At 42.0% G+C, this 72,089-nt stretch overlaps 2 protein-coding genes across 2 annotated transcripts; one reads left to right on the top strand and one right to left on the bottom strand.

The window, feature by feature from the left end:
* Positions 1 to 50,493: 50,493 nt before the first annotated feature.
* LOC101004233 lies at positions 50,494 to 53,722 on the bottom strand. Its single transcript, XM_009215623.3, has one exon. The coding sequence runs from the start codon at positions 53,383 to 53,385 to the stop codon at positions 52,897 to 52,899; it is 489 nt and encodes a 162-aa protein (XP_009213887.1). The 5' UTR covers positions 53,386 to 53,722; the 3' UTR covers positions 50,494 to 52,896.
* A 230-nt stretch (positions 53,723 to 53,952) lies between these two features.
* Positions 53,953 to 57,487, top strand: FOXI2 (forkhead box I2). Its single transcript, XM_003904410.4, has 2 exons — positions 53,953 to 54,463; positions 55,195 to 57,487. Exons 1-2 carry the CDS (start codon positions 53,953 to 53,955, stop codon positions 55,638 to 55,640), a joined length of 957 nt encoding a protein of 318 aa, XP_003904459.2. The 3' UTR covers positions 55,641 to 57,487.
* Positions 57,488 to 72,089: the final 14,602 nt, after the last annotated feature.

Below are 72,089 nucleotides of genomic sequence, written 5' to 3'. Positions count from 1 at the left end.
CAACCAAGTCTCCTGTCCTACCGATCTGCCTCTGCCCAGGCCCTGCATCTCCTGCCTGGACCACAGGGAAGCCCTCAGGGCTCCCAACCTTCCATCCTGCCCATGCCAATCAGGTGTCCCTTTGCCATCTTCCTGGAACACAAGGTACACCCTTCTCTTTTCTACACCCAAACTACCAGTCTTGTCTTTTCTCCTCTCTAGAGGTCATTTCTATACAAAATATCCAAATTTCTTGATATGGCCCCAAATTGCCTTTCTCAACCACCTATCCTCTTATGCCCCTCCTGTTTTTTTTTTTCCCAAGGCTGCCACAAAAGATGCCTTAAATCATAGTCATTTATTGTCTCACAGTTCTGGATACTAGGAGTGCAAGATCAGAGGGTCCGTAGGGTTGATCCTTCAGAGGGAAGGATCTGTGCCAGGCCTCTCTCCTTGGCTTGTAGGGGGCCAGCTTCATGCTGACATGACGTTCTCCCCGTGTGTGTGTCTGCGTCCAAATATCCCCCATTTCACATGGACTCCAGTCATGTTGGATTAGGGGTCCTCCCTCCTGAAGTATGATATTCTAACTAATTACATCTGTCATGATAAGGTGGCATTCTGAGGTACTGAGGGCTAGGACTTTTAGGGGGAAATGCAATTCAATTTATAGCACCTTGTCAAACAATCTTTATGATAAAACCCAGCGAACTTAGCACCATCCATGAATAGACCATGAACTTTCTTGCCTTGAAACTTGCTCGTCTTGTTCCAGCTGCTAAAATCCCACCGTATGTCAAATATTCCTTCCTGTGTTGACGAACAGCTGGGGTAACACACAGGACCATTTCATGAAGAATGTTACAATTTACCAATCACGCGGCTCAGTCCAGTCCTGCCCAAGGCCAACATGAGATAAGTGTCCACAAAGGTCCCATAAACTAGGATGTTAAAACATTTCCTTCAGCTTCTTCCACATTCAGTGCTCTCCTCTCCTTCACCTTGGCAGTGCCCATGTAACAAGGAGAGAGAAAAAACTTTTCTGACAGATTACCTAGTGGTCTTATCTTGGTCTTTGAGAGTCCAGTGTGTGTAACAGCAGCACTAAATTCTACACAATATTCTGATGATCCCCAACTATCTAAATTGTACACATAATTGGGACTAAGTCCTATTAGAGGAAGTTGGTATGTAAGGTTGTCTTCCAAAAACATTAGTTGGGACAACAGGGATAACAAAAATCTGTCAACAAATGGCTGGCCTTTTGATAGCTTTCTGCCTTAATGCCACATAAGGCAGGCAGACAGATAAGCCAAAAACTTGTCTGCATTCACCTCTAATTATGTTTTGGTGTTATAAATGATTAATAGTAGCCCTCAACAAAATGCATTTCTGTCTTCCTAATCAAATAATTGTCACTTACTGCTCAAGAAATTGTTTCGTTGGTCTTATTGCATTTAGATCATTTCACACCCATTTCCTAGATAGACTCTACGCACCTTCCCAGCAGAGACCTAGCTGCTAATATATTCATGTTACATATGCCCAGCACTGTTCTTGGTGCCAGAGAAGGAATTGTTGATGGACGCAGTGAGTGGGCTTTCAGTATCCATGCCTACCTCCTTCCAGTGTGCCTTTCTTTACTGCAGAGGCTGGACAAGTAAGAACTAACACTTTTAAAAGTCCCCGGCAGCTAGGAATCTTGGTGCAAATTAGGTCCCAAAAGTTAGATGCACGTATGTGAAACTTGGAAAGCAGAAGGTGGGTGGAGGCCATTCTTAGTTCTGCTTTTGGGCCATTCCACTGTTAGGCCAGGCTGTAGGGTCGCAGGTCTTAAGAGGTGGGGTAGCAGTGGCAGCAGCAGCTTTCTAACCCAGCTTCCTGCAGTGTTCTCTTCTTGAAAACAGTAGTTCCTGATAGTCTTCGGATTCCTCTGTCTTTAGCCTTTAGCCTTTATGACACCTTTGTGAGCACCAAATTCCTGTATTAAGCCCCTTTCTGTTTAAAATACCTAGAGTGCTTTTCACTTGCTTTTTAAATTATTATTATTATTTTATTTTTATTTTTTGAAACACAGTCTCACTCTGTCGCCCAGACTGGAGTGTAGTGGTATGCCCTTGGCTCACCGCGACCTTCACCTATCAGGTTCAAGTGATTCTCCTGCCTCAGCCTCCTGAGTAGCTGGGATTACAGGAGCCTGCCACCACACCTGGCTAATTTTTATATTTTTAGTAGAAACGAGGTTTCACCATGTTGACCAGGCTGGTCTCAAACTCCTGACTTCAAGTGATCCACCCACCTCGGCCTCCCAAAGTGCTGAGATTACAGGTGTGAGCCAACGTGCCCAACCTGCTTTTGGTTCGCATTGAAACTTAACAGTTATATATGGTAAGTAAGATGATTTTTCCCTCTTGGCATTTGTAGTCAGGTCCAAGAAGTTAAAATATGGGAAACATCTAAATATCCACTAACAGGAGAGTGTTTTAGGAATTATGGTGTATTAACCCTAAAGAGATAACCTGCGAGAGATACTCTGCTGACATAAAAATTTCTGAAAGAGAAAATAAAGTTTAAAAGGCATTTTGTTGCTAAATATTGATTTAATAAGTTAAAACACAAAATGCTTATCATGATTACATAAGTCATTTTATACATGAATAAATATTTGTAACAGAGACAAATAAAATAATTGCTTGTAAATTGTAGGATATAAGTGCAATTCTTGTCTATTTGAAGTTTCATTTGAAGATGAAGTAAAATTATTTTAGAAAAAAAAATTGGAAAAATATAGATAATTTTTAGCAGGCTCCATAAGAAAGTCATGAAGAAGATATAAAATGGCCTGGAGAATAAATCAGAGGAACTAGGCTGTAATTTAGTTTAAAAGTTATGGTAATAAAATCCTGAATGTAATATTCTACCTTTTCTATATAAATGTGCTTCCAGACGATCTGTTCCATATGCACCTATTGAACTGTTTTTCCAATTTATTCATATAATCAGCAAATACATGTTCCAGACGCTATTCCCGCTGAGGCTGCAGCAGCAAATTCTTTGCCTGCACAGTTATACTCCCCGCCTGCATTCTCATATTAGCTTGCATGGCAGCATATTTCTACTGATCCATTCTACACAGAGAAAACGGATCCCAGAAAGGTTAGGGAATCTCCTCGTCTCACAGTTGGTTGATGACAGCACACGTGGAATTAAAGCCCAGGGCTCTCAACATATTTTCAGTCTCTTTGAAAAAGTAAACAAAGGCTTAACCCATTAAAGCGGGCTCTTGGGTTAGGGATAAGGAAAACGTCCTATTGCAAGGTCCGTTGAACATCAGTTCAAGTTCTGAAGGGTGGAATTGCTAGAATATGAAGTAGCTGAAGAGGGAAAAAAAACACGCAGGGAAAAGAAGAAAACAAGAGAAGAGTCAAGAATGTAAAACATGGAGTTTCATGCATTGATAACAACTGGATGTGACTATTTTAGTATTTATTGTTTTGTTTGTTTCTGTCTGGAGGGTGGAAAAATAATTGTAAATCTGTGTAATGTGTAAACATATTTTGTAATTTAAGAAACCCTATGGCATTTCATTATTTGAGAGTCATTTTTAAAAGGACTAAAATGTTCCTTCTTTCCCTGGAAGCAGGGTAGCATTCTACATGTTTTCTCAACATAACATGAAAACATTTTTAACCAAAAGGATTAGGATCCCAGGGACACAGAAAACATGTAGTCACCTAGCAATAGCTCCTCTTGCACCCCTGCTCTGTGTCCAGGACTGGGGCTCTAATTCTGCCCTGTCCAACAGCACAAATGGATGGAAACCTCCCTGGGCTAAGCCATGACAAGATGATAGGGAGGTTTTCTTAGCGCCTGTGGCATCGCTTGGACAGCCTCGGCTTAAAGAAAGAACAGCAGACCAAGTTTCTTCTCAGTGTCAAGAGGCTATGACTCATCTCTCAAGATGCGACTCATGGTAGCCAGCGGGCTAAGATTAAGATCTCTGTGCCTGAAGAGTTGGTCAGTCCACAGCCTGGCAGGCCTGGAGGAGACAGGGTTTCTGGAATGCAAGTCCAGTTCATTCTCTAAACCAGAGGTCTCCAACTACAGTTCACAAGCTAACTTAGCCTGCAGAGGTGTTTTGTTTGACCCCCACAATGGGGATCACATTTTAAATTCACAACACAATTGATCCTTGAACAACACAGGGATTAGCGACACTGCATCCTATCCCTACTCACACAGTCAAAACTTGGCATATTACTTTTGACTCCCCAAAAGCTTAACTACTAATAGCTTACTGTTGACTGGAAGCCTTATCAATAGCATCGTCAATGAACACATATTTTGTATATTATATGTGTTATATACTGTATTCTTACAATAAAGTAATCTAGAGAAAAGGACTGTTCAGAAAATCATAAGGAAGAGAAAATATATCTGCTATTCATTCAGTGGAAGTGGATCATTATAAAACTCTTCATCCTTGTGGTCTTCACACTGCATAGGCCACAGAGGAGGAGGAAGAGGAGGTTTTGGTCTTGCTGTCTCAGGTGTAGCAAAGGCAGAAGGAAATCCAAGTACAAGTGAACCCACACTGTTTAAGAATCAACTATAGGCTGGGCGCAGTGGCTTACGCCTGTAATTGCAGCACTTTGGGAGGCCAAGGTGGGCGGATCACTTGAGGTCAGAAGTTCAAGACCAGCCTGGCCAACATGGTGAAACTCTATCTCCACTAAAAACACAAAAATTAGCCCTGCATGATGGCATGCACCGGTAATCCCAGCTACTCAGGAGGCTGAGGCAGGAGAATCACTTGAACCTGGGAGGTGGAAGTTGAAGTGAGCCAAGATTGCACCACAGTACTCCAACCTGGGCAACACAGTGAGACTCCATATTAAAAAAAAAAAAAAAAGAGTCAACTATAATTTCACACAAATATGTGACTTCTGTCTTCTTTTGAAAAGTAGAAAGAGCTGCCACCCTGGGCCTGCCCTCCTATAGGGCAAAGATAGCTGGTGCTGGGTGGCAGCTGTCCCCTTTGGACAGGACATGAGTGCTCCAACTTACCAAATCCTCACCACTCCCTATTGCCCACCCCCGACATTGAGATTAAGAGTCACCTTATGCCTGGCTCAATTTACTCCTTAACACACCAGACTTTGTTCGGCAGTTAAGCTTGCAATCGCTGTTGCCATGCCTCCAGATCCCCTTGCCACATCTAGTCTCTAAAACTTGTAGGAGGTTCAAGCCTTTATATTCAGTGTTGAACAAGATTGGTATACAATCAAAAAGAGTGACATGCTATGCCATGATACATAACCATCAAGTTACTTCCCCACAGCAACTGGATTTCCTTGCCCATAAAATGGAACAGAAGCTGTAGATACTCTCTGAAGCCCTTCTAGTTTCAACCTTCTATGGGTTAATCCACCTTACTGCTCCCCTTGTTCCTGTACACCAACCCTGTTAAAATTCATATTCCTGAAAATTGGAATTTTCCCCCCTTCTCCTATGTTTGGCATTTGTTGAAATCTTAATTACTTGAAAGCTAGTCCAAGTTGTCACTGACAGAACACTGCCCATGTAGACAACCAGGATCCCCCTCAAAACCTTATCATGATCCACTAGCCAGGAGGCTTCCATATGCACAAAAAATTCTCCTAACCTGTCAGAAAGCTCTATTGAGGGTTGTTGGGTCTTAAAAAGAGGCCAGAGATTCAGTGGGCCTGAAAACTAAGCTTCCTTCTCTCCCTTGGAATTCACTTGCTGCACTCAGGTCTGAGGCAGCTTAATCCGGGAGAGATGGAACCTGAAAACCCTCTTGTGTGAGGTCCTGTATCCAGTGTTTCAATCCTTTGCTAAAGGAGTCGGCACTGAGAGCTATTAAGCACCACCATGGCCCTGGGGCTCATTCCAGGTGCTGGGGAAGGTAGGAAGAAGGTGGAAAGCACAGTTCCTGCAAAGTGATTTTGGGGGAGAAGCTCTAGTGAGAAAGTTTCCATGGAACAACACAAATAGATTCTGCCTCATGTGAAAACATTTTTCTAGCAAGTAATGTCCTTGACTTTTTTCCCTTCAAAAATGCCCAAGAGTACAATCTGTCTTGTGACTTGTTACTAGTTATGCAACATGTGGGAAAATATGAGTAAAAGGTATAATTCCAAAATGCACAGCAGAATACATCTTCTCTCTTCAAAATGAATTTATTTGGTCATTGCCCAGCTCAAGTCTGTTTTAAACGACTCTGTAATACATAGCTCTGACAAAGAATTGAAAACTAAGGGAAAAAATGCATCATGTGAAATGTGATTCAAATGAGAACATATTTATTTTCCACACTAAAAAATCTAATGAGAAGAGTGGATATCTAGTTTGGAATTTTTATATATTTGGTTTTGGACTCAGAGTACTGATCGTTATAATATACAGTAAAATCAAACAAATAAACAAAACCCAATTAATTTATTTATCTGTACTCAAGAATCACTCTGAGTAACGGTAGGTGAGACCATTGTTTTTAAATAGCGAAAATAGAAAGTTTTAAAAATACTGACTTCTATTTATGTAATATATTAGATCAACCTTTTTTTTCAACTAAAATATATAAACTACTTTGTAGCTTTCTTGCAAATAAAAATGCTCATAGAATACATTTTTATCTACTAAGGTTATCAGTAACATTTGGGCTAAAAATGATTTATTTTTCTTTTGCCTCTTTGGATCTTCTGCCTTCAACTTCTCTGTTAAATATCTGCCTTCAACAAGTTGCTGGATTTTTCAGGATGAGGAGTACATGGTTGCTTCTAGAAAAATGCTTCACAAAGCAGTACAAAAATCTAGCCTGACACTTCAGTTACATTGTAAAAGAACAACTATGCCGCCGGGCTTGTTGGCTCACTCCTGTAATCCCAGCACTTCGGGAGGCCCAGGCAGGCGGATCACAAAGTCAGGAGATGGAGACCACCCTGGCTGACACAGTGAAACCCCGTCCCTACTAAAAACACAAAAATGTTAGCCGGGCGTGGTGGCGGGCGCCTGTAGTCCCAGCTACTCTGGAGACTGAGGAAGGAGAATGGCGTGAACCCAGGAGGTGGAGCTTGCAGTGAGCCGAGATCGTGCCACTGCACTCCAGCCTGGGTGACAGAGCGAGACTCCATCTCAAAAACAAAACAAAACAAACAAACAAACAAACAAACAAAACAGCTATTCCAGGATCCTTCCCCTTTAAGGGAATTGAACACAGGTCATTAGCTAAGTGAAATCGAATCCCAGACAGTCTCTCCAGTTCTGCCATTTTTAACCCATTGTTACTTGATAAACATTAGAATCATCTCTTGGCAGCAGAGCTCTGCGGTAAAGACTGCATAGGTGTGTGTGTGGGAAATGAACACAAGTGCATTGGGCTGGGGTTTCTTTAAGGTCATGTTGAGCCCTGAGATTCCTTACTCTCGCTTTTTTCCTAATATCCTCACAATTTGAAAATAATTAATCTACCTTCCCTGATATTAAAATTAGCTCCTGGAGCATTTCACTAATTGTACCATCATCGATATTCATGCTCCTTTAAATAAATAAATTTTACCTTTTAGGAGAAATTTATAATTACTTGCTTTGCACATTTCCCCCCTTGTAAACAATAACCTATTTTAATTGAGGTTTTCTGGTATCCCATGGGGTAGATCATAAAATCTGAGCTCTAAAAGAAGAATTGTATTTTTAATGTCATATATTTTAACCACTTTTGAGGAATAAAATAGATGAAAATGATTGCTTTGCTTACCGGGCCATGTAAGGGTCTTGTTTGTGGAATCCACCCCATGGGAAAGTGAGGAGGTCTTTGCTACGGGAGATGCAGGTGCGGTCTGGATGCTTCCAACAGCCCCCATTCCCAAATGTGCTTAACAGAGTCATAGCCATGACCTTACTGAGGCTTCCTAATCATGCCTGGATCTTGTTGTAATGGGTTTCCATAGTTTCAGGGAATAGAAAATTATTTCTTAAATTCAACACATAAAATTGTTTTGGGGAGGGGATTCTGGACTATGCTTGCCCTGGCTAGATCTGCCACTTATTTTCTGAGAGTCTTGGAGTAAGTCATCTCACTGCATTCAGCTCGCTTCCTCACCTATAAAATGGCAAGAACAGCATCACGTACCTGCGGTTGGGTTACAACAAAGATTAAATGAAGTATTAATGTGGAAACTGCTTGACCCCTTGATCAGCAGATGATGAACACTCATATAAAATTAGATGACAGAACTTATCACTACTCACCTTGTAGAGGCAAGGTCTTAGTACCTCTAAAGAGCTTACTCCCTCTCCAATCCTCAAAGGCAGTTTGTGGAGAGCTCCAAGCCTTGTCAACCTAATGTCAACAGCACCTTGAGGATCTTTATACACCATGTAAGAGGACTTTTAAGAGGGCTGTTTATTCGTAATATTTTAGGTCTAATAATAACATTAATAATTATTCATGGTGGATAAAGGTAATCAGGAAACAAACTGATTGCTAGCGACATTGGGAAGGACACATCAAGGCCATGGCACGAACCATGACGTCGTCTTGCTCAGGGAAATCAACACCAGAAACCACTGAACTGACGAGAGCCTCGGGAACGGGACTGAGTAGAGTCAATGGGGAGAGCGAGGCCCCGATGCCCACTTCTGTTCACCCTCAGGATAGCCTGTTGTGACACTGAATCTTGGTCAGTTCTTAAAACCTGAAAGTCCTGGGCAGAGGGGCTGTCTGTAGATTATTCTAGGGGGAGCTACATCTGCCTCATGCATACCTTCATTCATTCAGTGATTACCAGACCTCTGAACACACACCAGGGCCCACACTGAGTACTGGGAATACAGTGAAGAACAGAATTTGCCTAGTCCCTGTCCTGGTGGGGTGCTCACAGTCACCTGAAGAAGACAGATATCTTCCACAAATAATAACCACACAAATAAATACACCATTGCAAGTTGCAATACAGGTTATCAAAGGGAAAGACAAGGTGCTAAGGGGGTTACAGAGGGACTGTTTCCAGAAGGTGGGGGTCGTGGATGCCTGCTCTGAGGAGTGACTTTTAAGTTGAGACCTGAAGAATGAGTAAGAGTGGGCGGGTAAATCCTGGGAGCAGAACATTCAAGGCTGATGGGTTTCATGAGTGGAGGACCTGGTGCAGTTTAAGGTGCTGGAAGGCCAGCGGTATGTCTGGGGCTTGGGAAGGGAGCAACAGTGGCTAGCAGGTGACATGGCAGCAGCGGGACCAGGAGCCAACCAGGCAGGGCCTTTTGGATATGGCATAGATCTGTAGTTTTTTCTTAAATGTAAATAGACACAGCCTAAAGCTCTGAAGCAGGAGAACAAAGTGATTAGAATTGCAGTTTGAAAGGATCCAAGGTGGGCCGGGCATGGTGGCTCACGCTTGTAATCCCAGCACTTTGGGAGGCTGAGTCAGGCTGAGTCGCTTGAGCCCAGGAGTTTGAGACCACCCTGGGCAATGTGGTGAAACCCCATCTCACAAAACAAAACAAAACAAAACAAAAATGTAGCCAGGCATGGTGGTGCACACCTGTAGCCCAAGCTCCTTGGGAGGCTGAGGTGGGAGGATCACCTGAACCCGGGAAGTTAAGGGTACAGTGAACCATGATGGCAACACTGCACTCCAGCCTGGGCATGGGAGTGAGAACTTGTCTCAAAAAAATAAATAAAATAAAATAAAATAAAATAAAATAAAAATTCCTCAGTGCTTTATGAAAGCTAATTCAAAGAGGCAGGACAGTAAATGGTGGGGTGGGATGAGGGAGTAACAGAGGAGGCCAGGCAGAATCAGAAATAATTAGTTATTATTTCTCTTTTCTTTTTTTTTTTTTGAGACGGAGTCTCGCTCTGTCGCCCAGGCTGGAGTGCAGTGGCGCGATCTCGGCTCACTGTAAGCTCTGCCTCCTGGGTTCACGCCATTCTCCTGCCTCAGCCTGCTGAATAGCTGGGACTACAGGCGCCCACCACCACGCCTGGCTAATTTTTCTATTTTTAGTAGAGACGGGGTATTATTTTTCTTATTTAGTCCAACCTCAGTCCAGACTGCTGGAACTATTGAAGAGGTAGCATGATAATGCCCTGGTGAGTCTGAGATTTAATTCTAACCAGGTTCAGAATAGCCCCTTAAAACTGCCCTCTGGATTGAGAGAATTCTCATATTTGAAACTCTGGTGAAGACAGAGACAACCATAGAATCCCTCAGGGATGAGTGTTCGATTGCTCACCACCAGCTCCACATTGCTTTACTCCTTTGCCAACTGGAGACTAAACCAAGAGAAGTCAAAAGACACCTTGCTCCTTGGTGCTTATTAAAATGGCAAGTAGACCGAGGGTGGAAATGAAAATCGAAGAATTCGACCTGTGATCCAGATGGCCTAGCAGTCAGGGTCCAGTCAGGAGCTGGACCTGCAAATGGCACTCCAGTTATTTTAACAAGGAAATTTAATATAAATAATTATTAACCAGGTATTATAGAACTGAAAAGACAAAAAGTATACATGAAGGTTTAGAGAGCGGAGAACAAAAGGAAGCAGAATTATCAAAGCTTAGAAGCTTGGAGGAAGGTCTCTGTGGGACTGGTACCCGGATTTTTAAGCAGGAGGGGCTGCTTGGCTGGTGGGGCAGGTAACGTTAGAGGTGACATGGTGAGGCTGATTCTGGGGACGTTGGTGGAAGAACTGAAAACGAATCAGCTGCTTCTTCTGGAACAGACTGATGCTGATAGGAACAGGAAACAGAGTCCATCAACAGTCTCCATCTCTCAGCCTTGCATCCTCCCGCTAGCGCCCTCTATTGGCAGTTCCCACAGGGAGCAGCTGGCAAAACTGACATGCGGTTTGTTGGGTCCCAGCCCCAGCATCACAAAGCAGAGAAAGCAGAGTGCGTATGGTTGGAAGACAAGAATTTAATTGCTGCCAGAGTCCCACACAATCATTTAATCATTTAGAAAAATGTAACCCCAACTTTAAAATGTAAAAAATTTTCTATTCTTTTGTAAAGATGTACATGTGTACAATGCTACATATATTTTCAGATAGATGGAAAATATTTATAAAGTATTACTTTTCCTTATTATCTAGTCAATATGTCTTTCTCTGGGAGGACATTAAGTATGTAAAAATACATAAAGAACTTTGACAGCTCAATAAGAAGGCAAATAAATCAGTTTAAAAATTAAGCTGGATAATTTCCCTTCATTTGTCTTCAAGTTTAGCGATTTTTTTTTTCTTGCTGGTGCCAATCTGCTGTAAAGTCTAACCTGTGAATTATATATTTCAGATATTGTTTTCAGTTCTGGAATTATCAGTTCGTCTGTTTTTAAAGTTTCCACCTCTCTCCCAAGATTCCTATCAATTTATTAATAATGCTACATTTTTCTTTAAGTCTTTAAACATTTTTACATCAACTGCTTTAAATTTTGTATAAAGCTCTCTTGTTCTATTGCCTTTATTTCCTCCTCATTATGGGTCATGTCTGCCTGTTTCTTCCCATGTCTAGCAACTTTTCAATATATGCTGAACAAATAAGTGGATGATAATCATACAGACTCTGGATTCTGTTTTGTTGCTTTGAAGATTTTTGATATTTTTCCTAGCATGCAATAAATGTGGCTGAATTAAACCGTAGACTCTGACTTCCCTGGGGTGGGCTGAAGCTAAAATCTCCACTCATTTTTTTTCCATCTCCCATCTGTTGCTTTCTCTCAGTTCTTCTTATGCATGGGTATTTCAGATGTTCACGAAGAATTTGAATGGAGTTCATATTTGGATTTTGGGTCTCTGCAGCTCCCTCTTTTTCAGAATATCTTCTTCCAGCCCACCCTTACCTTCCAGCCACAGGGGCAAGCCTGAATTCTATCCTTTGAATACTCACACCAATTAAGTCTGTGGATTCCTGCTTCATCTCCAGCTACCCCACAGCACAAAACTTCAAGGAAAAGGCTATATAAAGGCAAATCTCACCAAATGTGTTTCCTTCGTTTAAAGATCAACCCTTTCCACTTTCTGCCTTATTTTGGTAACTTTCTAGTGTATTCAAATAGTTGTTTAAGAAATATTTTGTAACAGTTATGTATGTATACTGTAACCACTATGCTTGTAGCTGTTATTTGACTATATCTAACTGTAACTCTTAAGTCTGAAACAAGGGGCTTTCTCATCGCTGAAAGCAGATCTCTTGGTTTATAATTTTTTATTTTAAAATATTAGAATATAGCTCATAAAAATTGTTGTCCTAAGTTATATTCTGACCAACAGCAGCTGCAGTTTCAAATTTCACATTTAGGCTAGCAGTGGATGCTGTCAAATTCTCAGCCAGTTAGATGAAAATAATGGTATGTCATTATATTTATTTGCATTTCTTTAACTATGCATAAGATTTTCTTAGGTTAATCAGTCAGTAGACTTTCTTTGACATGGAATTCATGTTGAATTACTTTGCTTGATTTCCTAGTGGGCTGTTTGTCTTTTATTTATTTTATGAGCTTTTTGTAGATTAAGAAAATTAGCTCTTTATTCACAATATAGGTCACAAATACTGCTTCTCAGTTTGTCGTTTGTTGTTTGACTTTAGTTAAGATTTTTTTCCCATGCTAAAATGTTAATTTTATAAGTAATAAAATATTTCAATTTTCTTTTATGGCTTTTGAGTTTAGTGTCTTGCTTAAAAGACTTTCCATATTGGAAGATTTTAAATAAATTCATGCATAACATTTTTTAATTTTGGTCTCTTAGGGCTTGATTTCATTTTATTTTTATTTTATTTTGCTTTACTCCTCAACAGGCCTAGAATTGCTTATGATGTAAGAAGTAAACAGGGGGCACACATTCTCAGGACCTCTTGAGGGCTGTGTCACGGGCCATGGTCACTCATATTTGGTTCAGAATAAATCTCTTCAAATATTTTACAGTGTTTGACTCTTTTTGTTGACAATAATCTGGTGCCCAAACACGTGGGGCCACAGAGAAGACTCAGACCCTGAAGGAGTTGCCTGGAACCCAAGCTAAGGTACCATGAGGGGCCCACTGAAGCCTTCCAGCTTCTCCTCTTGTGAAACTGACTTTAGAAAAAGAAAATCCCAATTTGAGAGATAAAAATACCTTCAACTAAGTCTTAGATCCAAAATGGACAAATAGGAACAGCTCCGGTCAGCAGCTCCCAGCAGGATCGACACAGAAGATGGGTGATTTCTGCATTTCCAACTGAGGTACCTGGTTCATCTCACTGGGACTGGTTGGACAGTGGGTGCAGACCACAGAGGGTGAGCCAAAGCAGGGAGGGGCATCACCTCACCTGGGAAGAGCAAGGGATTGGGGGATTTCCCTTTCCTAATCACAAGAAGCAGTGACAGATGGTACCTGGAAAATCGGGACACTGTCACCCTAATACTGCACTTTTCCAATGGTCTTAGCAAACAGCACACCAGGAGATATATCCTGTGCCTGGCTCCACTGGTCCCACGCCCACAGAGCCCTGCTCACTGCTAGTGCAGCAGTCTGAGATCAAACTGCCAGGCTGCAGCCTGGGCTGGGGGAGGGGTGTCTGCCATTGCTGAGGCTTGAGTAGGTAAATAAAGCAGCCAGAAACTCGAACTGGGTGGAGCCCACCGCAGCTCAATGAGGCCTGCCTCTCTCTGTAGATTCCACCTCTGGGCACAGGGCATAGCTGAACAAAAGGCAGCAGAAACTTCTGCAGACTTAAACCTCCCTGTCTGACAGCTCTGAAGAGAGCAGCAGTTCTCCCAACTTGGAGTTTGAGTTCTGAGAACAGACAGACTGCCTCCTCAAGTGGGTCCCTGATCCCCATGTAGCCTAGGCCAAATGACACCTCACACAGCCGGGTACCCCTCTGACATGAAGCTTCCAGAGGAAGGATCAATCAGCAATATTTGCTATTTGGCAGCCTCCGCTGGTGATACCCAGGCAAACAGGGTCTGGAGTGGACCTCCTGCAAACTCCAACAGACCTGCAGCTGAGGGTCCTGACTGAGAAGGAAAACTAAGAAACAGAAAGGAATAACATCAACACCAACAAAAAGGACATTCACACCAAAACCCCATCTGTAGGTCATCATCATCAAAGACCAAAGGTAGATAAAACCACAAAGATGGGGAGAAACCAGAGCAGAAAAGCTGAAAATTCTAAAACCAGAGTGCCTCTTCTACTCCAAAGGATCACAGGTCCTTGCCAGCAACAGAACAAAGCTGGACAGAGAATGACTTTTACAAGTTGACAAAACTAGGCTTCAGAAGGTCAGTAATAACAAACTTCTCTGAGCTAAAGGAAGATGTTCAAACCCATTACAAGGAAGCTAAAAACCTTGAAAAAAGATTAGACGAATGGCTAACTAGAATAAAGAGCATAGAGAAGACCTTAAAAGACTTCACAGAGCTAAAAACCATGGCGTGCGAACTATCTGATGCATGCACAAGCTTCAGTAGCCAATTCGATCAAGTGGAAGAAAGGGTATCAGTGACTGAATTTCAAATGAATGAAATGAAGTGAGAAGAGAAGTTTAGAGAAAAAAGAGTTAAAAAAAAATGAACAAACCCTCCAGGAAATATGGGACTATGTGAAAAGACAAAATCTACGTTTGATTGATGTACCTGAAAGTGACGGGGAGAATGGAACCAAGTTGGGAAACACTCTTAGGATATTATCCAGGAGAACTTCCTCAACCTAGCAAGGGAGGCCAACATTCAAATTCAGGACATACAAAGAACACCACAAAGATACTCCTTGAGAAGACCAAGTCCAAGACACATAATTGTCAGATTCACCAAAGTTGAAATGAAGGAAAAAATCTTAAGGGCAGCCAGACAGAAAGGTTGGGTTACCCACAAAGGGAAGCCCATCAGACAAAGAGAAGATCTCTCGGCAGAAACTCTACAAGCCAGAAGAGAGTGGGGGCCAATATTCAACATTCTTAAAGGAAAGAATTTTCAACCCAGAATTTCATATCCAGCCAAACTAAGCTTCATAGGTGAAGGAGAAATAAAATCTTTTACAGACAAACAAATGCTGAGAGATTTTGTTACCACCAGGCCTGCCTTGCAAGAGCTCCTGAAGGAAGCACTAAACATGGAAAGGAACAACTGGCACCAGCCACTGAAAAAACATGCCAAATTGTAAAGACCATCAATGCTAGGAAGAAACTGCATCAAGTAATGAGCAAAATAACCAGTTAATATCATAATGACAGGATCAAATTCACACATAATGATATTAACCTTATATGTAAATGGGCTAAATGCTCCAATTAAAAGACACAGATTGGAAATTGGATAAAGAGTCAAGACCTACCAGTGTGCTGTATTCAAAAGACCCATCTCATGTGTAGAGACACACATAGGCTCAAAACAAAGGTATGGAGGAAGATCTACCAAGCAAATGGAAAACAAAAAAAAAGCAGGGGTTGCAATCCTAGTCTCTGATAAAACAGACTTTAAACCAACAAAGATCAAAAGAGACAAAGAAGGCCATTACATAATGGTAAAGGGATCAATTCAACAAGAAGAGCTAACTATCGTAAATATATATGTACCCAATACAGGAGCACCCAGATTCATAAGGCAAGTCCTTAGACACCTACAGAGAGACTTAGACTCCTACACAATAATAATGGGAAACTTTAACATCCCACCATCAATGTTAGACAGATCAATGAGACAGAAAGTTAACAAGGATATCCAGGACTTGAAATCAGCTCTGCACCAAGTGGACCTAATAGATATCTACAGAACTCTCCACGCCAAATCAACAGAATATACATTCTTCTCAGCACCACATCACACTTCTTCCAAAATTGACCACATAGTTGGAAGTAAAGCACTCCTCAGCAAACGTAAAAGAACAGAAATTATAACAAACTGTCTCTCAGACCACAGTGCAATCACACTAGAACTCAGAATTAAGAAACTCACTCAAAACCACCAAACTACATGGGAACTGAACAACCTGCTCCTGAATGACGACTGGGTATATAACGAAATGAAGGCAGAAATAAAGATGTGCTTTGAAACCAATGAGGACAAAGACACAACATACCAGAATCTCTGGGACACATTTAAAGCAGTGTGTAGAGGGAAATTTATAGCACTAAATGCCCACAAGAGAAAGCAGGAAAGGTCTAAAATCGACACCCTAACATCACAATTAAAAGAACTAGAGAAGCAAGAGCAAACACATTCAAAAGCTAGCAGAAGGCAAGAAATAACTAAGATCAGAGCAGAACTGAAGGAGATGGAGACACAAAAACTCATCAAAAAATCAATGAATCCAGGAGCTGGTTTTTTGAAAAGATCAACAGAATTGATAGACCACTAGCAAGACTAATAAAGAAGAAAAGAGAGAAGAATCAAATAGACGCAATAAAAAATGATGAAGAGGATATCACCACTGATCCCACAGAAATACCAACTACCATCAGAGAATACTATAAACACCTCTATGCAAATAAACTAGAAAATCTAGAAGAAACAAATAAATTCCTGGACACATATGCCCTCCCAAGACTAAACCAGGAAGAAGTTGAATCCCTGAATAGACCAATAACAGTCTCTGAAATTGAGGCAATAATTAATAGCCTAGCAACCAAAAAAAGTCCAGGACCAGACAGATTCACAGTCGAATTCTACCAGAGGTATAAAGAGGAGTTGGCACCATTCCTTCTGAAACTATTCCAATCAATAGAAAAAAAGGGAATCGTCCCTAACTCATTTTACGAAGCCAGCATCATCCTGATACCAAAGCCTGGCAGAGACACAACAACAACAACAACAACAACAACAACGACAACAACAAAAAAAGGAAATTTCAGACCAATATCCCTGATGAACATTCATGCAAAAATCCTCAATAAAATACTGGCAAGCCGAATCCAGCAGCACATCAAAATGCTTATCCACCACAATCAAGTTGGCTTCATCCTTGGAATGCAAGGCTGATTCAACGTACGCAAATCAGTAAACATAATCCAGCATATAAACAGAACCAAAGACAAAAACCACATGGTTTTATCTCAATAGATGCACAAAAGGCCTTTGACAAAATTCAACAGTGCTTCATGCTAAAAACTCTCAATAAGCTAGATATTGATGGGACGTATCTCAAAATAATAAGAGATATTTATGACAAACCCACAGCCAATATCATACTGAATGGGCAAAAACTGGAAGCATTCCCTTTAAAAACTAGCACAAGACAGGGATGCCCTCTCTCACCATTCCTATTCAACATAATGTTGGAAGTTCTGGCCAGGGCAATCAGACAGGAGAAAGAAATAAAGGGTATTCAGTTAGGAAAAGAGGAAGTCAAATGGTCCCTCTTTGCAGATGACATGATTGTATATTTAGAAAACCCCGTTGTCTCAACCCTAAATCTCCTTAAGCTGATAAGCAACTTCAGCAAAGTCTCAGGATACAAAATCAATGTGCAAAAATCACAAGCATTCCTATACACCAATAACAGACAAACAGAGAGCCAAATCTTGAGTGAACTCCCATTCACAATTGCTTCAAAGAGAATAAAATACCTAGGAATCCAACTTACAAGGGATGTGAAGGACCTCTTCAAGGAGAACTACAAACCACTGCTCAATGAAATAAAAGAGGACACAAACAAATGGAGGAACAATCCATGCCCATGGATAGGAAGAATCAATATCATGCAAATGGCCATACTACCCAAGGTAATTTATAGATTCAGTGCCATCCCCATCAAGCTACCAATGACTTTCTTCACAGCATTGGAAAAAGACTACCTTAAAATTCATATGGAACTAAAAAAGAGCCTGCATTGCCAAGACAATCCTAAGCAAAAGGAACAAAGCTGGAGGCATCATGCTACCTGACTTCAAACTATACTACAAGGCTACTGTAACCAAAACAGCATGGTACTAGTACCAAAACAGATACCTGGACCAATGGAACAGAACAGAGGCCTCACAAATAACACCAGACATCTACAACCATCTGATCTTTGACAAACCTGACAAAAATAAGAAATGGGGAAGAGATTCCCTATTTAATAAATGGTGCTGGGAAAACTGGCTAGCCAGATGTAGAAAGCTGAAACTGGATCCCTTCCTTCCACCTTATACAAAAATTAATTCAAGATGGATTAAGGACTTAAATATTTGACCTAAAACCATAAAAACCCTAGAAGAAAACCTAGGCAATAACATTCAGGACATAGGCATGGGCGAGCACTTCTTGACTAAAACACCAAAAACATGGCAACAAAAGCCAAAATAGACAAATGGGATCTAATTAAACTAAAGAGCTTCTGCACAGCAAAAGAAATTACATCAGAGTGAACAGGCAACCTACAGAATGGGAGAAAATTTTTGCAATTTACCCATCTGACAAAGGGCTAATATGCAGAATCTACAAAGAACTTAAACAAATTTACAAGAAAAAACAAACAACCCCATCAAAAAGTGGGCAAAGGATATGAACAGACACTTCTCAAAAGAAGACATTTATGCAGCCAACAGACACAAGAAAAAATGCTCATCATCACTGGTCATCAGAGAAATGCAAATTAAAACCACAATGAGATACCAGCTCACACCAGTTACAATGGTGATTGTTAAAAAGTCAGGAAACAATAGGTCCTGCAGAAGATGTGGCAAAATGGGAACACTTTTACACTGTTGGTGGGAGTGTAAACTAGTTCAACCATTGTGGAAGACAGTGTGGTGATTCCTCAAGGATGTATAACTACAAATACCTTTTGACCTAGCCATCCCATTACTGGGTAAATTCCCAAAGGATTATAAATCATGCTACTCTAAAGACATATGCACAGGTATGTTTATTGCAGCACTCTTCACAATAGGAAAGACTTGGAACTAACCCAAATGTCCATCAATGATAGACTGGATTAAGAAAATGTGGCACATATGCACCATACAGGCATAAAAAAGGATGAGTTCATGTCCTTTGTAGGGACATGGATGAAGCTAGAAACCATCATTCTGAGCAAACTATCACAAGGACAGAAAACCAAACACTGCATGTTCACACTCATAGGTGGTAATTGAACAATGAGAACACTTGGACACAGGGTGGGGAACATCACACACCCGGGCCTGTGGCGGAGTTGCAGGAGGGGGGAGGGATAGCATTAGGAGATATACCTAATGTAAATGACGTGTTAATGGGTGCAGCACACCAACATGGCACATGTACACATATGTAACAAACCTGCACATTGTGCACATGTACCCTAGAACTTAAAGTATGAAAGAAAAAAAAAAAAAGAAGAAGTAAACAGATTTCTCTTCCCACCCAGACTCATGCTCCCTTACTTAGACTGGCCTTTATAAAGAAAGAAGGGTCAGTCTATAATTTTGTTGTGCATTTTCATAAATTATCCTTCTTTCCCCTATTTATTTGAAGAGTTTATCTGTATTACATTGTAAATTACCTTTTTAGTTGATTCTTTTAGTAACTTGCTGTTCTGTTCCACTGGCTGTTCATTGCTTTTTCAGAACCAAATTATTTTGATTATTATTATTATTTTTTGAGACAGAGTCTCACTCTGTTGCCCTGACTGGAGTGCAGTGGCATAATCTCAGCTCACTGCAACCTCTGCCTCCTTGGTTCAAGTGATTCTCCTGCCTCAGCCTCCTGAGTAGCTGGGATTATAGGTGTGTGTCACCACGCCCAGCTAATTTTTGTATTTTTATTAGGGACGGGGTTTCACCATGTTGGTCAAGCTGGTCTCGAACTCCTGACCTCAGGCGATCTGCCCACCTCAGCCTCCCAAAGTGCTGGGATTACAGGCGTGAGCCACTGCACCTGGCCTATTTTCATTATTGGGGCTTCATCTACACGTTAATATCTATTAGCACTAGCCTCAAGGAGTAATTGCCTTAAATGCATTGCAGTCGACCAGTTCACTTCCATGAGTATTTTTCTCCATTTCTTAATTTTAATCATAGACATGAAAGGTGCTGGGCTGCAGCATGTGCAGCTTGGTGCTGACAATGTGCATCTGTCAGCCCCAGCTGTCCCCATGCTTCTCACTTCACAAGCTAAAGATATTCCTCAGAGCGACCTGGCCAGTAAGAGGTGATGCCATTTTTGGATGGAAGAGCACTGTTGTGGAGTATCCAGGCAATTGCCCTTCCCTGTACACAAGCTCAATGACATTTTCCCAGTCCATATTTTAAGCAAAAATAGCTCTAATAATATAAAATAAAAAGACCTATGGGATATATTTTGGTTATCAGAGTAAGTGATCATGATCAAAGTTCAATTGAAAATAATTTAGCACAATATGAATTTTAAAATATTGTAATCAATACAATATTAATTTAGTTTATAATAATAAGTTTTTTTGCTAAGTAAATAAATATCACAAAGATTCCACAAACCTCTAAATCAAACTAAAATATGCAAGAAATTAGATGCACAGAGTAAAAAACATTTAGAAAGATTACAGACTTAAACACAATACTGAATAGTGTATGCTCTTAGGAGGCTTTATTTCATTTCAACACAAGATGTTTGTTTGCTGACATTTATTCAGAAGCAAAAGCATTCACACTAGAGAGTGTAACTTGGAGGCAGGAAAGACACAGCTCAATTAGCTATAAACATTCACAGAAATTTTATTTTTAGATGAAATCTAATTCTTGGTAGGATGAGTTAAAACGTGTAAGTTAAAGGAATTAGAGATCAAACAAAATAAATAAAAGTACATGTTGAAATCTGCAGAGGATGTGAGTCATTTATCCTATTGCTATTTAACATCTTTAATTTACATTCAAACCCATCCTCAAGAAAAAGTAGTCAGGGTTTCAACACCAGCAAATAAAATAGTAATAACCCCCTAGTGGTAATAACCCCATAGGAACCCACTAAGAAACCAATCCACTCCAGCAAAGTGATAGAGGACTGAGATCCTATGAAACACAAAAATGGAAATGCCAAGCAAAAGACATAACCTTTTTAAAAATTACGTGTACATATACATTTGTGTATGTGCAAATGTATGCCTATATATAGGTATGTGTTTATACATATATTCTTATAAACTGATGTGTATGTATATATTTAAGTTTTACCAAATATGGCATTTTAAATAGTACTTTATGTATTTTTTCAATTTTGATATTAATGTAAACATTAATATCAAATTAATGTTTACATTAATATCAAAAGTTCATTACCTGGCATTTAAAAATACTGTTTACCATAATCTTGTCAATATGCCAATGCCCCTGAGATGCAACTTAAAGGCCTAGAGAACATTTGGTAGTGGTAGATAATGCTTAAATATACATTTCTTTCTTAAAAACTAACAAACAAAAAACCGCTTACCTCAAGAATGGAATTTAAATGATTGGCTCATTAACTTAGAAATATTAATATACAGAGAGATTAAGTCTAGCCATTTTCTATAATAATAGACCACAAGTCTTCCATAAATACTGATTTAGGCATTTCCCCGTAAAAGTGTTTTTGTTCAAGGATACAACATCTCTGAAAGGTATCAGGGAACAATGGCAGTCTTTCGCCCATATCAAATATAATGCCAACGATGCAGGGAGTTACCTGTTGAGGAAGAACTAGATGAAGTCATCGAATTGTGTTTTAAAAAGAACGTGTCACACCAGAGGACCCTGCCACGAGTACACCTGTGTGCGTACAGGAGTCCTCGGGAAGGGGAAAGCAGAAAAGAAAAGAAAAGAGAAAGGAAGTGTTAGATGACAGAGAAAAAAATGGCTTGTCAGCCTCTCGACTGCCAAAATAACTCCATCAAGAACTTATAACTACCACTGGCTCATGTTGGAAAATGGGAGTGGAGACAGCCCATTCGTATCACAGGAGCACACCCATCACAGCTGCGCGTAATGCGCAGAAGGGGCCTGAATGCAGGGCTTAGAAAATATAGCACAGGGGAGATGGGGAGAAATGCTGAAATAGACAGCATTCATCAGGGCCCTGGATATTTTCAGGCTTTGGCCTTTAAAGCGAGACTTTCCTTCTTCCTGAATTCCCTCCTAAGTCAGAGTACTTCGCGGCACACTGTTGTTTTAATTTTCCCCTTATTATAGCATTATTCATAAAACATGAAGAAGAACTGGCACCAAACAAGTGACATGTGTCTTCCTTCTATCGGCCATATAAATAATGACGCATTCCAATTCTCTCCAGGGTTCTTCTATGACTAAGCTGAGCACTAATGAGGCGTCAACTGCCCTGGAACTCTTTCCAGAGTGGGCGGCTGCCATCCCACTCCTAAACTTCTATCTTCAAAGGTTGCAGAGGGAATAATGCCACTACTCTGCCCTGGAATTTGGGGCCAACGCAGAGCACCCTCCATGAGCCACTGTCTCTGAGACATCTAGCATCTGAGACACCTAGCACCTAGCGCTGGCTCTCGAGTAGGTGGCTTAGGTCTCCCTGCCTGGTGAGTTCAAGCACCATTGTCAGAGAATTCCAGCAGAGAGGAATTAGTGCTAATGTGGAGTTTTCACAGGACGAGGGCCAGCTGGGCGGAGTGGGGTGGAAGTGGGGTGGAGGATGTGTCCAGCGAAGCCTGAAGTCATTGCATAAAAGCCGCACGATGAACATGGCCAGGACCATTAGCCACCCAGCTGGACCTGCTTTGCGACAGGTGAGCACCGGCATTTCAACAGTGTCTCTCCCTCCACGACATGCCATTGCTGTATATTTTAATTCTTGCCTTTGATTAAACATTGATCATAATGCATCAGTTCATGATGTTTCATGAAATGAGAATTCTGCAGTTACCGCTGAAAAATTTTATGACCATGCTTTGCAGAGGAATTGGTCATACAGGGTTTGCTAGCCTGGAAGATGGATGACCGGCAGCGGCACGCGATCTGGTATCAGGAGCTCAAAGAGAGGCGTTTCATGAAACACTGGGAGACTGCGCCCAGCCACCCACTGTCCTGCTTCCTCTAGAAGATAAAATATAGGGCTCACCAGGCTAAACGTTCTGTCATTTCTGTGTTAATGTCACATATGACTGTAGAATACTGAGTTTCATTCGGCTTCCAGAAGGTATACATTTTGGACTCTTACATCCCATCCTCCATTTGTGTCATGGTGAAACTATATTATCACTCAACTGGTACACAGTACTTGACTAACTTTGATCTGGGACTGAAGAAATGGTGAAGTTCACATATTGAAAGCTCTTTATGGAGCTTCCAAAAGGCCTATCTCGTCCAACAAGGAATTACGGAGAAAGATGCTAGAAGACTTCATTTACTTACGAGCCTTCACTGTCTCAGTGCTGGAGGGTGGGCGAACACTCCATTCACAGGCAAGTTTAGGAATCTCTGTGTAGGAGACATCTGTGGCTTCTCAGATGGGACATTTACAGAGAAGCACACTATTTATACGGAATGGCACATTCTAGATGGTTTCTGCTTTCCGTTTTTAATAAAACCATAGATTTCTGGAATCAGAACGTAATGAACAAATTACAAATCTATGCACTTCTCGAGCAATTTTAGCACTGATGTGACTTCTAAATTGTGAGTTCTTTACTTCTCATTCCTGTATTTGCATTTCTGTTCAAATCCAAGTGATTAAAAACGAGCTGTCAAGGTTGATAGGCCTAAAATTAGAGCTGACTGTTCATTTTGAATGTACACATTAATATAGATGTGTCTACTTCCTATTTTTCTCTGAATCTTCAGGGAAAGGAGACTGAAACGCATCAACAGATTGGGACATTTTATTTCTTAAAAAATATTTCAAAAGGAGACATTAACAACATGTAAATAAATCCGCAATAAAATGCCACTCCACTTTAGCAAAGTGGATAGGACATTTTTAAAAACACCATTTTAAAGAAGAGCAAATTTCTACCAACTTGATTTAAATTGCCCTCCAATGGCTTCAGTCCAAAAGAAAAAAATCAACAATCTCTTACCCTAAGAAATGTTATGGATGGTTTTTAAAAATCCTTTTATTCAATATGACTAACCTATGAAAAAAATATATTTTAACCTACATCTTTAAACCTATAAAATGCCTTCTGATTACCTCATCCTTCACAGCAATTTCATATACATTTATCCACCAGAAAAATTACTATGAGATATACTTTTTAAAATCTTTTTTCTTCCTGTTTGAAAAAAGGTAATTTGGTGTTTAGAGGGAATTATACAATATTTATGGCTCCTTCCTTGAAATGCAGTGTGTGGAAATCATACTGCTTCAATAAATAAAAAGCTCTTTAAAAATCTCTTTGTTGGCAGGGCGCTGTGGCTCACACCTATAATCCCAGCACTTTGGGAGGCCAAGCCAGGTGGATCACAAGGTCAGGAGTTCAAGACCACCCTGGCTAACACAGTGAAACCCCATCTCTACTAAAAATACAAAAAATTAGCTGGGCGTGGTGGTAGGCACCTGTAGTCCCAGCTACTCGGGAGGCTGAGGCAGGAGAATGGCGTGAACCCAGGAGGTGGACGACAGAGTGGGCGACAGAGTGAGACTCGGTCTCAAAAAAAAAAATCACTTTGTTTTGGGCCAGGTGTGGTGGCTCATGCCTGTAATCCCAGCACTTTGACAGGCCAAGGTGAATGGATCTCTTGATGTCAAGAGTTCAAGACCAGCCTGGTCAACATGGTGAAACCCTGTCTCTACAAAAAATACAAAAATTAGCCAGGCAAGGTGGCACACACCTGTAATCCCAGTTACTTGGGTGGCTGAGGTAGGAGAATCACTTGAATGAAGAAGGCAGGGGCTGCAGTGAGCCAAAATCACCCTACTGCACTCCAGCCTGGGCAACAAAGCGAGACTCCATCTCAAAATAATAATAATAATAAATAAATAAATAAATAAATAAACAAAAATAAATCACTTTGTTTTGGCACACTTCCTACAAGATTGCCAGGGGAGGGCGGAGAATTAGTCCTTTTCCCCGCCCAATCTTGTAGGCTCAGGGCAGTGCCTACAGGAACCTGTCTCAGGCCACCGCCCTGAGCCAGAAGTGTGCTGCCCTGCACACTTCTGCACTGCTACACTAAACCTGGCAGTGTATGTGTTTTTCAATGACGCGTCAGATAACATCAGAGCCAAAAGAATCCGTCTGCGGTTTTTTTGTTTGTTTGTTTTGAGACGGAGTCTCGCTCTGTCTCCCAGGCTGGAGTGCAGTGGTGCGATCTCGGCTCACTGCAAGCTCTGCCTCCTGGGTTCATGCCATTCTCCTGCCTCAGCCTCCTGAGTAGCTGGGACTACAGGCGCATGCCACCTCGTCTGGTTAATTTTTTATTTTTTATTTTTTGGTATTTTTAGTTGAGACGGGGTTTCACCGTGTTAGCCAGGATGGTCTCAATCTCCCGACCTCATGATCTGCCCGCCTCGGCCTCCCAAAGTGCTGGAATTACAGGCGTGAGCCACAGTGCCCGGCCAGATCCGTCTGGTTTTTGACAGCATTTAATCAGTTACCATACAGGAAACATGATATGGCTATTGATGTTTTCCAGAAAGCAGCAGTTTTGTAGAGTAAAACGAGGTACATCCACCTTACTTAAGCAAAGGTTGAGCTCCTGACCTTCTCTTTTAGGAGGAACACTGTTACTGACTCAAGCATCACTGATGTTTATTTCAGAGGCTGGAGGTCCAGCCTGCAGCAGCTACAGGGGTTTGGGGGGTTGAGACTGCTGTAGCCACGGGCTAAAAACCTTGAAAAAAGATTAGATGAATGGCTAACTAGAATAAACAGTGTAGAGAAGACATTAAGTGACCTGATGGAGCTGAAAACCATGGCATGAGAACTTCGTGACGCATGCAAAAGATTCAATAGCCAATTTCATCACGTGGAAGAAAGGATATCGGTGATTGAAGATCAAATTAATGAAATAAAGCGAGAAGACAATGTTAGAGAAAAAAAGAGTAAAAAGAAACGAACAAAACCTCCAAGAAATATGTGACTATGTAAAAAGACCAAATCTACGTTTGATTGGTGTACCTGAAAGTGACGGGGATAATGGAGCCAAGTTGGAAAACATTCTTCAGGATATTATCCAGGAGAACTTCTCCAACCTAGCAAGGCAGGCCAACATTCAAATTCAGGAAATACAGAGAACACCATAAAGATACTCCTCGAGAAGAGCAAGTCCAAGACACTTCATTGTCAGATTCACCAAAGTTGAAATGAAGGAAAAAATGTTAAGGGCAGCCAGAGAGAAAAGTCGGGTTACCCACAAGGGAAGCCCATCAGAGTAACAGCAGATCTCTTGGCAGAAACTCTACAAGCCAGAAGAGAATGGGGGCCAATATTCAACATTCTTAAAGGAAAGAATTTTCAACCTAGAATTTCATATCCAGCCAAACTAAGCTTCATAGGTGAAGGAGAAATAAAATCCTTTACAGACAAACAAATGCTGAGAAATTTTGTTACCACGAGGCCTGCCTTGCAAGAGCTCCTGAAGGAAGCACTAAACATGGAAAGGAACAACTGGCACCAGCCACTGAAAAAACATGCCAAATTGTAAAGCCCATCGATACTAGGAAGAAACTGCATCAACTAATGAGCAAAATAACCAGCTAAAATCATAACGACAGGACCAAATTCACAAATAACAATATTAACCTTAAATGTAAATGGGCTAAATGCTCCAATTAAAAGACACAGATTGGCAAATTGGATAAAGAGTCAAGACCCATCAGTGTGCTGTAATCAGAAGACCCATCTCACATGCAGAGACGCACATAGGCTCAAAATAAAGGGATGGAGGAAGATCTACCAAGCAAATGGAAAACAAAAAAAAGCAGGGGTTGCAATCCTAGTCTCTGATAAAACAGACTTTAAACCAACAAAAATCAAAAGAGACAAAGAAGGCCATTACATAATGGTAAAGGGATCAATTCAACAAGAAGAGCTAACTATCGTAAATATATATGTACCCAATACAGGAGCACCCAGATTCATAAAGCAAGTCCTTAGACACCTACAGAGAGACTTAGACTCCTACACAATAATAATGGAAAACTTTAACATCCCACCATCAATGTTAGACAGATCAACGAGACAGAAAGTTAACAAGGATATCCAGGAATTGAACTCAGCTTTGCACCAAGTGGCCCTAATAGACATTTACAGAACTCTCCACCCCGAATCAACAGAATATACATTCTTCTCAGCACTACATCGCACTTATTCCAAAATTGACCACATAGTTGGAAGTAAAGCACTCCTCAGCAAACGTAAAAGAACAGAAATTATAACAAAGTGTCTCTCAGACCACAGTGCCATCACACTAGAACTCAGGATGAAGAAATTCACTCAAAACCGCCAAACTACATGGGAACTGAACAACCTGCTCCTGAATGACTACTGGGTATATAACGAAATGAAGGCAGAAATAAAGATGTTCTTTGAAACCAATGAGAACAAAGACACAACATACCAGAATCTCTGGGACACATTTAAAGCAGTGTGTAGAGGGAAATTTATAGCACTAAATGCCCACAAGAGAAAGCAGGAAAGGTCTAAAATCGACACCCTAACATCACAATTAAATGAACTAGAGAAGCAAGAGCAAACACAATCAAAAGCTAGCAGAAGGCAAGAAATAACTAAGATCAGAGCAGAACTGAAGGAGATGGAGACACAAAAAACTCATCAAAAAATCAATGAATCCAGGAGCTGGTTTTTTGAAAAGATCAACAGAATTGATAGACCATTAGCAAGACTAATAACGAAGAAAAGAGAGAAGAATCAAATAGACGCAATAAAAAATGATGAAGAGGATATTACCACTGATCCCACAGAAATACCAACTACCATCAGAGAATACTATAAACAACTCTATGCAAATAAACTAGAAAATCTAGAAGAAACAGATAAATTCGTGGACACATACGCCCTCCCAAGACTAAACCAGGAAGAAGTTGAATCCCTGAATAGACCAATAACAGGCTCTGAAATTGAGGCAGTAATTAGTAGCCTACCAACCAAAAAAAGTCCAGGACCAGACAGATTCACAGTCAAATTCTACCAGAGGTACAAAGAGGAGCCAGTACCATTCCTTCTGAAACTATTCCAATCAATAGAAAAAGAGGGAATCATCCCTAACTCATTTTATGAGGCCATCATCATCCTGATACCAAAGCTTGGCAGAGACACAACAACAAAAAAGAGAATTTTAGACCAATATCCCTGATGAATATTGATGCAAAAATCCTCAATAAAATACTGGCAAACAGAATCCAGCAGCACATCAAAAGCTTATCCAGCACGATCAAGTTGGCTTCATCCTGGGATGCAAGGCTGGTTAAACATACACAAATCAATAAAAGTAATCCAGCATATAAACAGAACCAAAGACAAAAACCACATGGTTATCTCAATAGACGCAGAAAAGGCCCTTGACAAAATTCAACAGCCCTTCATGCCAAAAACTCTCAATAAACTAGGTACTGATGGGACGTATCTCAAAATAATAAGAGCTATTTATGACAAACCCACAGCCAATATCATACTGAATGGGCAAAAACTGGGAGCTTTCCCTTTGTAAAGGCTGGCCTCTGTCACCACTCCTATTCAACATAGTGTTGGAAGTTCTGGCCAGGGCAATCAGGCAGCAGAAAGAAATAAAGTGTATTCAGTTAGGAAAAGAGGAAGTCAAATTGTCCCTATTTGCAGATGACATGATTGTATATTTAGAAAACCCCATTGTCTCAGCCCGAAATCTCCTTAAGCTGATAAGCAACTTCAGCAAAGTCTCAGGATACAAATTCAATGTGCAAAAATCACAAGCATTCCTATACACCAATAACAGACAAACAGAGAGTCAAATCATGAGTGAACTCCCATTCACAATTGCTTCAAAGAGAATAAAATACCTAGGAATCCAACTTACAAGGGATGTGAAAGACCTCTTCAAGGAGAACTACAAACCACTGCCCAGTGAAATAAAAGAGGACACAAACAAATGGAAGAACATTCCATGCTCATTGATAGGAAGAATCAATATTGTAAAAATGGCCATACTACCCAAGGTAATTTATAGATTCAATGCCATCCCCATCAAGCTACCAATGACTTTCTTCACAGAATTGGAAAAAACTACTTTAAAGTTCATATGGAACCAAAAAAGAGCCCGCATTGCCAAGACAATCCTAAGCCAAAAGAACAAAGCTGGAGGCGTCATGCTACCTGACTTCAAACTATACTACAAGGATACAGTAACCAAAACAGCATGGTACTAGTACCAAAGCAGAGATATAGACCAATAGAACAGAACAGAGCCCTCAGAAATAATCCCACACATCTACAACCATCTGATCTTTGACAAATCTGACAAAAACAAGAAATGGGGAAAGGATTCCCTATTTAATAAATGGTGCTGGGAAAACTGGCTAGCCAGACATAGAAAGCTGAAACTGGATTCTTTCTTTCCACCTTATACAAAAATTAATTCAAGATGGATTAAAGACTTAAATGTTAGACGTAAAACCATAAAAACCCTAGAAGAAAACCTAGGCAATAACATTCAGGACATAGGCATGGGCAAGGACTTCATGACTAAAACACCAAAAGCAATGGCAACAAAAGCCAAAATAGACAAATAGGATCTAATTAAACTAAAGAGCTTCTGCATGGCAAAAGAAACTACATCAGAGTGAACAGGCAACCTACAGAATGGGAGAAAATTTTTACAATGTACCCATCTGACAAACGGCTAATATCCAGAATCTACCAAGAACTTAAACAAATTTACAAGAAAAAACAAACAACCCCATCAAAAAGTGGGCAAAGGATATGAACAGACACTTCTCCAAAGAAGACATGCAGCCAAGAGACACATGAAAAAATGCTCATCATCACTGGCCATCAGAGAAATGCAAATCAAAACCACAATGAGATACCATCTCACACCAGTTAGAATGGCAATCATTAAAAAGTCAGGAAACAACAGATGCTGGAGAGGATGTGGAGAAATAGGAACACTTTTACACTGTTGGTGGGACTGTAAACTAGTTCAACCATCATGGAAGGCAGTGTGGTGATTCCTCAAGGATCTAAAACTAGAAATACCATTTGACCCAGCCATCCCATTACTGGGTATATACCCAGAGGATTATAAATCATGCTGCTATAAAGACACATGCACACATATGTTTATTACGGCACTATTCACAATATCAAAGACTTGGAACCAACCCAAATGTCCATCAATGATAGACTGTATTAAGAAAATATGGCACATATATACCATAGAGTACTATGCAGTCATAAAAATGATGAATTCATGTCCTTTGTAGGGACATGGATGAAGCTGGAAACCATCATTCTGAGCAAACTATCGCAAGGACAGAAAACCAAACACCTCATGTTCTCTCTCATTGGTGGGAATTGAACAATGAGGACCCAGGGTGGGGAACATCACACTGGGGCCTGTGATGGGGTTGGGGGAGAGGGGAAGGATAGCATTAAGAGATATACCTAATGTAAATGACAAGTTAATGGGTGCAGCACACCAACATGGCACAGGTATCCATATGTAACAAACCTGCACGTTGTGCACATGTACCCTAGAACTTAAAGTATAATAATAATAAAAAAACTATTTTCTTATTAAACTTGTATTGGATGGCATTTAAAAAAAGGTCCTGAAAAAAAAAAAGAAAAGAAAGAAACAAGAGCTCTCCGTGAAGAAAATGTCAATGATTTTAAAATTCAGTGATACGATCCTGCAAAACGAAGCCCACTACCAATCAGACTATTAGGGTTCAAGGCAAGATACAATGTATAGACCTTGACCATTATAAATCCTGAAGATAAAATCCTACATTTTCCACCCACCCAAAGTGTATTGAATCAGTAAGATGAAAAGTTAGACAATATCAAGAATTGGTAAGGATCAGAGCAGCTATTATAATAGAAATGTTACACATGATATGTATGTTAATTAGTGCAACCATTTTGGAAAACTGTCAATGTCTAACAAATCTGAACATAAACTTACCCTACGACTAGGTAATTCAACGCCTTGAAAGCCATACATATATTCCTCAAAAGCACTGTACAAGATGTTCCTGGCAGTGCTATATTTAATAGCCAAAACACTGGACACAATGCAAATATCCACCAATGGGGGAGATGAATGATTAAATTATGGCACAGTGACACAATGGAATATATGACAGCAAACAAACAAACAACAAAAACCTATCAATACTTGCAACAACATGGAAGAATTTAACAGACATTGTTGAATGAAAGATCTAGATACAAAACAGTACATATTACAGATCATCGTCGCTTTACAGTGATATCAGGGATTGCAGAGCTGCCACCTCTCTGCTGGAGCTGGAACTCATCTGATCCTGTGCCCATTGCCATCCTGTGCAGAGCTCCAGGAGCTGTCTTCTGCCGGCTGCCACCTTTGCAGGAAGAACCCCACTCACCTGCCACTACAACAGGTGCTCCTGCCAGACCTGCAGCTTCCCACAGTCCCCCGCTGCTGCCCCTAGCAGGGATCCACAGCCCTGCCTCACCAGAGGTGCCACCAGAAAGAGAATGGCTCCCACCTTCTCCTGCCTAATGCAAAAGTCTCAAATTGGCAGAAGCTAATGGAATCCCAGCTGCTCCTGTAGGTTTGTGTCCCCGCAGAACAAAAGAGCAGATACAAAGACCTGGAAGAGCAGATGGAAAAATGAGTGCTACAGACGATATCTGGCACAGTTTTGAATACTTGTTATTTTAAAATGTATGCAGCCCTGGTCATTGTAACCACACCGGTATCTAAGGAGAAAGTGAGACCGAGTAGGCTGCAGTTCATTTTAAGGGGACTTCAAAAAAAAAAAAAATAAGTGTAAGAAGAGTAAATTTTAAAATTTTTTCAGCTTTTATAAAAGGCTAATTGAACATCATTTCTTTTTAAGAGATGTACATATTCCTTCAGTGTCTCCTGTGGAAGAAAAAGCAAAGCCAATATCCTTGTGTAGCACATCACAAAGTACTTTGACACATCTCTTTTTATTCTTCATAAAGCCTTTCTGAGATACGACACGTTTCACCATTCAGAGAAACAGAGGTTCAAGCAAGTTTAAGGGTTGTGCCTGAGGGCACCTGGATGGTAATTGGTAAAGCAGGAATCTGAAGGCCACCCACTTGCTCCCTGGTCAGAGCTCTTCCTGTTGTTTCTCTAGGGTCTCCAGCATGGTAAAAGTCTCAGGACACAGAAGAAGCTGCACTGTGTGTGGGACTCTGGCCATGACTACTAGACCTGGTCCTCACAGACTAAGAAGGGTGAATGAGATCCACCAGCCCAGTGTGGTGCCTCAGAGTGAACTGGTCAACGTTATACCCAATGCCCTACCCACACCATGTGCTGCAGAGATACACAGATGATTGCCATGTTGTAATTAGATTAGTTTTCTTTTCTTTCTTTCCTTCCTTCCTTCCTTCCTTTCCTTCCTCCTTTCCTTCCTTCCTTCCTTCCTTCCTTCCTTCCTTCCTTCCTTCCTTCCTTCCTTCCTTCCTCTCTCTCTCTTTCTTTCTTTCTTTCTTTCTTTCTTTCTCTTCTTTCTATTGAGAGGGAGTCTTGCTCTATCACCCAGGCTGGAGTGCAGTGGTGCGATCTTGGCTCACTGCAACCTCTGCCTCCTGGGTTCAAGCAATTCTCCCACCTCAGCCTCCCGAGTAGCTAAGATTACAGCCATGCACCACCATGCCTGGCTAATTTTTGTATTTTTAGTAGAGACCGGGGTTTTGCCATGTTGGCCAGGCTGGTCTTGAACACCTGACCTCAGGTGATCCACCCGCCTCAGCCTCCCAAAGTGCTGGGATTACAGGCGTGAGTCACCATGCCCAGCCTAGTTTTATTTTCTTAATGCAATTCTCTACAGATGTATAACAAACCTAGACAGATGTTGGGCATTTGGCTTTATGTCCCCAGAGCTGCCGTTCTGTTAGTAGCTATCTAAAGGTAATTAAAGATGAAAGGGATATATCTAAAACATTACAGAAAACTACTTCTTTTCCACCATCCCTGCAAGAGTCTGATGGAAACACAGAGCAAAAGGCAAGCCATTGGCAGGGAAGAAAGCAACGCTTGGCGTGGGAAAGAGCCTCATTGAACTCATGGACATAGAGAGTAGAAGGATGGTTACCAGAGGCTGCAAAGCGTAGTGGGGAACCAGAGGTAGGGGAGGAGACAGTTTAAGGGGGATCAAAAACATAGTTAGAAAGAATGAATAAGACCTACTATTTGATAGCACAACCAGGTGACTACAGTCAATAATAACTTAATTGTATATTTTAAAATAACTTAAAGAGTGTAACTGAATTATTTGTAGCTCAAAGGATAAATGCTTGAGGGGATGGATACCCCATTCTCTGTGATGAGCTTATTTCACATTGCATGCCTGTACCAAAATATCTCCTGTACCTCATAAATATATACATCTACTATGTACCCACAAAAATTAAACAAATAAAAAAGAACCTCAGAGTGGAACTCCTTTGGACACAGTACATTTTATTTCAGTTCTGCGTCATCATAGACGATGCTCAGCTTGAGCTGACGTGGGTATGGAGGCTCTTCAGATGAAATCCATGGAAGTGGGAGGGGTCCAGCTGGGGGTGTACTGATCTGTTCCGAAAGCATCTCCACCTTTTATATACAAAATTGGCAAAATTGCAGAAATCCAAAATTTTCAAAATATGCCATGGGCTATCAAATTCCAGGGAAGTAACCCATAAAAACCCTCCAGTTCTGGAAAATGCAACAAGAGGAAGAAGAACCAGACCTATTTAACTGACACGGGGAAATGGGGAAAGCTAAAAACCAAATTATAGGCAATCATCATGTGGAAATGGAAGCATGATTTCCTTCAGCCAGGAATACCAGAAAACCAAATAAATAAATATATCTCAACCTACTAGTATCACACTATAATATATAATTAAAATTTTAATCTAATGGAACATATTAAATAATATAGTATATAATAAATAATACATCGTATGTTTTGATGCAGACATGCAATGTGAAATAAGCACCTCATGGAGAATGGGGTATCTGACTCCTCAAGCATTTATCCTTTGAGTTATAAATAATCCAATTACACTGTTTAAGTTATATGCGATAATATTATACAACATGTAACTAACATGAAAACCATTTAATATATTAATATATGATTCATTTAATATACATAACATATAACAGTTAACTTTTAATAACCAGATGTCAAGCAATATGCTAACCGTTTAGCACGTATGAGCTTCCTCCTGTGGCTGGAGGAAGCAGGTGCTGTCATTACACGTGCATTACACACGGGGCTAGTGAGGCTCATCGCTTGTAACCAAGGAAAGGGCACAGAGCAAAGAAATAGATTCAGAGCCAGGACCCCCCAACTATCCAGAGCCCACACTTAAACACTAATTTCACTGCCACTTAGCACAACATTTAGGTTCTCATGTTCTTTTGATGCCTGCCACAAGGGATCATCTCTGAGCCAGGACAGGGGACAGGTATCAACAATTTGTGCGGCAGCAAGATCAAGAAGACCACACAGGCCTTCCTCATTTCTGGAGAGTCAATTACCTTCGGACATGACAGCTGTACTTTCTCTTTGTGGTACCTAAACAGAGCACGTGCCAATGCTGGAGCAATGGTACCCTGCTTCAGGTGCGTCCCGTGATCTCCATCTGCATCTCTGGCAGGAAGTTGGGAGCCCGACCCCCTGGGCCCTCCTGCATATGCTGGCCCAATTCAGCACCAAACCCAAAGTAAGGTGGCAGGAGTCGGGAGACACTGATTCAACTAAAGCAATACAAGTATAATAATTCAAAAATAAAACAATTTTCTGAAGTCTAGTCAATACAAGGTGTGGCCAGGGTTATATCTGGGTAGCAGCAAGGAAGGGGTAGAAATGCCCCAGCAGCCAAGAGCATCCTAACAGGAAGAATTGATTACCATAACTATAAGTAAAAATCAGGACTTAGACTCCCCTATAACTGGTAAGCTACAGTGGTAAAGAGCAGGTCTCACTCTCCTTTACAAACCGGAAGCTAAGGATTAAAGGATGCCACAAGATGAAATGTGAGAGAGTTTCTCACCCCATCTGACCACGTGCACGTGAAGCGGGGGTGGGGCTCTATTCGAGGTCACACTGGATGGAAAGGCAGGAGCCCAACCTGGCCCCCTGGTTCCCTGGCGCTCCCTGCCACCACCACAAAACTGGATGAGCTTAGGTTCATGATCAGTGAGACTTGATATTCATTCCACATTCATTATTTAAAAACAAAATCAAGGCAAAATAAAAAAAAAAAGTTTAATGACAACAGGTCTTTCTCTTAAAAAGAATAGTCTTATCACAAGCTGCTGTGTATTTGCTAGCATTATGTTAAAACAAATTTAGTAGATTTATCATAAAAATTGACATGTAAAATCTTAAATACAAATATGAAAATACAAGAGAACAGTTCTAGAATAAAACAAACCTACCCTCTCTGTAGGAAATTTTTCACTCGTAAAATACTAAAGGCTATGTCCTTAAAATAAATTTCATCAGAAACATCTTTATTGATGACTATGGATTCTGAACATTTCTTTAATAAGGAAGGAACGGAACTTGAGCGATCTATTACATAAAATAAACATGGGATTTTTTTCCTTATCAAATGAGGCTACTTGAGGAAATAGACTCTGTCACCTTCCACTAGATGGCATTAAAGTCACATAATTAGGACAGAAAAATTCACAGAGGAATGATCGATACACAAAACTACCATAGTGAGTTCATTCTCCTTCTCACCCCCACCCCCAGATTATTGGAGTTTGCTGTGTGTTTGCTTTTATGAAGACAAACCATGCTCATTATAAAAACATTTTTTGAAAAACCAATAGAATAATAAGAGAAAAAGTGCACTCTTTTTTGCCACCCTAATAACACCAGCTACGTGTATAGTGCTGGGAAACGCGCAAAGTGCTTTATATGTGTTGTTTCATTTAACCCGGATGGGAAATGAAGCCCTGTGAGATGATTATTATTACTTTGTTACGGATAAGAAAATTGAGGGTCCAAGTTAACTCATCCAGGATTACACAGGTAATAACTGACAGGACTAGGATTCACGCCTGAGTCAATCTTATTCTACAGGCTAACATCTCAAACACTTTCTCTCATGGCCAAAGTCAAGCACCTTTAGCATCTTCCTTCTCAGTCTCTGAAAGGGTCTGTTTGTCTGCGGAGATACAGCACAACAAAGGTTACCATGAGCCTGAAAGTCCTTAGATGATCCCAATGCTTGCCATAGATTTTAACACTCAATCAACCTATATAAGTTCCATCACACCTAATTATTTAACACTTACAGGGAAGAACAGAAATATTGTGTAGGTAAATTACCAACTGTGTTTTCCAACGCCTTATTTTTTAGCAAATTTAAGGCTTTAAACTTAAGTGGCATGAAATGAAATGACCCTAACTATATGCCAAAACAAGAAACCACTGAGAAAAATATTTCAAGTGACTCTGTAACATAGTCCTTTGACTGTATGTCATTACTGGGATCTATTTTAAAGACTGGCCAGGCACAGTAGCTCACGCCTATAATCCCAGCACTTTGGGAGGCCGAGGTAGGCAGATCATTTGAGGTCAGGAGTTGGAGACAAGTCTGACCAACATGGTGAAACCTCATCTCTACTAAAAATACAAAAATTAACTGGGGGTGGTGGCGCATGCCTGGCTTAGCTACTCAGGAGGCTGAGGCAGGAGAATCGCTTTAACCCGGGAGGCAGAGGTTGCAGTGAGGCGAGATTGCATCACTGCACTCTAGCCTGGGCAACAGAGTGAGACCCCATCGCAAAAAAAAAGAAAAGAAAAGTAAAGAAAAAGAACTACCAAGGAATCTTAAATCTTATTTAGTGGTTTAGTAGTTTCTTAATACTTACACTCATATGGTCATTTGAAACTATACAGGTATACTGTAAGATAATACAAGAGATAATTGTTGGTATTATTAGAAACCAAGATTTTCAGTATAAGAGAAATGAGATACAAGTAGAGGGTAAACATAGGTTTTTTTAAAGGCCTGTAAGTATTTAATTTAAATAAGAAGCATATCTATTAACTTGTGATTTTTAGAAATACGTTTCCTAGTTCTGTCCATCGAAAGGTCTAGAAGCAATGTTACCCCTTCCCCAGGAAAATTAGCTCCCCGGTCCCATCATTTGGTTTCTATTACTGTTCTTTCTGAGAAGGAATCTGGGACCACTGGAGAAGTAGCCTATTTAATGTCAGGGTCAGGGAATGTACAAAGTGAGACTGGGCCAGCTTATGTCAGAAAAGAAGGAAACATCCAGAGACTAGTAGACCAATGTCTAAAGGACATGAAAGCCTGTCCCTGGGGACTCCAAATGACCCAATTTCTGATGATATAAGCATCACAAAAATAATAATAATTTATTGAAACATTAAACATATCAAAATGTTTAAGTCTATGCTGATACTCAAAAGAAGAGAAATCCCATACAGCAAAACAAAAAGTTGTGACCAATTAAGATGGCTGTTTCACCAATACATTACTCTAAAAACTGGTTAATAAAAGGAAAGAATTAAACAATTATTTTGCCTTTTTAATAGGAATTGTATTTCAGTGAAACCAAATAAGTTCAGTTGAGATGATAGAAAGTTTGTTTTTACAGAAAAATGCCAGTTAGTGAATGTTAAACATATGAAAGAACTAGAACATTTCAACTTTGCACCTCCCAGTAGAACAATTGATTCAGGTAGGGGTCATTAATGGAAAACAAAAGCAATAGCAATTCTTATCTGGAAATATCTTTACCTGGGGAACTGGATTTTCACAGTGTATCCAGTCATCACCCCCTGGACTAGTGGCTGATGACCTTTGCAATGGAGACATCAGCTGTCACTCCCTAACCCAATGATGAAACTCCATGTCAGGAATAGTAGACGCGCCTGACATTATGTGCCTTCTATTGTGATGAGGTAAATAATTTAACCTGAATCTAAACATACCTTTAGACCTGTTAAAGAAAAATGAAAATGGAGGCTGGGTGTGGTGACTCACACCTGTAATCCCGGCACTTTGGGAGGTCGAGGCAGGTGGATCACCTGAGGTCAGGAGTTCAGGACCAGCCTGGCCAACATGATGAAACCCAGTCTCTACTAAAAATACAAAAAATTAGCCAGGCATGGTGGCAGGCACCTGTAATCCCAGCTACTCGAGGGGCTGAGACAGGAGAATTGCCAGGAGGTGGAGGTTGCAGTGAGCCGAGATGGTGCCATTGCACTCCAGCCTGAGCAACAAGAGGGAAACTCTATCTCAAAGAAAGAAAGAAAGAAAGAAAGAAAGAAAGAAAGAAAGAAAGAAAGAAAGAAAGAAAAGAAAAGAAAAAGAAAAATGGACTGAGCAAGGTGGCTCACTCATGCCTGTAATCCCAGAACCTTGGGAGGCCAAGGCAGGCAGATCATGAGGTCAGTTCAAGACCAGCCTGGCCAACATGGTGAAACCCCGTCTCTACTAAAAATACAAAAATTAGCTGGTCCTGGTGGCACTGGTCCTGTAATCCCAGCTACTTGGGAGACTGAGGCAGGAGAATTGCTTGAACTGGGACCCGGGAGGTGGAGGTTGCTGTGAACTGAGATCGTGCCACTGTACTCCAGCCTGGGCTACAGAGCAAGACTCCGTCTCAAAATGGAAAAAAAAAAAAAGAAAAAAGAAAAAGAAAAATGGAGACCACAGGTTAGAGATAACCTAAAGCCAACTGCCCATAACCATGTAATCAAAACTTTAATTCATCCTGATTTCCCCTAAATGCTAGTTCTAATCATAAATGAAATACAAGATGTAAGTCTTATGGCCTTGTCAGCATGACTCAGTGAAATTAAATCAAACAGCTATAAACAAATTAGCTAAAAGAACTCTGTTTGCCTTTCAAAAAAAGAAAATATTATAGCCAATCACAAAAAAAAATCAAAATACTTTCTCCTTAAACTCTGTGGAAACTGCTAATTACACAGTGCACTTCCTACCACTTGGTTTGAAGTCTCCTGGATTGCGATCTGTAGTTTTAAATGACAATACAATTTTACATTTGTCCTACTTGATCTGATTTTATTTTTGATAGACTAAACTTTCAGTGTCTAGAAAATCCAGAGGATAGGGTAGTAAGTGAAACATTCCCACAAGGAAACAATCAGACAATTTCAGATTGTGGAACTCTTATTTTTGAGACAGAATTTCACTCACTCTGTTGCCCAGGCTAGAGTGCAATGGCACGATCTCTGCTCACTGCAGCCCCTGCCTCCCAGGTTCAAGCAATTCTCCTGCCTCAGCATCCTGAGTAGCTGGAACTACAGGCATGTACCAGCATGCCGGGCTAATTTTTGTATTTTCAGTAGAGACAGGGTTTCACCATGTTGGCCAGGCTAGTCTCGAACTCCTGACCTCAAGTGATCCACCCACCTCACCAAAGTGCTGGGATTATAGGCATGAGCCACCACGCCCAACCCAGATTGTGGGACCTTCTATGAGTTGAGTGGACTGCTCTTTTCAAAAAATTAACTCATTTTGCCTGAGCAACAAGAGGGAAACTCTGTCTCAAAAAAAAAAAAAATGAATAAAATACCACATTTAAATAAAAAGTTTGAGACAGATGTGGAGCAAGATGGTGGAATAGAAAGCTCCACTGATTGTCCCCGCCTTCCCCACCCTCACCAGCCTGAGCCCAGCAAGTATACCCATTTAACTATCTATGCAGAAAGAAACACCTTCATAAGAACCAAAAATCAGGTGAGTACTCAGCCTGTGGATTTAACTTCATATCACTCATAGAGTCACTGAAGAGACAGAATAAACAGTCCTGAACTGTCGATGCCACCCCTCCCACCCCTGGCAGTGGCGGCATGGTGCTGAGAGCTTCTCTGGGTGCCAGGGGGTGGACAGCACAGCAATTGTGAGGCGTTGAACTCAGTGCTGTGCTGTTAGAGCAGAAAGGAAACCTGGAGAAAACTCAGCTGATGCCTGCCCACGGAGGGAGCATTTAAACCAGCCCCAGCCAGAGGGGAATGACCGACCCCAGGGGACCAAACTTGAGTGCCTGAAAACCCTGCCATTGAGGGCTACAGTGCTCTGTGTCTCCAAGTAAACTTGAAAGGGAGTCTAGGCTGTAAGAGCTGCAACTCTCAGTCAAGTCCTAGTGCAGAATTAGGCTCAGAGACAGTGGACTCAGGGGGCACATGGCACACTGAGACACCAGCTGGGGCAGCCAAGGGAGTGCTGGCATCACCCCTCTCCTAACCCCAGCCTGCACAGCTGGAGGCTCCAAGAGACCCCTTCCTTCCATTTGAGGAGAGCAGAGGGAAGACTGGGGAGGACATTGTCTTGCATCTAGGATACCAGCTCAGCCACAGAGAACAGGGAACTGGTCAGTCATGAGGCCCCCATTCCAGACCCTACCTCCCAGATGGCATTTCGAGACACACCCTGTGCCAGAAGGGAACCTGCTGTCTTGAAAGGAAGGACTCAATCCTGCCAGCATTCATCACCTACTAACTGAAGGGCCCTTGGGCCCAGAATAACCAACAGTGAAACTCAGGTACTACATCAGGGTCTTGTATCTCTGAGGCTTGCAGGCTTTGAGTGAGACTCAGCACATTCCCAGCTGCAGTGGCTATGGAGCAAACTCTTTCTGCTTGAAAAAAGCAAAGGGAACAGTAAAGAGGACTTTGTCTTATACCTTAGGTACCTGCACAGCCACAGGGGGGTAAAGCACCAAGCAGGCTCTTGGGGTGCCAGATTCCAGGGCTTGACTTTTGGATGGCATTTCTGGACCTGCCCTAAGCAAGAGTACACTGCCCTGAAGGGGAAGTCCTGGGTCAGGGAGCATTCATAACACACTGACTTAAGAAGCCTTGGGCCTTAAGGGAACATGGGCAGTAGTCTGGCAGTACTCCTCGTGGACTTTGGTGGCAGAGGCTACAGGATGAGACTCCTCTGCTTTTGGAAAGGGGAGGGAAGAGCCGGAAGAGCTGTGTCTTGTGGTTTGAATGTCAGCTCAGCTGTAATACAGTAGAACACCAGGTAGACATCTACAGTTTTTGACTCTAGTTCCTGACTCTGCAACGGCATCTGACTCCCCAGTGGCACTTCTGATCTCACCCAGGGCCTAGGGGACCTCACCTTCCTGAAGGGAAGGAGTCAGGCCTGGTTAGCTTTGCGACCTGCTGATTGTAGAACCCCATGGCCTTGACTGAACATAGGCAGTAGCCAGGGAGTGGTTACAGCAGGCCTTGGACCAGACCCAGTGCAGTCACAGTAGTGGTGGCCACAGGGGTTCCTGTGTCACTCCATCCCCAGCTTTAGGTGGTTCAGAACGGGGAGAGAGAGAGCGAGAGAGAGAGAGAGAGAGAGAGAGAGAGACTCTGTATGTGTGGGAAAAATTAAAGGAAGAGAACAAGAGTCTCTGTGGTAATCCGGAGAAAGCTCCCAGGTCTGGTCCAAGATCATCAAGGTGGTACCTCTGCGAGTCTGCAAGAACTACAGCATTACTTGGCCTGGGATGCCCCCTAAAGCAGATGCAACTTATATCACAGCATCTAAGTCCTTTCAAATATATGGAAAGCCTTCCCAAAATGGATGACTACAAACAAGCCCAGACATGAAGACTGCAACAAATGCCTAACTCCTCAATCACCAGACACCAAAGAACATCTGCTAGCATCATTGCCATCCAGGGAAACATGACCTCACCAAATGAAGGATATAAAGCACTAGCAATTGGGAAACTCAAAGAAAATCAAGATAACATGAAGAAGAAATTCAGAGTTCTATTAGATAAATTTAACAAGGAGATTGAAAACATTTTTAAAAAGCAAGCAGAAACTCTGGAGCTGAAAAATGCAATTGGCATACTGAAGAACGCATCAGCATCTTTTAGTAGCAGAACTGATCAAGCAGAAGAAATAATTAGTAAGCTCAAAGACAGGCTATTAGAAAACACACAGTCAGAGGGGCCAAAAGAATAAAAAAAAAAAATGAAGCATGCCTACTGGATCTAGAACATAGCCTCAAAAGGGCAAATCTGAGAGTTATTGTCCTTAAAGAAGAGGTAGAGAAAGAGATAGGAGTAGAAAATTTATTCAAAGAGATAATAATGGAGAACTTCCCAGACTGAGAGAAAGATATCAATATCCAAGTCCAAGAGCACCAAGCAGACTTAATCAAGAAAACCAAACAGATTTAACCCAAAAGCTACCTCAAGGCATTTAATAATTAAGCTCCCATATGTCAAGGATTAAGAAAAGGATCCTAAATGCAGCAAGGGAAAAAAAAACAGATAACATACAATGGAGCTCCAATATGTTAGGCAGCAGACCTTTCAATGGAAACCTTACAGGCCAGAAGAGAGTGTTATGACATATTCAAAGTGCTGAAGGAAAATAACTTTTACCCTAGAATAGTATATCCAGCAAAAATATCCTTCAAACATGAAAAAGAAATGAAGACTTTCCCAGACAAACAAAAGCTGAGAGATTTCATCAATGCCAGGCCTGTCCTATAGGAAATGCTAAAGGGAGTATTTCAATCAGCAAGAAAAGGACATTGATGAGCAATAAATAATCACCTGAAGGTGTAAAACTCACTGGTAATAGTAAGTACACAGAAAAACACAGAATATTATCGCACTGAAACTGTGGTGTAGAAACTACTCTTATCCTAAGTAGGAAGACTAAATTATGAACCAGTCAAAGATAATAACTACAAAAACCTTTCAAGACATAGTCAGTGCAATAAGATATAAATAGAAACAACAAAAAGTTAAACAGAAGTTAAGATGTAGAGTTTTCATTAGACTTATTTTTGCCTGTTTGTTTACGCATATAATGTTAAGGTGTTTTCAGGTTAAAATAATGGGTTATAAGGTAGTATTTGCAAGCCTTATGATAACCTCAAACCAAAAAACATACAATGGATACACAAAACATAAAAAGCAAGAAACTAAATCACATCACTAGAGAAAATTACCTTCACTAGAGGAGGACAGGAAAAGGAAGAAAAGAGAGAAGGAATAGAAGACCAGAAAACAAATAACAAAATGGCAGAAAAAAGTCCTTATTTTTCAATAATAACATTGAATGTAAATGCACTAACCTCTTCAGTCAAAAGACATAGACTGGCTGAATGGATGAAAAATCAAGACCCATAGACCTGTTGCCTACAAGAAACATACTTTACCTATAAAGACACACATAGTCTGAAAATAAAAGGATGGAAAAAGATATTCCATGCCAATGAGAACCAAAAAAGGGCAGAAGTCACTATACTTAAATTATAGAAAATAGATTTCAAGACAAAAACTATAAGAAGAGACAAAACAGGTCATTCTATAATGATAAAGGGGTCAGTTCAGCAAGAGGATATAACAATTTTAAATGTATATGCACTTAACACTGGAGCACCCAGATATATAAAGGATATGTTATTAGAGATAAAGAGAGAGAAGCTCCAGTACAATAATAGCTGGATACTTCAACACCCCACTTTCAATATTGAACAGATCTTCCAGGCACAAAATCAACAAAGAAACATCAGACTTAATCTGCACTATAGACCAAATGGATCTAATAGATATTTACAGAACATTTCATCCAAGAACTGTAGAATACACATTCTTTTCCTCAGGACATGGATTATTCTCAAGGATAGACCATATGTTAGGTTACAAAACAAGTCTTAAAACATTCAAACAAATTGAAATAATATCAAACATCTTCTCTGACCACAATGGAATAAAACTAGAAATTAATAACAAAAGAACTTTTGAAGCCATACAAATACATGGAAATTAAGCAATATGCTCCTAAATGACCAGTGGATCAATGAAGAAATTAAGAAGGAAATTGAAAAATGTCTTGAAACAAAGATAATGGAAACTCAACATACCAAAATCTATCGGATACAGCAAAAGCAGTACTAAAAGGGACATTTATAGCTCTAAGTGCCTACATCAAAAAAGAAGAAAAACTTCAAATGATGCATCTTAAAGAACTAGAAAAGCAAGAGCAAACCAAACCCAAAATTAGTAAAAGAAAATAAATAAGAAAAATCAGAGCAGAAAGAAATGAAATTGTAATGAAAGAAAATAATACAAAAGATCAACCAATCAAAAAGTTGTTTTCTTTAAATGTTAAACAAAATTGGCAGACCTTTAACCAGACTAAGAAAAAAAGAGAGAAGATCCAAATAAATAAAATCAGAAAAGAAAAAGGAGACATTAAAACCGGTACTGCAGAAATTAAAATGATTATTATTAGCTACTATAAGCATTTATATGCCAACAAATTGGAAAATTTAGAAGAACTGGAAAAATTCCTAGTGACATGCCTATCGAGATTGAACTAAGAATAAATGCAAAACCAGAATAGACCAATAACAAGTAACAAGATCAAAGACATAATAAAAAGTCTCTCACTAAAGAGAAGCCCAGGACCTGATGGCTTCACTGATGAATTCTACCAAACATTTAAAGAAGAATTAATACTAATCCTACTCAGACTATTAAAAACAATAGATGAGAAGGGAATACTTATGAATTCATTCTATGAGGCCAGTATTACCCTGATACCAAAACCAGACAAAGACACATAAAACAAAATCTACAAGTAAATATACCTGATGAATACTGAAGCAAAAATCCTCAACAAAATACTAGGAAACTGAATTCAACAATACATTCAAAAGATCATTTATCACAACCAAGAGGGATTTATCCCTGGGATGCAAGGATGGTTCAACATACACAAATCAATCAATGTGATACATTATATGAACAAAATGAAGGATAAAAGCCATATGATCGTTTCAATTGATGCTGAAAAAGCATTTGATAAAACTTGACATCCTTCATAATAAAAACCTTCAAAAACTGGTGATAGAAGACACATAGCTCAACATAATAAAAGCCATATATGACAGACCCACAGAGAGTATCATACTGAATGGGGAGAAACTGAAAGCCTTTCCTCTAAGATCTGGAACACAACGAGGATGTCCACTGTCACCACTGTTATTCGACATAGTACTGAAAGATCTGGAACACAACGAGGATGTCCACTGTCACCACTGTTATTCGACATAGTACTGAAAGTCCTCTCTAGAGCAATGAGACAACAGAAAGATATAAAAAGTATCCAAATTGGAAATGAAGAAGTCAAATTATCCTTGTTTGCAGATGATATGATCTTATTTTTGGAAAAACCTGAAGACTCCACAGGAAAACTATTAGAACTGATAAACAAATCCAGTAAAGTTGCAGGATACAAAATCAACATATAAAAATCAGTAGCATTTCTATGTGCCAACAGTGAACAGTCTGAAAAAGAAATTTAAGAGTAATCCCATTTACGATAGCCACACATGAAATTAAATACCTAGGAATTCACTTAACCAAAGGAGTGAAAGCTCTCTATAATAGAAACTATAAAACATTGATGAAAGAAACTGAATAGGGCACCAAACAATGGGAAAATATTCCATGTTAATGAATTGGAAGAATCAATATTGTTAAAATGTCCATACTACCCAAAGCAATCTACAGATTCACTGCAATCTCTATGGAAATACCAATGACAGCCTTCACAGAAATAGAAAAAAAAAAAAAAAAACCCGAAATTTATATGGAACCACAAAAGATCCAGAATAACCAAAGCTATCCTAAGCAAAAAGAACAAAACTAGAGGAATCACATTACCTGACTTCAAATTATACTACAGAGCTATAGTAGTCAAAACAGCATGGTACTGGCATAAAAACAGACACATGGATCAATGGAACAGAATACAGAACCCAGAAACAAATGCACAACCTACAGTGTACTCATTTTTGACAAAGGTGCCAAGAGCATACACTGGGGAAAAGACAGTCTCTTCAATTAATGGTGCTGGGAAAACTAAATATCCATATGCAGAAGAATGAAACTAGACCCCTATCCATCACCATATACAAAAATCAAATAAAAATGGATTAAAGATTAAATCTAAGACCTCAAACTGTAAAACAACCGCAAGAAGACATTAAGGAAAATCTCCAGGACATTGGTCTGGGCAAAGATCTTTTGAGCAATACCCCACATGCACAAACAACCAAAGCAAATATGAACAAATGGGATCACATCAAGTTAAAAGGCTTCTGCACAGCAAAGAATACAATAAAAAAAGTGAAGAGACAACTTACAGAATGGGAGAAAATATTTGCCGACTATTCATCTGACAAGGAATTAATAACCAAAATACGTAAAGAGCTCAATCAACTCTACAGGAAAAAAGTCTAATAATCTGATCTTAAAAATGGACAAAAGATTTGAATAGACATTTCTCAAAAGAAGACATACAAATGGCAAACAGGCTTAAAGGAGCTCAATATTGTTAATCATCAGGGAAATGTAAATAAAAACTACAATGAGATATCATCTTGCCCCAGTTAAAATGACTTATATCTAAAAGGCAATAACAAATGCTCGTGAGGATGTGGAGAAAAGAGAACCCATGTACACTGTTGGTGGCAATGTAAATTAGTACAACTACTATGGAGAACAGTTTGGAGGCTCCACAAAATAACTAAAAATTAAGCTGCCATGTGATCTAGCAATCCCACTGCTGGGTATATACCCAAAAGAAAGGAAATCAGTATATCAAAGAGATATCTGTGCTTCTATGTTTGTTGCAGTACTGTTTGCAATAGCTAAGATTTAGAAGCAACCTAAGTATCCACCAATAAATGAATGGATAAAGAAAATGTGGTACTTATACCCAATGGAATACTATTCAGCTATAACAAAGAACAAGATCCAGTCATTTGTAACAATATGGATGAAACTGGAGATGATTTGTTACGTGAAATAAGCCAGGCACAGAAAGACAAACATTGCATGTTCTCTTTTATTTGTGGGATCTAAAAATCAGAACAATTGAACTCATGGACATAGAGAGTAGGATGGTTACCAGAGACTGAGAAGGGTAATGGAGGCTGAGTGGAGGTAGGGATAGTAAACAGATACAAAAAAAAAAAAAAAAAGAAAAGAAAAGAAAAAAGAAAAAGAATGAATTAGACCTACTATTTGATAGCACAACAGAGTGACTATATTCAATAATAACTTAATTGTACATTTGAAAATAAAGAATGTAATTGGATTGTTTGTAATTCAAAGGATAAATGCTAGAGGGGATGGATACCCCATTTGATACCCCCATTACCCAAGTGCTGATTTCACATTGCATGCCTATATCAAAATATCTCATGTACCCCATAAATACACACACCTGCTATGTACCCACAATTTTTTTTATAAATAAAATATTTGAGGTGGGGGGAGGGACTCTTCTAGAATAAAAGAAACATAATGAACATGACAAATATACAAGCAGTCTCATAAATACACTGGATTCTGATTTGGAAAAAAAAAAGGCATGAAGTTATTTAGAGAAATTAAAAAATTTGAAATATAAAATGTGTATAAGATAGTATTAGGGAATGCTGCTAATTCATTAGTTGTGATTATGTACGAGAATGTCTTCACTTTTTTTAGATGGATGCCTAAGTGTTTAAGGGTAAAAATTTAAAAGTTTATATTTGTAAAGGTTCCAACCACAAAATACATACATAAACAGAGATGAAGTAAATATAGCAATTATTTACAAATTTAAATTTAATGTCTAGACTTTTTAGAATATAAGTTCAAATATATATCATTTAAAATAGTTTTGAAATCAATTACATGGGATACTCTTAAACATTGTATTTTGGTACAGTCAAGTTTTTCCTAGTAAATGGGCACTACCGTATATTTGGAGAAAAGATATTGTAAGTGAAGTCTTTTCTCAGTTTGGTATCAAGAATATAGATAACATATTTGAATAGAGGAGTGTATTTAACTTATAGAGAGCCAAACTTTAAACATAAGATTCATTCTCTAGGTCAATGAATGATTGACAGAGAAAGGCAGAGAGAGAGAGAGAGAGAGAGACAGAGAGAGAATACCAATAAATACTATACATAAAGTACTTAATACATGTGCTTAAGTGTTTTGCATGCATTATCTCATTTCATCCTCACAATATCCTATGCAGTCATAAAAAGGAATGAGATAGTGTCCTATCCTTATTCATGTGTTCACTGAAGTAGCACTTTTCATTTTCTTCAAGAATTTTTCCTTTGCATTCACAATTTGGTTAACTATTTTGCACAACAGGCCTACGTTTTGGCCTGTCTCAACTTTCAACATGCCTTCCTCACTAAACTTAATCATTTCTAGCTTTTGATTTAAAGTAAGAGATTTGCAACTCTTCCTTTCACTTGAACTTAGAAGTCATTGCAGGGTTATTAATTGGCTTAATTTCAATATTATTTTGTCTCAGGGAATATGGAGGCGCAAGGAGAGGGACAGAGATGGGAATGGCTGGTTAGTGGAGCAGTCAGAACACACACAACATTTATTAAGTTCATCATCCTATATGGGCACGGTTCATGGCTCCCCAAAACAATTACAATAGTAACATCAAAGACCACTGAACACAGATTACTATAACAGATTAATAATAATGAAAAAGTTTGACATATTTCAAAAATTGCCAAAATGTGACACAGAGGCATGAAGTGAGCACACGCTGTTGGGAAAATGGTGCTGATAGACTTTTCTGAGTTAGGGTTGCTACAATTATTTAATTTGTAAAAAACACAGTATCTGTGAAGCATAATAAAACAGGGTATGCCTGTGCTAACTGAGAAACTTACTATGTCAAAGCACTTCACAGGCAGGGGATAAAATGAGGCTGTGGGATGGAATGGTTGACCTAGGATCTCATTGCTAGAGCCCAACTTCAAACCAAGATCTGGTTGTATCTCCAGACTAAGCTCTTGGCCACAGTAGCCCCTGACCCGATCCTTTCTAATGTGAGAAACCAGAAGTCTACATAAAATTCCAAAACCTGCAACACAATTTGAAAGAAAAAAACTGCAAAAGTCAAGGAGAGTATCTGCGGATGTTGCAAATGATCCATTCTAAGACAAAAGCCTCTTGAGCTCTCTCTACATTTTGAAAGTTTGAAAATACTAAGTAGACTCCTCCAGCCAAGTTAATTCCTGCACATCAGCTGTAAATGTCAGCAAACACACCTTGCTTGGGATCCCACACGGGGGATGATGAGAACTCAGGCTATAGGGGCAGAGCCGTGTCCTGGGGAGGCTCAGTCACACTGAGAAGTGGGAATCTTCTGAGACAAGGGGAGCGTCTGGCCTGGAGGGTACATGACCTTATTTGTTTTTTAGTTTTTGATTGCTTTGTGACAAATTACTACACATTTAGTGGCTTACAGCAATACTCACTTATTAGTTCACAGTTCTGTAGGTCAGAAGTCCAGCAGGATATGTCTGGGTTCTCTGCTCAGACTGAAGTCAAAGTGTCAGCCACTGTGCTCTCATCTGGGGCTTGGGGTCTCCTTCCAAGGTTATTCTTGTGATTGACAGAATTCATTTCCTTTTGGCTGTGGGACTGAAGTCCCTGTTTCCTCTCTGGCTGTTAGCTGGGACCGCTCTCAGCTCCTGGAGGCTGCCCACATTCCTCCTGTGGCCTCCATATTTAAGCCAGCAACAGTGCATCAGATCCTTCTCTGACTTCTGGCCAGGTGCGGTGACTCACGCCTGTAATCCCAGCACTTTGGGAGACCAAGGTGGGATGATCACCTGTGGTCAGGAGTTCAAGACCAGACTGGTCAACATGGTGAAACCCCGTTTCTACTTAAAAATACAAAAGTTAGCCAGGCATGGTGGCAAACGCCTGTAATCCCAGATATTTGGGAGGCCGAGGCAGGAGAATCGTATGAACCCGGGAGGCAGAGGTTGCAGTGAGCTGAGATTGTGTCACTGCACTCCAGCCTGGGCAATGGAGCAAGACTCTGTCTCAAAAAAAAAAAAAAAAAAAAAGAATTCTCCGACTTCTGCTGCTACTGGCAGCCAAAGTAAACTCTGCTTTTAAAGGGTTCACCTGGCTGGGTCAGGCCCACTGGAATAACTTCTATATCTTAAGGTCAACTGACTTGGGACTTTACATCTGCAAAATCCCCTCACAGCAGTACCTAGGTTAGTGTTTGGTGAGTAATCTGGGAATCTTGGGAGTCATCTTTGGAATCCTTCCCTCCATGGTTTTAGAAAGGTCAGTCTGGCCATAGTGTGGATAACATATTGGGAGGGACAAGACAGACAGCAAGGGGGATCTACTAAAAGCTGTGGCAATCATCCTGAAAGACAGAGGAATGGGCTTTGGATGAGTGAGAAATGATTTAGACACAGCATAAAGACTTCTTGCTGGCTGATTAGTTGTGGGAGGGAGGGGAGGGAGAGTCAAGGTGGACTCCCAGGTTTTGCCTCAAACAACTGAGTAAGTGAAGTTGCCATCCAAAAAGATACTATGGATAAACAGGTTTTGGAGTGGAAGATAATGAATTATTCCTCTTCATGTTGAGTTTGAAAGGAAGACAACCAAATGAATGATAAAAATGGGGGATCACTGGTTAACGCAGGGGTTCTCCAATGGAGTGATTTGGCTCCACAGAGGACACTTGGCCATGTCTGAAGACATTTTTGGTTGCCATAATAGTGGAGGCATTATCCACATTGAGCAGGTAGAAAGCAGGAGTAAAAAATCCCACAACACACAGGACAGCAAAGGTTTTGCTGCCAAATGTCAATAGTGCTGAGGCTGACAAACCCTGAGTCAGAGGCCAGAAATTCAAGCCACAGGAGTGAAGAAGAGGGCCCAGAACAGAGCCCTGCAGAACCCCAGCCTCAGAGCAACGGAAGCCAGCCCGGAGCCTGAGAAGAAGCCAGAGAAGGGGAGGCCAACCAGATGCACAGTGCTGAAAAGCAGGCAGAGAAAGAGGTGTTGATTCTGGCAGGTGTCAAGAGCTGCTGCGAGTCAAGCAAAATGAGGAGTAAAAAACCATCATTGGATTTAGGGTGACCGAGGCCACCGGAGGCTGTGCCTGAACAGTTTCAGTTGAGTCATGGGAGCGGACGGCTGTCTGCACTGAGTGAAGAGTGCACTCTTGAGAGAGGAGGTTGGGGCAGCAGCCACCGGAGACCAGGCTTCTGAAGACCTGGAGACACCTCAAAAGGGATGTGGGTTGAAGGGATTTGTTGCCATGGAGAGAACTGAGATCTGCAAATGCTGATGGGAAGGAGAAGAGAGAGGAGGAGATCACAGAGTGAGGCACCTGAGAAAAGTGTAAGAACAGAACTAAGGGCACAATGTCTCTTCCAGGCCCTGCCAGCAAGTGCCCCCTAAGTGCTGCATCCCAGGTGTGCACCTGAGTCCCAGTCCTGCCCAGGAGAGACTGGCCTGATGATGGAGAAGGAGAAGAGGTGCCCCCAGCAACAGGTGTAGGTGCAGCTGCAGGTGGGCTTGGCAGTTTGAAAGGTGGAATGCTGGGGAGACTTATCCTCCATGTAAGCAGCAGGGATCACTTTTGAAAATAAAGGAGAAAGAAATGGATCAGAGGCTTGAGGCGGGTGTGGAGGGCTGTTCTGTCTAGAGAACCCCAGCAGGACTCTCAGGCAGGGCACAGTCTTTTTCCTTGTTATTTCTTTCCCGAGATTTTTTTTTCTCTTGGAAAATTCTCATCAAAGTTCCATGCAAGACCATTTAAGGGTTAACACATTTTCCTCCAAAATGACTGCAGTCCCTCTACTGAAATTCATTTTATGAGTCCAGTCTGTTGAAAGATAAGGAAACTATTACAGTGGAGATGGAAGATGGAAATTAGGCTGAGAGAGCAAAGAAGGGTGAAAAAGATATGGACATATATATCCATGGCACAAATTTTAATGATTTCTGTAAAGTATAATTGAGGGAAATTACAGGAAGTTTCATTTGATTTTCTTAGAGGTCCTGAAACTCACGAGTGTTACAGAGTTATAGTATTTACAGAAAGAAAGGCTATTAAAATTCAAGAGAATTTGGAAGGAACTGACATCCTTTTTTAAAATTCCTTTACATTGCAAAAGATGACCTAAGCTATTCTTTAAAATTCAACTTCTCTGATTTTATTCTCACAGTAGTGCAGTTAACTGCAGATAACATTAGTTCTTCCTATCAAATCATTGTGTTATTCCACCAAGGTCGTGTGATGGGGATGAGGGGGAGGGCGGCTTCGTAAAAGGCACCTGGGACTCCCACTACTAGCATTCCTTTGCGAAAAATTAGAAATCTTTAGGAAAGGGGGAAGGAAAAAGAGGGCAGAGTCCAGCCGAAGAGCCGACCTCAAAGAACCATTTCGGGGTATTTCTTTTCTCTTCACTGCTTGGGAACTGCCTTCAGTTCACCCACCACTTCCGAAGTGGCTTCACTTCTAAGGGGAGAGGCCAACGTCCCAACAGAGGGTCTTTCACTTCTTTCCGCCATTTGTTAAATGGCTCCATAAATTAGTTGTTTTACATAAAATTTGGAACTACGATCTGGGAGGCCTAGGGGCTGCACCACCAGTAAGTCGCTGACTCAACCTGGGCCCTTTAACCCCCAAACCCAAACTCTTTCCTGGATCGATCAAACCGCTGGCCCCAACCTAAAAGCCTCCTCCACCGCCAAAAGTCAGGAAGGGTTGGTCCTTTTGTTTTTCAAATGAATTGAAATTAGATCCACAGCCCCGCGTAACGCTGGGGAATACCCAGGGAGAGGCCAGCTTCCAGGAGGTCAGCCCCAACACCACGGGCAGGAATTTGGAGGGATGGGGAGGTCTCCTCATCTCTGAGCCTTGAGCACCAGGCCTCAATTTTCTCCTCTTTCTCACAGGTGCCCGACTCCGAGTCCGGGAGGCGGGCGCTCTTCCCAGGTACCCAGCCCAGCGCGGCGCGTCAACCTGGGTCCATCCTCCGCCACCCTACAGCGCGGGGAGCAGGGGAGGCCGAGAGCCGGGCAGCGTGGGGGGACGGGAGAACCCGGGCAGCAGCATCCCCCGGAGGCAGCAGGACAGGACGGCTGGCGTCGGACGCATTGCAGAGACGTCCCTGTTTTCGGCTTGTCCCCCGACAGCCGGCAGAGAGCTTGACTCCCTCCGCACTGCGCTCCAGAGACCACAGCGCGGAGAAACCTTGCGGGGCCCCGGACTCCCAGGCTTGGGAAAAGCGATGACTGCCCTGGACGGCTGCGGCGCCCGAGATTTCCAGGGTCCCGACCCTCCCTGGGGTACGCGCGACTTCGGCGCAGATGTCAGTCCACTGCCTTCGCGCGTTGAGGGCGCGAGGACTCCGGACGACCCCAGGGCTACTGTCCACGCCCAGCCCCTCGTTCTCCACCGTGCCACCTCCCTCTGCGGCTCTAGCCTGGAGATCTACGGACTTCATTGCGATCTCTTGAGCAGTGCAGTTGCCCTCTACCCTAGCCCCGAGTCCCGGGTAACCCAGGGGCCCCGGCGAGGCGAGTTTCGTTGGGGGAGGAAGTCCCCAGGCGAGAAAAGGGGCTGCGCATTGGACGGGGCTCCCAAGCCAGAGCCCTGGGGGCCTTGAGGAGTCGTGGTACCGTCTAGGAAAGTCGGGGCTGCAGGGCCCATGAAATCAGACGAGGCTACGGACTTAGGGTCCCTGCAACCAAGACTGCGAGCGACTGTGGACTCGGGACGGATCGCACAAAGGAGGAAGAGGGAATCAGAGGGGCGTCCGGTCGGGGACGTGTCAGGCCTGGGCGGGGCAGAAAACTGACACCGGGGCGAGGACAAGAATTTCGCTCCTCCAGGGCTGCCAGGGGAGGGGCTCGCCACCGTCACTCTCCTTGGGCTCTGGCCCCGACGGTGTTTAAAGGGCGGAGGGCTGGGCCGGGCTGGTCGCACCCCGGGGCTGCTGGTGGCCAAGCTGGATGGGTCGCCCATGAGCCTCGGTGCGGCACCGCTGGCCCAGACCCGGGCGCGGCTGGACATGGCCACCTACTGCAAAGACCCGGGCCCCTCCTCGGCCCCGCCCGGCCAGGCCCGGGCCACCGCGCACCCCCCGGCCTATGAGCATAGTGATCTGGGCGCAGTGGGCGGGGGCCCGCGCCTGTGGGTGAATGCGCCAGCGCTCAGATCCAAGTCCTGCGCTTCAGGTCCCGGGCCCGTGCCGCCCTACGCGGCCCCCGGCTACGGGGCTCCCGGCCCGCTCCTTGGCGCCCCGGGTGGCCTGGCGGGCGCCGACCTCTCCTGGCTGAGCCTCTCCGGCCAGCAGGAGCTGCTGAGGCTGGTGCGGCCGCCCTATTCCTACTCGGCGCTCATCGCCATGGCCATCCAGAGCGCGCCCCTGCGGAGGCTGACTCTCAGCCAGATCTACCAGTACGTGGCTGGCAACTTCCCTTTCTACAAGCGCAGCAAGGCGGGCTGGCAGAACTCCATCCGCCACAACCTGTCGCTCAACGACTGCTTCAAGAAGGTGCCCCGCGACGAGGACGACCCAGGTAAGAGCGGCGCGCCGGCTCGCTCCGTCTAGGACTCCCGGTCTTTCCGCCGTGCTGCGCGCACTCGGCGGGTGGCAGCGACCTCGGACAACCTAATTCCTCCCTGCGCGTTGGGGATACCCGGGGGAGAGAGAGAAGGGGGAGATGTGCTTAGCCATGAACAAGTTCTCAGACAGCGGCAGTGCCCACAGGCCCGCGTTTACAGTGCGGCGGTCCCGGGGCTCTCAATCTCTGTGCGCTCCTTCGGAGGAAGAAGCGGGAGAGCCAGCACGCTGGGTGACCTTGGGAGTGACTCAACTTACCTGGGCCTCAGTGCCCTACCCGGTAAAGTGGGGAAGACAGCGCCTACCCCAAGGATAGGCAAAACAAATAGGATGCCCATTTGGAAAGCTCTGGAGCCTCCCTGGGGGCCCGGTGTGGTCTGCGATGTCCTTGGCAGAGCGGCTGGAATCCCACGGTTCGCATCCCGCAGGCCTTCCTTCACCTTAGCGGGTCTCGGGCCTTTCCCAAGGCTCCCTTCCTCCTCCTTTCTGGATTGCCACTTTCTTCCCAGTCCGGCTGTGGAGGCCCATTGGATACACAGTGTCCGTCAAGGGTGGGATGGGGGCGAGGGCTCAGACCCTCTGCAGGGGCCAGCGGGGGATCTTTCTGAAGCTGACCTCCTCGCTCGCTGACACCACGGGTCCGTCAAAGCTCGAACTTTCTGAACTGGGCTGTTTCTTCTAATGCAGGTAAAGGCAATTACTGGACCCTGGACCCCAACTGCGAGAAGATGTTTGACAACGGGAACTTCCGAAGGAAGAGGAAGAGGAGAGCTGAAGCCAGCGCGGTCTCGCCCTCGGGAGCCAGGAGCGAGGGAGGGGCCGAGGCGCCAGCGCTGGAGCCCCCGGGCGCGGCTTGCCGGGACCTGCAGGCTTCGCCCTCTCCATCCGCACCCGAGGCCGCCACCTGCTTCTCCGGTTTCGCCTCCGCTATGAACGCACTGGCGGGCGGCCTTGGCACCTTCCCCGGGGGCCTGGCGGGCGAGTTTTCTTTCGGGAGGCCGCCGCCGACGGTCGCCGTCCACGCTTCTCAGACCCTTAGCCCCTCGCCTGGCTTCGCCCCTGGCCACCAGACCGCGGCCACTGGCTTCCGCGTCAGTCACCTCCTCTACAGCCGGGAAGGGACCGAAGTTTGAAAGGATGCTGGAGGCTAGCCGGGTGCGGTGTCCAAAGGTGCTGAGCTCAGGCCTCCGGTTTCCCCTGGTGACAGCCCCACGTGTTGGCGCCGAAGGCCTGGGTGCCCTGGGAGGACGCGCAGAGCCGGGGGCGGCTTGGCCAGCAGGGAGCTGGGCTGAGCAGCTCTTGGGCCTCGGAGTGGGTGGCCGTCTGCTGTGCACCCCTCAGCCAGGCGACCTTCAGAGCTTCCCTGCTCTGCCTCTAAGTCGATCCCTCCTGGGCCTCCAGAACCTGTGCTCTCCAGGGATTTGCCTTGAAGGGGCGGGGCGGTTGGCGCTCAGCTCCAGCGTTTCCCAAGCAGGCTGGCTGACTCCAAAGAGCCTCAGAGCGGGTGGGAGGAAGGTGGGCTGCCAGAGCGGCCCGGGGGTGGGGGCCCTTTCCACCTCCACCCAGCTTGGGTCACCTGGCTCAGGGCCTTCCCTCCTGCTTCAGGGAGGCTGCTGCCGGGGCTGGAGGACAGAGCTCAGGAGCAGCCACAGTGGTGGGGTCCAGGTGGGCCTGGAGCCTGCAGTGAGGGGATCTGAGACTTTTGGGATTGGGTCCTGTGTAAGGAAGGTCTTGCTAAGGGCTGAAACTGCCGGTGGTGGGAGGGAGAAGGGCTGCCTGGGCAGAAAACGCCCTTGGGATACCAGCTCCCTCCCCTGTCACTCAGCTCAGGTCCTTGATGACCCCCCTGTAGGACAAGGCAACTCCCCAGGGCCCCGTCATCACTGACCACAGGAGTGATGCCCAGCACCCAGGAGTTCCCCGAGGGTCCAGGTTTGTGCCACCCCATCCACACTCACACTCACACAGGCTCATGAAAGGGCACACCTGTTTTGGTCTCTTTCCCCTCCAAACCCACAGTATGGGCCAAAGCTGCGCCTGTGTTCAGAGCTCCTGAACAGCAGCTTGTGTAAATTGAACCCTGCCCCACCCGGTTCGTTCTTAGACATGGTATCTTTGTGAAGCACAAGGAGCCCCCAGTCACTGGGAAGAGGAATTTTGGCCTCTGTACTCCTCAGAAGTCCTAAGTGCCCCAGTCAGATGCCCTGAGTCGTTGTGGCATCTGGGACTCCCTGGAGATGGGCACGTTGGTGGGGGGGGGGGGTACCCATCTTGTTGTTGATGGGGGGCACCCATCTTCCCTGTATTTTGGGGGAGGTTGGGAGGGGACCTTCCCAGGAAGAGAGTGGAGAGAGGATACTGTTAGTTTGGAGTAGGACAGCTGGTTTAGCAACCCTAAGCCCCAGTCACACAGGTGTTCCTAAGACACACGTATTCCTAAGACACAGGTATTCCTAAGACACAGGTGTTCCTAAGCTGCCCGCAGCTCCCCTCACTGCTGCTGCCACCAGTGCTGGAAATGAGAGCAGCGCACCTGTCTGTCCCTAGAGCTGACTCATCATGGCCCTGCTGAAGAGTGAGGGGTGTGTGCGTGTGTGTGTGTGTGTGTGTGTGTGTGTGTAAGACAGAGAGGGAGGGAGAAGGAGGGAGGCAGGGGAACATGGAGAGAAGGAGCCAGGAGTTGGGATAAACCTGGTGCCTGGTCATGTGTTTCATCAGCAGTGGCTCTTAACTCCGTGTGGCATCTATGCTGCTGCCCCCCACAGGCAGGTGAGCAGAGCGCCAGTTGTGTCGAAGCTGATGATGTTGGCTAACCAAACTCACAACCAACCCACAATCTCTCTTGGGGGGACACTCCCCATATGTAATACAGTTAAAGAAGGCCAGGAAAGGAAAAGAAATTCCTTAGCTTATACATTTTAAAAATTATATCTTGAACTTATTTTAATAGAATAAAATGCTAAAAATAAAGATCAATATATGTAGCTTGCATGTGTATGCTATTTTGTATAAGAATTCCACTGCTGTCACCAACATCCCCATTTCAGAGACTGAACTTGCAGAAAAATTGGAAAGAACATTTTCTAATTAAATTTGACAACAATCAGAAAATACAGTGGACAGCTGGACAATCAGTGGAGCTTCAAGAAAACTGGCTGACACGTATGGATGTAAACATGGAACGTCATGGCTGCATGACTCCTAGACATTGGGAAGCTGCTTTTTTTTCTAACAATGGTTTTTATGCTAAAATTGGGAAAAAAATATTTAAGATTTTTCAACTTTTGGTTTGTTTGCCCAAAGATCATTTTTTACCATTTGAAAGTTGCTCATTTATTCAAAGCTTTATACCATTAGTAGGTAATAATATAAGCAAATAGATGAAATCTTCATGAGAAAAGCTTGGTTAAAAATACTTCCAGCAGTGCAAGGTATTTGGACATGGGTGGGGTTAGATGCCAAAAAGAACCCATTCTCCCCTCCAAAACAGCCCACATGCCTGGATGTGTTTAGGAGATGGGAAGCCAGGCCAAAATGCATTTCATAGGCACAGGCATGGCACAGTCAGCTTCAGACTCATTATCCCAAAGAAGCATTTTCTCATAGCAAAGAAACTGTTGAAATCAAAACAAGAAAACAGAGCAATGCAGCTTGTGGTCACTTTATGGTTAAATACTTTCTTCTGGCCAGGGCTTGGTGAACTTGACCACAGTCCCTAGAGCTCACTGCACGTAGGCAGCAGAAGGACCGGGTCCTGTTGGTCCGGCCAGGGCACTGCTGCCAGGAGGCTAGGAGGGTGCTCTGACCCCGGGGCTCTGAGTCCACTGTGGCACTCAGACCCCATCTGCTCCCCTGCCCTGTCCCTTTTTTTTTCTTTTTTCTTTTCTTTTTTTTTTTTTTTTTTTTGCCTTTGGAATCATGAATCCTGCAGCCAATTCCAAAAGTAATTGTGAGACTTCAACAAAAGGAATACCTCAGCATCATGGCATAGACACATGGCAGTATGCTATTGGAATATCCAATTTTTAGTATGAACAACTTGGTGGCACTGAATAGTTTCAAATATAGGAGCAAGCTTCAAAATTCAGAAGTGAAAGACAATTAAAACATGCCAAAATATCAGGTGATTAGGAATTCTTTGCATTGCCAAGCAGCAGTGGAATTTCCTAGTGACTGAAAATCAGAGAGAATAATAATACAGGAAACTGTAATCTGCCCTAGAAACATTTGGTCACTGGGTAAATTATCCCCATACAAAAAAGAACCATTCATGAAGAAGATTCATTTGTTAGAAATGTTTTTTAAAGTGCCATAGTGTTTTAAAAGTGAACATTGGATTTCAAGATGGGGTGCCCATTTCACATATTGATTAAACACAGAGTATGTTTATTTCTGATGAAAAAGTTTTGCATTTTAGCAATGCTGCCTTGGGATAGTAATCAACCTTTAATCTTTAGTCTCCTAAAATGTATCCGCTGGTCAAGTGACGTTTTTCATTCAAAGAAATACCATTATAGTGATTATTAGAACTCTTCAGTGAAACAGAACGCTGAAGTTCATCCCCATTTTGCAGATAGAAAAGCCAAGTTAAGGGGCTAAATGATCTCCAGAAGCTAAACTGATGAGAGCTAAAAGGGACTCCAGATGTACCTGCAACCTTTACATGCCTCATATTCAGAAATGCATCTACTGATGGACACACACACCCACCCACCCCACCACACACACACCCCACCCACGGAGCCCCATCTTGGGGAGGATTTTCACAAATGACACCAACCACCCTCCATACCTAAAGGCATAGTATTTTCAAATAACCCATTGAGTTCAGGATTTGACTCCAGGTAAGAGAGAAACATGTGAAACCACCATAGAATGCAATAGAGGTTGAGTCACTTGTATCCTAATAAAATGTGACTTGTTCAATCTATCTCTTTTGAGTGTTAATTATGTGGTATTAAGTCATGCAGTGAATAAGCTGAGCCTGTTGCTACCCTCACAGAGCCTCCATCCAGTGGTCGGAACAAAGACGAGTGAAGAATTACAGACTGGACATGGCTTTGTGGCTCTATAAGGATTACTTATAGATGATCAAGTCATCAACCATCTCACTTGTAAACACAAGTATCATATTATGTCTTGTACGCAGACCCCAGTGTGTTCCACACCCTGCTAACTCAGGAAGTGTTTGATTTCTCAGTTTCATAACTTCACTGTGATTTTAGGCAGGGAGTTAAGCACTGCCCCGGGCTGGTGTAGGTCCCATCTGTTCACTTTTCCACAGTGTCATTTAGGAACCTTAAAACCTGTCCTCATATTAGAAGATCTGTCATTTGGCAGTGACAGGGGAGGCAATTAATGTGGCCAGAGTTGGCCGTTCCCCAGGGCTTCTGAGTGTGCAGTCCTTTGGTGCATCTCCCATCTATAGGGTAAAGTTTTTAGAGCTCTTTTTCTTTTAATCTAATTTGAATTTGCTAACCAGTGTTATTCAGGGCTAACTGCTGGGTACTTGGAATAAACTGCTTTCTTTGGTCAGATTTCATCAGTGGCTGAACACAAAGAATGGAAAATATCTTTAGTTTCACCCATTTCATGGAGGGCAATAAATAGTATATTAAATTGGACCTTCACCAAGAAAAGAAAGAAAGAAAAGAAAATTGGAGTTGCGTCCCTGCTGTAATCTAGAGCAAATTAAACTTATAAATCATTGAGTCTTTCTCTACCCCTAAGAGTCACCCATTCATCCACCAGACAGATTGAAGGTCAAGGAAGGTGTCAGGGACTCTGTTAGATGCTTCCTGTGCATTTTTCATTAAGCCTTCACAACAACCCAGTGATTTCCCTATTATTATCCCCATTTTACTTATGGGGAAACTGAGGCTCAGACCAGTTAAGTGTCTTGTTTCTCAGAGGCTACAGATAATATTGAAATACATCAGTAGGAACCTTCCTACCCTCTATTCCTGACTTTTCTGCTTCCCACTTCATCCCTTAGGTCCTAGAGAGACCTCACTTTTCCAGACTCCTTCTGACAATCCAGGTCCAAGTTCTGTGCCCTTTGGTGTGTTCCTGGGGGCCCTGGATGGATTGCATCACACCCGCAGAAGACCGAGTACCTTCCTGCCTCTTCTCCTATGGTTTCTGTGGGAAGAGACCGGCCTGCCTTCTTCTAGAGTAACATCCCTAGAGCCAGGGAGACTGTGGACAGGTGGTAGCAGTTGAACGATGGACTGACTAACTGACTGACTGACTGACGGAATGAATGAATGAATGAGTACATGTGTGAGTGAGTACACCTGTACCCTCAGCTTTTCATAAACACTTCTGCCCACCACCCAGCCCCCAGCCTCCTGTGATGGGTCTGATTCTTCCTTACCCAGGGCCAGGCCTGCTGCTGGACCCTATAGATACAACACTGAGTGGGCCAAGCCCAGGAGGCCATTGCTGTTGAATACCCATGCTGGAGGGCTGTGTGCCATGCTAGGGGAATTCGGAGTGGGTGCAGAGCTGGGGGATAGGAATATTCAGAGACAATATTGACAGTGAGGCCAATAGGGTTTGGTTAGTCCATATATAAGTTTCACTTCGAACGTGAAAGCAATCATAATAATGTAAATTATGTCCTTGAGAATCTAGGCTGACACCCCTGCTTTCACGTGTTGATCAGTGGTCAGACATGTAAGATATGTATATATATATATATATATATTTTTTTTTTTTTTTGGTTTTTTGATTTTTTTGAGACGGCGTCTCACTCTGTCGCACAGCTTGGAGTGCAGTGGCGTGATCTTGGTTCACTGCAAGCTCCACCTCCCGAGTTCGTGCCATTCTCCTTCCTCAGCCTCCTGGGTAGCTGGGACTACAGGCGCCTGCCACTGTACCCGGCTAATTTTTCGTATTTTTAGTAGAGACGGGATTTCACCGTGTTAGCCAGGATGGTCTCGACCTCCTGACCTCATGATCCACCCGCCTCGGCCTCCCAAAGAGATATGTGTATTTTTATCTGAGGGATGGTTTGTTATTTGCCAATGATATCCAAATATTTTCCAGATCACCCTTCCCCTTTCCCGCTGCACTGCCTGATCTAAACCTCCTCACCCAGAACAGGCCTTAGCTCCCAAGGAGGCAGGAAGAATTTGAGGTCAGGAATGGAGTCAAGCTTGTGTGCTCCTTTCACAGGGCCAGAGCACAACCAGACTGAAAGATGAGAGAGGCATTGAAGATGCTTGCAAGGGATCATTTTTACTGCCTTCTAGAGGTGTTGAGGAGTCACCTGTCCCCAGGCCCCTAATCCGGTCTGGCAATCCATCACCTGCACTGAGGCCTCCAGACCTGCATGCACGGGTGGTTCCGATCTGCCTAAGGCACTTGTTCCCTTCGACACCTGACCTAAACAACTCCACCCGCTTTGACTGAACCTCCCTTTGCTAGGCTGAGACCACTTTACTCTGAGAAGCCGAAGGGCAGGTCAGGTTATGGGAAGAAGATGGACTTCTGGAGTGAGTAGAATTAATACTTTAATGGAAGGTTTCTGTTTCAGCATTCTTGAAAAGTGTGGAGCTTCATTCTCTATGTTCTTTTTGTAATCCTGAATTGTATAGACTGCCTTCTTGCTCTATTTGTAATTGACTACTGTGATTTTTAAAAATTTTTTTCCTTTTTGCTAAAAAGAATAGACTATATTGCATATTTCAATTGGAGGAAATTAAAGGCAGTTTGGTATACTGTTTAAATAATGCAACATCTAAGAAAGAAGTTGCAAGGGGAGGAAGAGGGAAAACTTAAATAATCATTTGCTATGTAGTTCTGAAGAAATACTTTGCTTCTAGTCTTTTTTTTTTTTTTTTTGCCATTCACTATTGCTTTAATTTCTCTACAATGCCCTGCTTAGTATATATAATAGGTGAAAGAAAATTTGAGACATAAAAATTTAAGAATCTATAACAATAATACTCTTTTATTAGCAAGTTGATTTTTGTTATCATTGGTGAGAATATTTTCTTCATTTTCAGGTTGAGAATGTGTAAGGCTGTTAGTACGCATAACCACATCTCCGCATTCACTGCAGGAACAAAATGAAAATGAGATTTATAACAGGAAAAAACCATACATTTTCAAGTAACTGGTAAGATGGATGCTCGCACATTCTGACCTGTCAGGAGGGACCCACTCTTGAGCTCAGATTTCACACAGGTTCATTCACACAGCCCATCAAAGCTCCCTTGATGGCCTAATGGGGGGCACACAGTGAAACAGACTTTTAGCACAGCTGAGTGTAGAATGATGAGTCTTTGCTGAGATGTCCAGTTTACCATCCACCAGAGCAGTCTTTCACGAAACCAGACACGGTGTTGTGGCCTTTGAGAAATGGAGATGTCCCATTTAGGGGTGATGTGTTGTGTGCTTTATAAATGTTCTTGCACAACAGACTGAGTGAAATCTCCGAGACAGAGCAAAAGTTTAGAGCTGGATTGTTGTATTCAGGAATGCAGACACCTACAGCTACAGCTAAATGTTTCTAAGACGCAGCACACTGGCTTGAGTAAAGTTAGGGTGATGAGGACATTTCAGTGAGTGACTACTAAGAGCAGAGATTTATAGATATGATTTCTAATAAAAACTCATAGTCCATTTAAGTATTACTAGCTTAGCTTTACAAATGAAAAAAACTAGGGCTCAGAAGGGTAAGGTGAATTGCCCAAAGGGGAAGGACTGGGGAGGACTAACATTTTTTTTTTAATGTAACAATTCTACTTTTAATTTTTTCTCACAAACATGTTTTTAAAAATTCACTAGATATATGTAGTTTTTTTTATAAATATACTTTAAGTGTCAGGGTACATGTGCACAACATGCAGGTTTGTTACGTAGGTATACATGTGCCATGCTGGTTTGCTGCACCCATTAACTCATCATTTACATTAGGTATTTCTCCTAATGCTGTCCCCCCTCCCCCCAACCCCCACCCCACAACAGGCCCCGGGGTGTGATTTTCCCTACCCTGTGTCCAAGTGTTCTCATTGTTCAATTCCCACCTATGAGTGAGAACATGCAGTGTTTGGTTTTCTGTCCTTGTGATAGTTAGCTCAGAATGATGATTTCCAGCTTCATCCATGTCCCTGCAAAGGACATGAACTCATCCTTTTTTATGGCTACATAGTATTCCATGGTGTATATGTGCCACATTTTCTTAATCCAGTCTATCATTGATGGACATTTGGGTTGGTTCAAAGTCTTTGCTATTGTGAAGAGTGCTGCAATAAACATACGTGTGCATGTGTCTTTATAGTAGCATGATTTATAATCCTCTGGGTATATACCCAGTAATGGGATGGCTGGGTCAAATGGTATTTCTAGTTCTAGATCCTTGAGGAATCTCCACACTGTCTTCCATGATGATCGAACTAGTTTACACTCCCACCAACAATGTAAAAGGGTTCCTATTTCTGCACATCCTCTCCAACATCTGTTGTTTCCTGACTTGTTAATGATTGCCATTCTAACTGGTGTGAGATGGTATCTCATTGTGGTTTTGATTTGCATTTCTCTGATGACCAGTGATGATGAACATTTTTTTCATGTGTCTCTTGGCTGCATAAATGTCTTCTTTTGAGAAGTGTCTGTTCATATCCTTTGCCCACTTTTTGATGGGGTTATTTTTTTCTTGTAAATTTGTTTAAATTCTTTGTAGATTCTGGATATTAGCCCTTTGTCAGATGGGTAAATTGCAAAAATTTTCTCCCATTCTGTAGGTTGCCTGTTCACTCTGATGGTAGTTTCTTTTGCTGTGCAGAAGCTCTTTAGTTTAATTAGATCCCATTTGTCTATTTTGGCTTTTGTTGCCGTTGCTTTTGGTGTTTTAGTCATGAAGTCCTTGCCCATGCCTATGTCCTGAATGTTATTGCCTAGGTTTTCTTCTAGGGTTTTTATGTTTTTAGGTCTAACATTTAAGTCTTTAATCCATCTTGAATTAATTTTTGTATAAGGTGGAAAAAAGGGATCCAGTTTTAGCTTTCTACATCTGGCTAGCCAGTTTTCCCAGCACCATTTATTAAATAGGGAATCCCTTTCCCATTTCATATTTTTGTCAGGTTTGTCAAAGATCAGATGGTTGTAGATGTGTGCTGTTGTTTCTGAGGCCTCCATTCTGTTCCATTTGTATATATATTTGTTTTGGTACTAGTACCATGCTGTTTTGGTTACTCTAGCCTTGTAGTATAGTTTGAAGTCAGGTAGCATGATGCCTCCAGCTTTGTTCTTTTGGCTTAGGATTGTCTTGGCAATGCAGGCTCTTTTTTGGTTCCATATGAACTTTAAAGAAGTTTTTTCCAATTCTGTGAAGAAAGTCATTGGTAGCTTGATGGGGTTGGCATTGAATCTATAAATTACCTTGGGCAGTATGGCCATTTTTCATGATATTGATTCTTCCTATCCACGAGCATGAAATATTCTTCCATTTGTTTGTGTCCTCTTTTATTTCATTGAGCAGTGGTTTGTAGTTCTCCTTGAAGAGGTCCTTCACATCCTTTGTAAGTTGGATTCCTAGGTATTTTATTCTGTTTGAAGCAATTGTGAATGGGAGTTCACTGATGATTTGGCTCTCTGTTTGTCTGTTCTTGGTGCATAGGAATGCTTGTGATTTTTGCCATTGATTTTGTATCCTGAGACTTTGCTGAAGTTGCTTATCAGCTTAAGGAGATTTGGGGCTGAGACGATGGGGTTTTCTAAATATACAATCATGTCATCTGCAAACAGGGACAATTTGACTTCCTCTTTTTCTGATCGAACACACTTTATTTCTTTCTCCTGCCTGATTGCCCTGGCCAGAACTTCCAACACTATGTTGAATAGGAATGGTGAGAGAGGGCATCTCTGTCTTGTGCCGGTTTTCAAAGGGAATGCTTCCAGTTTTTGCCCATTCAGTATGATATTGGCTGTGGGTTTGTCATAAATAGCTCTTATCATTTTGAAATGCATTCCATCAATACCTAGTTTATTGAGAGTTTTTAGTATAAAGGGCTGTTGAATTTTGTCAAAGGCCTTTTCTGCATCTATTGAGATAATCATGTGGTTTTTGCCATTGGTTCTGTTTATGTGATGGATTACAATTATTGATTTGCATATATTGAACCAGCCTTGCATCCCAGGGATGAAGCAGACTTGATGGTGGTGGATAAGCTTTTTGATGTGCTGCTGGATTCAGTTTGCCAGTATTTTACGGAGGATTTTTGCATCAATGTTCATCTGGGATATTGACGTAAAATTCTCTTTTTTTATTGTGTCTCTGCCATGCTTTGGTATCAGGATGATGCTGGCCTCATAAAATGAGTTAGGGAGGATAGAGAGGACCAACATTTAACATTTAAAACCAGACTTGTCTGACCCCAAAGTTCATGTTTTCCCTGCTGCTGTCTGCATGGCCTTTCTATGTAATAAATGGAGATGACTGAGAAATGCTGTGTTCTTGGTCCTAAAGCTCTGATCTAGAGACCTTAATCTGTTGTGTCCTCTTATGAAAGATTAAATACAGGATAGAAACATGATTAACTTTGGATTTATTATAAACAAGTATAATTTAGTTTTAAAAATAGAAGTATGACTGTTCTTTATTATAAAAATAGTAGGCATGATTTTAAAAATTAAGAGAGACTACTAAATGAATACAATCTATAGCTTCCAAACAGGAGAGATGGAACAAAAAAATTGCAGCAGGAAATTTTAAATTATTTATCATATCTGGCCTACCACCTATTTTTGTATGATCTATGAGCTAAGATTCGTTATTACATTTCCTAATGGTTGAAAAAACTCAAAGTCCAGGTGCTGTGGCCCATGCCTGTAATCCCAACACTTTGGGAAGCTGAGATGGGTGGGTAACTTGAGGTTGGGAGTTCGAGATCAGCCTGGTCAACATGAGGAAACCCCGTCTCTACTAAAAATACAAAAAATTAGCTGGGTTTGATGGTGTGCGCCTATAATCTCAGCTACTTGGGAGGCTGAGGCACGAGAATTGTTTGAACTTAGCAGGCAGAGGTTGCAGTGAGCCAGTATCACACCACTGCACTCCAGCCTGGGTGACAGAGTGAGTCTCCACCTAAAAACAAACAAACAAACAAACAAACAGACACAAAAAACAAAAAACTCAAAAGAAGAATATTTCATCATGACATGTGAAAATTCTATGAAATTAAAATCCCGGTGCCCATAAATATAGTTTTGCTGGAACATGGCATGCCCATTCATTTGTAGGCAATCCATGGTTGCTTTAGTGCTATGTGGGCAGAACTGGGCAGTCCCATCATGGAACTCATGGCTTTCTCCTGGCCATACACGGAAAGTTTTGAATGGAATAGGACTTGTCACCATACTGGACAGGTCACCAAAAGTCATGGCCTGTCAACACATGTGGCTCTTGAGATGCTATGCTATAGCATATAACATGTAGCATATAGCTTTATATGCTGCAGTCGTGGCTATAGCATATGGCATATAGCACAGCATCTCAAGAGCCACACGCGTTGACAGGCCACGACTTTTACTGGTGCATACTCATCACATCAAAACAAGAAAAGAAGAAAAAAGTGGACTTTACATGTTGCAATTTTAAGGCAAGGTAGAGTATTACTGAGTCAGCTGGCTAAGCTAAGCCTTGTGTTTCTTAGGCAATGATGTCATGCTGCAGCTCCAAGAACCCACCATCCACCAGCATGGTCAGATTAGGCACCCCTCACAACACTGCTTCTCATGGCAGCTATGGTGAGGGAAACAAGGTCGTTAAAACAGGCTCTCTCTCACCACAGTACAATTTCTTTACAGAGTGAAGAAAATGGACTGGGTGCAGTAGCTCACACATGTAATCCCAGCACTTTGGGAGGCCGAGGCAGACAGATGGCCTGAGTCCAGGAGTTTGAGACCAGCCTGGGCAATATGGCAAAAATATCTCTAAAAAAAAAACAAAGAAAAGAAAAAGAAAGAAAGAAAGAAAGAGAGAGAAAGGAAAGAAGGAAGGAAGGAAGGAAGGAAGGAAGGAAGGAAGGAAGGAAGGAAGGAAGGAAGGAAGGGAAAGAAAGAAAGAAAATGAAAAAAGGCTATGACCACAGTAAGTTTCCAAGTGTCTCCTTTGTTGGCCAAGCCGGGAATACCATTTACCCATGGGAAGTAAATTAAGTCATATTTGATTGCAGCAGTTAAATAAATGTGCCCAGAAGTTGTCTAGGAAAAATAAACTTGTTTAGAAGTATTAGCTTTTGTCCTCAACTTTGTTCTGTTATAATTATATATTACCATTTGAACACCATCAATACGAATTTTGTGGAAACTTGTTTTCTCCGTTGTTGTGTAAGCATCACAATGCATCTTTGCCTCTGCCCCTTGGTACACAAAGCCCAAAATGTTTGCCATCTGCCCTTTATAGAAAATAACTGCTTATTCCTGACCTATCAGATAACAGAAAAGGATAATGGGAAAAAATAGTTAACAGCAAACAAAATAAGATGACAGCAGTTAGTCCAAACATGTAATTAATCATAACAAATATAAATTGTTGAACTCTTCTAATAAAGACAGAGGATTGGATATGTATTTTTTATCTAGATATATGTTGCTGACAGGAAATAGATGTAGAATAAGACCTCAAAAAAAATTGAAAATAAAGAAACAGAAGAAGACATAGCAGGCACATTCTAACCAAACCAAAGCTATAGTGATGTTAATTTTTAAAAATATAATTTAAGTAAAAAATGCTAATATGGATAAAGAAGAAACCAACATAATAATAAAAATAATTGACCATAAGGAAGATACGGGAATACTGCAAACAACAGGGAATAAAGAAAAACTGACAGAAACAGATCCATTTAAGAAATCCACAGAATAGTCAGTTTGAACTCACTTTCACCTAGTAGATCAAGCAGACAAAGAAAAATGAAAGGTTAGTAAGGTTATAGATTTGAACACCAAAATTACCAAACATGGTATCATAGATACAGAGGCATGTACCAAATATGATAATAACATACAGTCTTTACAAGTAAAATATAGTGGTTTATTTTATTTTATAAGTTAACCACAGTCTAGGTCCTAAGTGGAAATCTCAACAATGATTTTTAAAAAGCCCTTTTATCATATAGATAATGTTCTCTGATCACAATGCAATTAAATTAGAAATCAACAATAAAAGATCATTAAAAATGTTTGGACACTAGCATAAATTCTTAACATTCTGAAATTAAAATTTTAAAAAATTGCATGGGTTAAAGAGAGAATAGAAACAAACAATGGTGAAAGTGCTGGTAGTGAGGCATGGTGGTTCACGCCTGTAATCCCAGCACTTTGGGAGGCCAGGGCAGGAGGATCACTTGAGCTCCAGAGTTCAAGACCAGCTTGGGCAACATAGTGAGACCTCAGCTCTACTAAAAAAAAAAAAAAAAAAATTAGTCTGGCATGGTGGTGAATAACTGTAGTCCCAGCAACTCAACAGGCTGAGGCAGGAGGATGGCTCAAGGCCAGAAGACTGAGGCTGCAGTGATCAAATCACTACATTCCATACTGAGCAACACAGTAAGAACCTGTCAAGCAAAAAAGAAAAACTACTTGTGAGATGATTGATAGAAGTAGATATTTAGCAGTATGTTTAATGAGTTATTTAGAGAAAAGAGTATCAAAATAATTCAGTTACATTTTAAATAAAAGAAAAATTATTTCAAAAAACAAGAAGAATGGAGATCATAACAGTAAGAATAAACTAATAAAATAAAAAACAGGCCTGGTGCGGTGGCTCATGCCTGTAATCCCAGCACTTTTGGGAGGCTGAGGCAGGCAGATCACCTGAGGTCAGGAGTTCAAGATCAGCCTGGCCAACATGGCAAAACCCCATTTTACTAAAAAATAAATAAAAAATAAAAAATAAATGAGCCGGGTGCAGTGGCTCACACCTGTAATCCCAGCTACTCAGGAGGCTGAGGCAGGAGAATTGCTTGAACCCAGGAGACAGAGATTGCGGTGAGCCAAGATCGTGCCATTATACTCCAGCCTGGGTGACAGAGCAAGACTCCGTTAAAAAATAAAAAAGGAAAAAAGAAAAGAAAACAATAGAAATGATCAACAGAGCCAAGTGTTGGTACTTTGAAAAATAAAGAAAGCAGGCAGAAGGTCAGAAAGACGGAGAGGAAAGAAGAAGGAAATCAACGAACATTCTTGAAAAGATGAGTCCCTCCCACCGTCCTGTCCCTGAGAGGCTGGCTGTCCTCAAAAGCCCAGTGCCATACATTTTCTCTGCTTGCTCCACGTCTGTCTCCAAGGGTCACACTGGTGTCTACTGCTTCAGCTCATCTCCTCCTCCAGTCCTTTGCCTACATTACCACCCTACTTACATTTTTAATGTTCCCTTATTATTCTTAAAATATCATGAATATAAGATAAAGTCCACATTTCTCACCATGCATACAAGATCCTTTACCATCTGGTCACCAACTCCCTGCTCATCTTTCCATTCTCATCTCCATAACTCCTCCCATCCCTTGCCAACTGTGCTGGGGCCGGTCCCTTTGCCCACAGTGTCCTTGCTCTCTCCCTGTGTCCCATGGAACCCCTAATAATCCTTAAGCAGCTCGCTCATCTTTCCTTAATTCCTAGGCAAAATGAATTCATTCCTTTTCCATGTTTACACACATGCACGCTTTCTGTGATGTTTAACTCTCTAAGGTGATTATAAATATATATTTTTTCTCTTCTGCTAAAAAATATGTGGCTTTTTAGGAGACACATCTCACCCTCAGATACTTCTCGTGGCCTGACAAGCCAGTGGCATACAGTAAGCAGTAAGCATTAGTTCTCACACCAAGAAACCATATGAAAATTGAAATGTTTGATTAGTATTTGTTGCAAGAAAATTGAAATATTTCATCAATATTTGTTGCAAAAAAACAATGTTTGCTATTAAAATGGAAGGATCTGGACTTTTCACTGACTTTTATTTTTATCCTGGCCTTGAGATTACCTGGTTGATTTCCAGGTTTACTCTTGCCCACCTGACACCCTTATCATATCCTCATTAGAAATACACTAAGCAAGCAACCAAATATTTTGTTAACCAATAATATAACAGGAAAAATAAGCAAAACCCCATGCATCTTCAAACATTTGTCTCATTTTGCATGCCTTCTTCTGTTTAGTAAATTGTATGATTTAAATGCAAAAGTCCCACCATGAAAGAAACCTGACTATTCACCAAGGAGGAGAACAGAAGGAAAAACAAACTCTCCATTAATGTGTTTTAAAATTAAACCAGACATGCCTCATAAAATAATAGACAGCAGCTTCTGGTTAATTAAGCTGGAGTTATTATTTTTCAAAGAGTTGAGACAGGGACAAAAATCAGGCAGATTAATTATTGTTTTACTGAACTGATGTTATATTTGAGGGGCTTGAATAAAGCTTACCAAATTATGAACGGGCCTATGTCTTCCTTCTTTCGGCAAACTCTGTCTAGTATATACTTGAAGCTCTATGAAAACAGCTAAACAGCTTGCAAGTGAGTTGGGAAATGTCAGTGAGTAAATCAGGGAGGACAATAAAATTGGAGAAGGGGGGCTATGCCCATCTACACGGTAGCATGTAGCCCACAGAAGACTTCATTATGAGACAACATAACTGCCCAACGGGTTCTCCTTGTCCACTGCCTAGACAGAGTCCATTTATCAAGACAGGGGAATTGCAATAGAGAAAGAGTATAATTCATGCAGAGCTGACTGTACGGGAGACCAGAGTTTTATTATTACTCAAATCAGTCTCTCCAAAGACTCGGGGATTAGGGTTTTTAAGGATAATTTGGTGGGTAGGGTCCAGTGAATTCGGAGTGCTGATTGGCTGGGTCAGAGATAAAATTATAGGGAGTCGAAGCTGTCCTCCTACACCGAGTCAGTTCCTGAGTGGGGACCACAAGATCAGATGAGTCAGTTTATTGATCTGGGTGGTGCTAGCTGATCCATCAAGTGCAGGGTCTGCAAAAATATCTCAAGCACTGATCTCAGGTTTTGTAATAGTGATGTTATCCCCAGGAGCAATTCGGGGAGGGTCAGCATCTTGTAGCCCCTCGCTGCCTAACTCCTAAACCATAGTTTTGAATCTTGTTGCTAATTTGTTAGTCCTACAAAGGCAGCCTAGTCCCCAGGCAGGAATGGGGTTTGTTTGGGGAAAAGGCTGTTACTATCTTTGTTTTAAAGTTAAACTATGGACTAAGTTCCTCCCAAAATTAGTTTGACCTATGACAGGAATGAACAAGGACGACTTGGAGGTTGGAAGCAAGATGGAACGGGTTATGTCAGCAATGGCAGTTTCAACCCCTACTCTTGAGTCCTGAAGGGTCAATTGAGCTTCCCCACATGGGCTGGGTGGAAGGCATTCCTGGTAGCAGGGACTGGGTGAGCACAAACTTAGTGGCTTGAAACAGCAAACAGATGTAATGGGGTGTAGGGAGTGAATATGTGGGTTTGTATTGCCAAGGTTCTATCAACTCTGTAGTATGGCACTGAAATAGAGGTGACTTTAGTCACAAGCATTGATATTAAAGACAACTTAAAATC

This window comes from Papio anubis, chromosome 11, assembly GCF_008728515.1.
Source record: "Papio anubis isolate 15944 chromosome 11, Panubis1.0, whole genome shotgun sequence".
Lineage (NCBI taxonomy): Eukaryota > Metazoa > Chordata > Mammalia > Primates > Cercopithecidae > Papio > Papio anubis.
Note: the sequence above shows the minus strand (reverse complement) of the source record. Positions and strands in the feature narration are given on the sequence as shown.

What these genes read in the sequence shown, in the direction of transcription:
- LOC101004233 (XM_009215623.3), bottom strand. Translation starts at nt 53,385, where the DNA reads ATGAAGTCCGTAGATCTCCAGGCTAGAGCCGCAGAGGGAGGTGGCACG.
- FOXI2 (XM_003904410.4), top strand. Translation starts at nt 53,953, where the DNA reads ATGGCCACCTACTGCAAAGACCCGGGCCCCTCCTCGGCCCCGCCCGGC. An exon ending in CCGCGACGAGGACGACCCAG is followed by an intron (nt 54,464 to 55,194) that starts GTAAGAGCGGCG and finishes CTTCTAATGCAG; the next exon opens with GTAAAGGCAATTACTGGACC.